General features: G+C 36.9%; 3 protein-coding genes and 1 long non-coding RNA gene across 4 annotated transcripts; 1 reads left to right on the forward strand and 3 right to left on the reverse strand.

Annotated features, from left to right (window-relative positions):
- Window positions 1–15,178: 15,178 nt before the first annotated feature.
- On the reverse strand, window positions 15,179–17,903 carry LOC145113559 (putative F-box protein At1g67623). The gene is made up of 6 exons (XM_079049629.1): window positions 17,764–17,903; window positions 17,521–17,677; window positions 17,254–17,428; window positions 17,038–17,054; window positions 15,376–15,453; window positions 15,179–15,193 (listed from the first exon to the last, which is right to left on the reverse strand). The coding sequence occupies exons 1-6, from the start codon at window positions 17,901–17,903 to the stop codon at window positions 15,179–15,181; spliced, it is 582 nt and encodes a 193-aa protein (XP_078905755.1).
- Window positions 17,904–31,100: 13,197 nt separating this feature from the next.
- Window positions 31,101–33,489, reverse strand: LOC145112161 (uncharacterized). Its single transcript, XM_079048370.1, has 3 exons — window positions 33,350–33,489; window positions 32,946–33,170; window positions 31,101–31,537 (listed from the first exon to the last, which is right to left on the reverse strand). The coding sequence occupies exons 1-3, from the start codon at window positions 33,393–33,395 to the stop codon at window positions 31,239–31,241; spliced, it is 570 nt and encodes a 189-aa protein (XP_078904496.1). The 5' UTR covers window positions 33,396–33,489; the 3' UTR covers window positions 31,101–31,238.
- A 2,978-nt stretch (window positions 33,490–36,467) lies between these two features.
- LOC145117369 (Ribonuclease III family protein) lies at window positions 36,468–40,625 on the forward strand. The gene is made up of 6 exons (XM_079053667.1): window positions 36,468–36,762; window positions 36,947–37,068; window positions 37,383–37,472; window positions 37,577–37,629; window positions 40,039–40,141; window positions 40,252–40,625. Exons 1-6 carry the CDS (start codon window positions 36,537–36,539, stop codon window positions 40,384–40,386), a joined length of 729 nt encoding a protein of 242 aa, XP_078909793.1. The 5' UTR covers window positions 36,468–36,536; the 3' UTR covers window positions 40,387–40,625.
- Window positions 40,626–42,233: 1,608 nt separating this feature from the next.
- Window positions 42,234–44,634, reverse strand: LOC145114761 (uncharacterized). Its single transcript, XR_013711199.1, has 3 exons — window positions 44,497–44,634; window positions 42,850–42,893; window positions 42,234–42,374 (listed from the first exon to the last, which is right to left on the reverse strand). It is a non-coding gene; the product is annotated as an uncharacterized LOC145114761 (long non-coding RNA).
- Window positions 44,635–72,089: the final 27,455 nt, after the last annotated feature.

Below are 72,089 nucleotides of genomic sequence, written 5' to 3' on the forward strand. Positions count from 1 at the left end.
TGAATAAGCTAAATGTGAAGAACCGTTATCTACTCCCGAGGATTGATGATTTGTTTGACCAGCTTCAGGGTGCATCTTGGTTTTCCAAGATTGATCTTCGTTTGGGTTATCATCAGATGAGGCTCAGAGAGGAGGATATGTAGAATACGGCCTTTCGGACTCGCTATGGTCATTACGAGTTTGTGGTGATTCCCTTCGGACTCACTAATGCTCCAGCCGCGTTCATGGACCCCATGAACCGTGTATGCATGCCGATGTTGGATCGGTCTTTGATTGTATCTATTGATGACATTCTGGTCTATTCCAAGACCCAGGAGCTGCATGATGAGCACTTGAGCGAGGTATTGGAGACTCTGAGGAGGGAGAGAATTTATACGAAGTTCTCCAAGTGTGAGTTCTGGTTGCGCGAGGTGCAGTTTATGGGGCACCTTGTTAACCAGAACGATATTCTGGTTGATCCGGTCAAGGTCGAGGTCGTGATGGGGTGGGAGGTTCCGAAGTCTCCATATGAGAACGATATTATGGGTCTGTCAACCGCTTTCGAGTCAACCGTCGTACGCCGCGCGTACATGGAGTACGCCGAGCATACACGGTAAAGTGGGCTTTTGGCGTTGGGCCTTTTCGACTCGGGATTATTTTAGCCTTTTAGGGCTTGGGCCTTGTTGGGCCATTCGACTTTTGAATTTGGGCCATGGATAGACTAGGGGCTTTCTTGGAATTAGGTCCATGATGATTTTTGGGTCCAATTAAGATGATGGGCCATAATGGGCCTTGGGATGCCATTTAGGAATCTAGGCCTTTTAAGTAAATGGGTTGGGCCTTGGTTTTGGGCCAAGTAAGAAAAGGGTAAAATGATCTTTTACCCTCGATGTTGGACAAGTTATTTAGATTCTTGATTGAGGGTTGAGATCCAATTATTAATTGGATATTATTTGATGATGATAGCGTGGGGACTTTCAGGATCAGCAGACAAGGATTTTATTTGAGAGATTTAGCAGCTAGAGGTGAGTTTCCTCACTGTGTTTAGCGGGTCGAAGGAACCAATGTCGGCCCATATTTTGTTATAATTAGGATGCTAGTTGTCTGCGTGACTCTGCATATATGTTTTTTGATATGTTTACCGGGCGGGGGCTTATGATGATATTGTATGCTATTTATCTTTGTGATTTTTGCATGTGTTTATATGTTTATATGTATACCAGGCAGGGTGCGATGCCAAGCGAGGCCTGATGATTGACAGATCTGTTCCGAGCGGGGCCCGATGATAGGCAGGGCCCATTATATGTTTGATATGTGTGGTATGTGGAATTTTGGGAAACTCACTAAGCTTTGTGCGTACGGTTTTCAGTTTATGTTTTAGGTAGTTCTGGTTTGAAGGGGAAGAGCCCGGGATGATTGCAGAGCATACACCACAGTGTTTTGCATTTTTATATTACTCTGATGTACTACGATGTTTATTGATACACACTGATTTTCTATGGTTTTCATAATGTTATTTTGTATAATGGTTTTATTAATTTGAAAATCGAAATTTTTAATCTTAATTTTTGGGACGTTACATTGGGCCTTGGTAGGATAGGCCCAATAAGGCGAGGGTTAAGCAACCCTTTGCCTTAAAAGTCAAGATTTAGGGTTTGGACCCTTGGATTGGATTATTGACCTAATCTCTAATTAGGGTTTTATATTTATGATTTAGAGAGAGGATTTTGCGAGTCATCCGCTCGAGTGTGATTTGATACCTTCAGTCTAAGGTGAGTTTCCTTCACTGTATTCGTGGATCGAAGGCATCAATGTCAAACCACGCGATTATGTTTGTAGTATGATGGTTGCCTTCGTGACAATTGACCGTTATGCCTGAATTTGCTTGATGTCTTTGTGACTCTTTTGTTATGATATTATGTGGTAGTGGTAGGGGATCAAATAGACCCGATACTGGTTGAAAGAGACCAAAGGGGTTGAAATATACCCGATACTGGTTGAAAGAGACCGATGGGGTTGCGACCACCCATATATGCTTGACTGATATGTATGTATGGTATGGTGTATTTTGGAGGAACTTACTAAGCTTTGTGCTTACAGTTTTCATTTTATGTTTTAGGTACTTCCAGCTTGAAAGGGAAGGGCCCGACTTGATCGCACTGCATCCACCTATGATTTTCCGCATCACGTGATTTTGGGATTTTGTACTCTGATAATATGTTATTATGATCTACTCTCGACTATTTTTATATGATTACCGTATGGTTGAAACAGATTTAAAAGTGAAAATTTTATTCGAATTTTTGAGATGTTACAAGTTGGTATCAGAGCCTTGGTTTGAGGGATTCGGACATACTCTCGGATATGTCTGAACTCAAATCGAGGATTTGGTAAATCTTTCAAAAAGAGAAATATTTTAATAAGAAATTTCCAATAAAAGAAGGTGGTGTGATGCGTGGAATCAGTCGAGCTCAAGTAAGTTTTCCCAAAATACCCATACATGTTTTATGTTATGAATCTGTGAATTACATGCTAGACTAGGGCTAATGATCTGCTTAGGATTGCATGATATTATGCTAGGATACATGCCCTTATGTGCCTATTCTATGAGCTTATAGATCTACATGCTAGTATGAGATCTGTTATTTGATAGGATGGCTTGTTTATGTTATGTGCTGACTTGAATAGCTTGATGCTCGAATGTTGTGTGGTTTGTGCTTTAAGGAAACTTTATTGGTACCAACTGACTAGTGGACGAATGTGTTTGATTACATATTATTGGGATTAGATGATTTTAGAAGGATAGGTTTAACTCTATTGCGCAACTCTTGTTTGAATCCAACCGTCATAGTGTGGGACATTTCGTTCAAAGAATTATCTAGTACCGATAGTATGTAGTTTTATTTGTGTGGTAGTTGGATGGTATTAGTGAGAACTCCTTTTCCGGTAGATAGAAGAGAGTGGTGAGGAAAGGAACTCTAGGGAGTTCCTGGATTATGTCTTAGCACTTAGGACGCTTGATAATAGGAGAGGAGTATTAGATAGGATGAGAGTGACTTGGAGGAATCGGAGTAGTCCTTGAGGAGAATATAAATAGGTGTGGAAGTTAGTATTGGGCTCGTACTACTAGAAGCACAAGATTTATACCCGAGATCAGGAAGACCACGATGAATATAAGAAGCTCGATAGTATGAAACTCTTTGTATGTTTACTGTTGTTTATGTGGTTATGTTTCAGTATGGTGGTGACACGTCATGGAGCAGGAGGTTCAGGATCTGGATCCAGCACGGGCACCGAACCAATTGATGAGGGTTTACGGGACTTTATTGCTTCTGAGATTACTATAGGTATCCTTGATGCGACCCAGGTGATGTTTGGGTCGATCAATGAGGGTATCATCGAGCTAATAGAGGATTGACATAGGATTTTCAGGGCCAACCTGGCCGCTAGCCAGTCTGGGATCCGCACTCTCTCCTTCAAGGATTTCAGGGGATGTGGGGCGCTATATTTCTTTAGGGTGAAGGACCCTATTGCTGCCAGGCACTGGCTAGCAGATATTAAGTGTGTCCAGATGACGAGCTTCTGCCCCGAGGGGTCGAAGGTTCGATTCACTGCGGGATGTCTGAGGGAGAGAGCTTGATATCGGTGGGAGGATGTTGGCTATACTCTGGGAGCCCCAGCCATCGAGGCCATGTCTTGGCTAGATTTTGTGACCTGATCCAGAGCAGAGTTTGCACCAGCTATTGAGGTGCAACAACTAGCGAGGGAGTTCCGGGATATGCAGCAGACGAAAGAGACCATAGCGGAGATCACCGCCAGGTTCCAGGAGAGAGTTCTACTGGTACCCCCATTAAGTCGCAGATAAGGAGATGCAGAAGACTCAGTACCATATGTTGAGATCATATATTCGGGTGTTTGTTAGTTTTTCCACCTGTCTGAAATTTGATGACATGATAGCTAGGGCTCGAGTGCGGGAGATTGATTTGGAGCACCTGGGCAAGAGGAAGGTAGAGAAGGGGCAGACGACTGGGGTTTTGGCGAAGAAACCCAAGGAATTTAATTCTAGATCGAGGGACCAGCATGGTCAGGACCGCTGTGGAAAGTGCAGCAAGACTCATGATGAAGTCTGCAGGGCGGGTAGTTCGGGATGCTATAATTGCGGCAAGACGGGGCACTTTGGCGGGGATTATACTGCTACGATTACCACATAGGGATATGATCTGATTTTCTTTCATTGCAATCATAGGGGCCATAAGAAGGCCAACTACCCGATTTTAGCATCAGGAAGACCAGTGGTAGCACCCCCCTCCAACGACTTTACGGATTACTGATGGCCGCTAGGGCAAGGCGAATGCGCCTGTTGTGAGGAGCAGGGCTTTTCAGCTGATAGCCGAGGAGGCTCGCACAGCACCAGATATAGTGACGGGTATGTCTCTTCTCCTTAACTTTGTATCTATGTTTATTTCTTTGCTTATATTTGTGTGTTTTTTAGGATCGTTCCTTGTTAGGGGTGGGAATCGGTTCGGTTTTTTGGTTTTTCGGTTTCCTCGAATTGGTTTCTTCAGATTGAAATGTTTTTTGTCCAATTCGAAAACCGAACCAAATCGAATTCAAATTCTCTAGACCAAACCGAAAACCAAATTCTAATTCGGTTTTTCGGTTCGGTTTGGTTTAAACTTCATGAGACCGAAACTCGAACCAAAAACCAAATTTACAATTCGGTTTGGTCTCAAACCAAACCAAAAACCGAATTTGAATATGGGTCGGTCTGAAATCGATTTCGGTTCGATTTGGTTTTCGGGTTTTTTGGTTCCGGACCAAATAATTTCCACCCCTATTCCTTGTGAACGGTATCTCTGCCTTGGTATTGTTTGATTCGGGGGCTACCCGATCTTTTGTATCTCTTGCGCTCAGAAAGAGATTTGTCGATGCTCCGAGAGAGTTGGATCATCCACTAGAGTTTGAGATTGTTGATGACCGTCTGGTGCGAGTATCTAGGGTTCACCAGGGATATACCTTGGAGTTATTTAGTGAGCAGTATCTGATTGACTTGGTTCCGATTCCCCTGCGCGAGAGCAAAGTCATTGTTGGAATGGATTGGTTGAACCCTGATGGGGTGATGTGGACTTCAGTTGGTACGTGTTCGGACCCCAAGTGGGTGAGAGTTAGTGATCTATGGTGAGGGTGCTCAGCATGGGCTGGCTCTATGCTCGACAACTAGGTCCAGGCGTTATTTTCATCAGGTATGTTCTGGGTTTGTGGCCTATGTGAGGGATACCCGAGAGAAGGGTGATGTGACCATTGATGATGTGCCGATTGATCAGGAATACCTAGATGTATTCCCGGAGGATTTACCGGGAGTGCCTCTGGAGAGGCAGGTGGAGTTTCGGATTGACTTGGTTCCAGGTGTTGCTCTGATAGCCAAGGCACCTTATCGGCTAGCACCTCCAGAGATGCAGGTGTTGTCTGCGCAGCTGTAGAAGCTGCTACACAAGGGATTTATTTGGCTCAGTACTTCACCAGGGGGAGAGCCGATATTATTTGTGAAGAAAAAGGATTGGATGCATCGGATGTGTATTGAATACCAGGAGCTGGATAAGTTAACGGTGAAGAACCGTTACCCACTCCCGAGGATCGACGATTTATTCAATCAACTTCAGGGCACATCTTGGTTCTCTAAGATTGATATGCGCTCTGGTTATCATCAAATGAAGGTCCGGGAAGAGGACATGAAGAATACGGCCTTCCAAACTCGTTATGGTCATTACGAGTTCATGGTGATGCCTTTTGGGCTCACCAATGCTCCAGCCATATTCATGGATCTAATGAATCGCATATGCAGAACTATGTTGGATCAGTCTATGATTGTGTTTATTGATGACATTCTGGTCTATTCTAAGAGTCGGGAGTAGTATGAGGAGCGCCTGAGGGAGGTTTTGGAGATTCTAAGGAGGGAGAGATTGTATGTGAAGTTCTCCAAGTGCGAGTTCTGGTTGCACGAAGTACAGTTTCTAGGGCACCTTGTCAACCAGAATGGTATACTGCTCGACCCAACCAATGTTGAGGCAGTGATGAGGTAGGAGGTTCCGAGGTCTCCATCTGAGATTCAGAGTTTCCTTGGATTAGCAGGATACTAAAGGAGATTCATTCAGGATTTCTCCAAGATAGTGGTTCCCTTGACCAGATTGACGAAGAAGACTGTCACAATTCGTTGGGGGCTTGAGCAGCAGGCAGCTTTTGAGACCTTGAGATAGAAGTTGTGTGAGACACCAATTTTGAACCTGCCATAGGGCGTGGAGGATTTTGTGCTATATTGTAATGCTTCGATCATGGGTTTAGGTGCGGTGTTGATGCAGCGGGGCCATGTGATTGCGTACGTGTCGAGGCAGCTGAAGCCTCATGAGGTGAATTACCCTACCCACGATTTGGAGTTAGGGGAAGTGGTGTTTGCCCTTAAGATTTGGCGACATTGCCTTTATGGGTTCTGTTGTACTATCTACACGGATCACAAGAGCCTGAGGTATTTGATGGATCATCCAAATCTGAACATGAGATGGTGTAGGTGGTTGGATGTGGTGAAGGATTATAATTGGGAGATCCTTTATCACCCAGGGAAGGCCAATGTGGTGGCCGATGCTCTCAGCTGCAAGTCGGTCGCGGGTCCGATCAGGGATGTGTGCTTGAGGATGACAATGATCACCCCACTGTTGGAGCATATTAGAGAGGCCCATATTGAGGATATGGAGGAAGAGCACCAGAATAGTGAGCGTATTGTGGGGCAGGTGGCTTCCTTCGATTATGATAACCAGGTATTGTTGACCCTTCATCGGAGTGTGTGGGTTCCGTACTAGGGTGGTGTGTGGCATGTTTTGATGGAGGAGGTGCATAAGTCGAGATACTCTATTCACCCCTGAGAGACAAAGATGTATAGATATCTCTGTCCCGATTATTGGTGGCCATGTATGAAGCGCGATGTAGCTTGGTATCTAGAGAGGTGCTTGACTTGTAGGAAAGTCAAGGTCAAGCATCAGTGGCCTCACGACAAGTTGCATCTATTAGACATTCCCGTTTGGAAATTGGAAGAGATTACTATGGATTTCATCACGAAGTTGCCACGGACAGCGTGCAGAGTGGATTCAATATGGGTCATCGTGGATCGTTTGACCAAGATCACGCATTTTATCCTGATCCAGGAGAGTATCTATGCAGAGAAGTTGGAAGATATCTATATTCGGGAGGTTGTGGCATGCCATGGGGTGTCGGTTTCTGTGGCCTCGGATAGGGATGTTTGGTTTACCTCTCGGTTTTGGAAGAGGTTCCACGAGGAGTTGGGTACTCGTTTGCACTTCAAAACGACTTTTCACCCGCGGAAGGATGGTCAGAGTGAGCGGACCATCCAGACACTGGAGGGTATGCTGTGAGCATGTGTTTTCCATTTTGGCGGTAGTTAGGATACGTATCTTCCATTAGCAGAATTTTCGTATAACAACAGTTATCATGACATCATCGATCGACCTCCTTTTGAGATACTCTATGGGAGGAAGTGTAGGACCCCGATATGTTGGGGTGAGGTCGGTCAGCGGGTCATGGGGAGTATCGAGGTCATACTCAAGACGACTGAGATGATTCAGCAGGTTCGGGGTAGACTTCAGACAGCGCAGAGTCGACAGAAGAGTTAGGCAAACAGAAGCCAGTCAGACTTGGAATTCCAGGTCAGGGATATGGTTCTTCTGAAGGTGTCACCTTGTAAAGGTGTCATCCGATTAAGGAAGAGGGTCAATCTGGGCCCCAGGTATATCGATCCTTTTAGGGTTTTGGCCCGGTGTGACATCCCCTATTTTTCAGAACCAATTTAAAAATCTTCTTTACGCTTTTAAGTATTGACATGTGGAAGTTCCCAAAACATTTTTTAAATAACAAAAGTTATTTTATTAAAACCTTTGGGATGTCATTCGCTTAAATCTGAACATATGTTACAACGTAGGGTTTTCAAGCTCATAACATTTTAGTGATAAAATATCATTCCTACAAGACATACATGAGGTGTAAATATATAACTTGTCCTAAGACCATCTACCCAATCCTAACCGATCCTTACAGATCCTAATTTGGCAATAATCTGGAAGAATCACCTTACCGGATGAACTGTCTAAGCAACTGTTTGACTACACCTTCTAGGGGAGTCCTTGGCTAGTGTAAGTTATATAAGGCAACCAATGTTCAGAGATTTTGTTGAATATGGATTTCCATTTCATCTACGTCCATGGGTTATAAATCCATGCTAGCAACGTAATTCACAAGACCACCTAAAATAGCCAAGTGTTGGTCATCTACTCTGGTTGATGACCCAAACATACCATCCAGTTGTCTGATCGGGACCCACCATTTCAGGTCATCCCAAGACGGGAAGGATTACACTCCAATATGGTCCCACACTCTACCCCAACTATGAGACCTAATCGATGTCAAGCTTATTCGACACTAATCAATCCTTTATAAGTCTTATTCCTAATCCAAGGCAAGACCTATATCTAAAGGTAATCGATTTCTACAACATTTTCTAATCCAAATGTGACTATCTTATCTTTACAAATAGCACTTAACATAGATAATAAAAGCAATATTTAATATATGGATATATTTTTTAAGTTAAGATTATGTTCTTGATAATAACTACGCACTCACTTGACAAAGTGTCTGGTGATTGGTGAATCGGGCAGAGCTTCACCTTACACCTTTCTCGAAAGACCTAGATGAACATAATGCTACGTCTTAGTCTAGTTTCATACTACGTGGAACTATTATCTTAAGAGTTTACACTCCTCAACAATTCCAAGGTCTACTTCAAGATCAAATAAGGAGGGATCAGCCAGGCAGGACAGTCGGAAGGCATGATCATTTCAACATATAGTCTTTCTAAAATCCAACAACCAAGCCGACGTGACCATTCTAGACACATCTCCCATATTAGATCAATCAACATGAAAACTTGGAATCTTTGATAAATCTTAATTATAAGATCTTAGTAACGACTTACAATTATAATTATAAATTACATAGGGGCAGAGTAAGTGTAGCTCACTTACAGAGTACAAAAGACGAGAATCAGGATCTAAACGGGAAGAATACTGAGTTAGGTCCTTCCTACACGAAGATTATGGCAAGATGAGCGCTCGAGGGTATTGTAGGGATTCACCGCAGGCTATAATCAAGAAAAATGGGTTAACTATCGCAGTTTTTAGAGAGGTATCGACTGAAGGGTGTGAGGAGGAGTGAAAGAATGAGCTGGTATTTATAGGTGAGTTTGGAGTCTTACGTGCCACAAAACGGGAGGCACACCGGACATAAGGGTGATGTCGATCTACTGGGCTGTCGACACGTGGCACGATCTGGGTGTTGCTACGCGGATGACTTCGCGTGCAAGCTACACGAGACGTGCATGCGCGTGACATTTTTCAGATTTTCAAAATTACATAACTCCTTCATACGAGCTCTGTTTTTGATGTTCTTTATATCCATGGAAATCTCTCGACGAGATCTACAACTTTCCTTTAGACTATATCAGCTAATTTTGACTTTCTTTTATTTTCACAGGATTAGCCTATTAAAGCCCGTATAAAATGCATAACTCACACATCCGGCGTCTGTTTTTGACGGTTTTATATCGTTGGAATCCTAACAAGGAGATCTTCAACTATCGTTTAGATTGTTTTAGCTAACAGTTTATCGATCTAAAATTTGATATCGGTGCGCACACTGGTACGCCGAATTTTAGAAAAATCTTAACTTCCTCTAGTGAAGTCAGATTTAGACGATACCTAAACGCATAAATTTTCTTTTACGACATCTATGAATTCCTTTTATACTTCCTAAGTTAAAAAGAAATCTAACCCAGATTCACTTTTTACGCTATCCGTAGCCGTGTCGGTTTTATCGTGAGACTTTGGCGCTTCCTAACTTCTTCGTTCTATGTCATATTGAGACGTTCCGAATATGTACAGGATCTAATTATGAATACTATAACTAGGTTGAGATTATTTTTCCCTAAGTGATTTTTTATTTTTGACGTGTATTTTAAATCTTATTTATTTTATTATATAATATATCTTAATATCATATAAAACACATAAGCACAAAATATATGAATAATCATGTCTTATTCATTCACAAAATGACTACATGACTTGACCACAAGGGTTACATGTTTGATTACAAAGCGTAGCTGGAAACGCAGGCGTTACAATTCTCTCCCCCTTAGGATGATTCTGTCCCGGAATCATGCGTCAGCAAATAGATGTGGGTAACGACTCTTTATGTCACTTTCTGTTTTCCAGGTGAGATTTGAACTTGTTAGGTGTTTCCATTGCACTAGTACTAAGTTAATATTACGACATAACTTCTTTGTCTTACGACCGAGGATTTCTACAGGCTCTTCAACCTACCGCCTATCTTCGTCGATCCTTAACTCTGAAAGTGGAAGCATATCCACTTCTTCTCCCGAGTACTTCCTCAAATAACAGACGTGAAAGGTATTATGGATACCTTCTAGTTTGGCGGGAAATTCAATCTTGTAAGTTTGATTCCCTATCCTTTGAAGTACCTTGAATGGTCCTATGAAATGAGGACTCAACTTCCCATGCTCTTCGAATCTAATAAGTCCCTTCCATGGCGAGACTTTAAGTAACACTTGATCACCCACAACAAATGTTATCGGTCTTCGTTTCTAATCTGCGTAGATCTTTTGATGACTTTGGGCAGCTAACATCCTTTCCCTAATGACTTTAAGCTTCTAGGCGGTTTTATGTACTATATCCGGATCCACAAAGTGCTTTTTTCCTGCTTCTAGCTAACACGACGGCGTTCGGCACTTTCTTCCATATAATGCTTTATAGAGAGGCATTTTGATGCTTGAGTGATAACTATTGTTGTAGGAAAATTCGGCCAAGGATAGATGGTCATCCCAACTACCTGGATACTCTAAGGCACATGTCCACAACATATCCTCCAAGGTTTGGATAGTTCTATCACTTTGTCCGTCTGTTTACGAATGATAGGCAGTACTCAAACACAACTTCGTGCCTAATTCCTCCTGCAACCTTTTTCCAAAATTTGGAGGTGAATCTACTGTCCCTATCTGACACGATAGATAAGGCCACTCCATGAATCCTTATAATTTCCCTTACATAGGCCTCTTCCAACTTCTACATAGACCAATTCTCTCGTGTGGCTATGAAATGTGCATTCTTCATAAGTCGGTCTACTACAACCCATATCATGTTGTGACCTTTCTTTGTCTTTGGCAACTTTGTTATGAAGTCCATGGTCACATCATCCATTTCCTTATGGGTGCTGGTAAGGGTTCCAAACTCCCATATATTATACTTAATAATATAATTGGGTAGTAAAGGGTTGTACGTAATAATAAATGAGAGGTTGTGATAGGGTTGTGTGGATTAGTGGTCGTGATAGGTTAGTGAGAGTTGTGTGAAATAATAAGTCGTGACTTGCCGTACCTAACCAAAAGTACTAGTGTATTGTCGTGTTTGATGTGTTGTACAAAGTAATTTTGTATTGTCATGCTTATCCAAGTACTGTTGTATTTTCGTGCATGTCGTGCTTATCCAAGTACTATTGTACTGTCATGCTTATCCAAATACTTTTGTACTGTCGTGCTTACCCAAAATGTTATCATGTTGCCGACAAAGATCCTTTAGGAAAGATCTCTCGAGATCATCATACTAGGATTAGAAAGTGAGGATAACGGAAATGGGGTAATTAATTTATTTGAATGCTGGAGAATATATAATTATGTGGGTTGAAAACCCTATGTATCTCACCAAGTTTCCCAACCTGACCCACTTAGTTTCTTTGTATCAAAGGTAGCGATATGAAGGTACTGATAGATAATGTAATTATCTGCTGAGAGATTCAAGGAGATGTGGATCTTTAATATATTGAGATTTTGTAAGTCTCCATTTATGCTTATGTTTCTTGTATCAGTTATGACATCCCGGGTTTTTAAAATATAAAATCTTCTAAAATGCTTTGATTTTGATGTTATATCATGTTAAGGATATTTTGGGACCAATTCCACATTAACGAATGTTTTAAATAAGCATAAACAAAAGGTTTTAAAAGGCCGTGAATTTGGGGATGTCACATATTTACAACTAGTTTTGATGATTTTTATTTTGATGAATCGGTTTTTCCAACATTAGGGAGAGAAATAAAGAAGTTGGAAAATAAAATCTCTTGGAATGAATTATCACTTTTATTTCGGTCTCTTGAATTCCAAAATAATATTGTTTTTTATCAAGACATAACTCTCTTATCCACATTCCTCTTATACACTTCACTTTGAATTCCTCAAAAACTTTATTTTTAGAAAGCAAAATAATGTTCTCATTTGATTACAAGTTCTTAAGATTCCCAAGAAGCATGCAAGAGGCCAACAAAGGGCTAGCCACATTGTCATCGGACTCCAAAACCACCTTTGATACAAATTCTTTACCTTTCCATTCGAAGAATTATTGTCCTTTGTCTCCCAATTACCCATTACTACATTATCATACGATTTTTTTCACCCCTTCTCCTCCAATAACACTCAAAACCATATGTGTATTTATATATACAATAACAGACATCATTACTCATTTGGATACGTTACATATATACATGACTTAAAAAGATCTAGAAAGACCTTAAATGTAACAAACTAAAAATAATGTTAGATGATACATGATAGGATTCTAGCTAGGCCTAGCCAAGGTTCTAAAAGGCGTGAGGTGTGGAATGCTGACAAGGCCAAGCCTCAAGCTTTATGATCCATGGTGAGCCATAATGTTTTTCAAGACGTGATGTAAGACGATGATTTTGTATTAATCTATAATTATTTTACCACATAAATAAAGATTTATATCAAATATAACCAGTTTTTAGAAGTATTATTAAAACAACTAATAATAAAAAGTTAACAAAAAACACAACTTTTATGCCTGATAAGAAAAGGCAAAAAAAAACCCCCCGCACCATGGCACGACATATCACGCCTCCTTGTCACACGTCACGCCTAATAGCAACGCCATGAGGCTTTTCGTAACGGCAGAGTCGCAACTCACGCCATGACATGCCTTGACGAGCGTCATGACACATCTTTTAGAACACCGGGCCTAGCACATGCTAAAACTTATCTTATCCAAAACTATCACCTAAAACTTTTGATGATTTCGTTTTGGCATCTCTAAAACTTATATATTGAATAAGTGGGAAAAATATAACCTAATAAATCATAATCATTTTGCCACATGTATCTTATCCTTCATTTTGATACATGGCTTTTTCTGTGATTTTTAGATTTTTTCTTTTCTTTTTTCCACTTGGCATTTTCTTGTGTTTTCCATTTTCTTAATTTAAATTCTATAATTTCTTGAGGGTTTATATATGTAAAGAAGATAATTCTATTAAATTTCAAAATAAATGCTCTACATATGTTTTGTAACCTTTCTGTTTCAAATCCCCTTTAATTAAATCTTATGTCACTGATATCTTTAGTTCGATTATGTCATTCCATTTTCACAGTTAATCCGATTACATTACCAAAATAATACAATGTGGAGTATATGGATTTCATATACCATGATATCAATCATGCTATTTTTGGTATTGTGATAATGTGATCGTTTCCAATCATGCTATTTTGGTAGACGAATTGATTTGGTTGTTTACCTCTACATAATCATCATCGACAACACCATCATCAACATAAGGCTAGCAAATTAATTTCGTGTATTGACTTTCTTTTTATGGCTATTACTGTGTTTAATTGAATGTATGTATCACTACAAGAAAAATGCGATTTTGCTAGGGAAGGTCGCTATGGAACGTATTTTCGTTGTTAATCTGCAATGGATCGTGCTATGGAATGTCGTTCCATAGCAATGTTGCTACCACATTGTCTACGGATTTTATTTCTGGTAGCGAGAATGGGACTTGCTAGGGAAAATGCTATCGACTCCATATCCGTTGGTATTATGCTACCGATAGTTCTATGGAACAGAAATTCGTAGCAATTTTCCAACGACATTTGTTACCAAATCACTTTCCGTTGTACTGCTGCAATGGAATTCATTATCGTGGTTTCTATGCTACGGAGTTTGTGACGGAAACCAATTCCATAGTTGAATTGCTATGGAAGTACCATTCGTAGGTATTTTCTAGGGAATTCTGCTATGGAATATGATTTCGTTTGCTTGTTTTGCTATGGAACAAAACGTGTAGCTAATTTGTGACGGCATTTGTTGGGATGTTGTATGCTTAATTAATTTTGTTATACTATGGATGAATTATTATTATGATCGTTGGAATTTGTAAGATATGGTTTGAATGAAATGTTTTTGAGTTGGTAATATGTGGCATAAACTAATGGCTAAAAAATGTAAAAGTGAATTATAAAGTAGATATTGTTGGCAAGCAGACTCGAACTTAAGATTATGCTAGAAAAGGGTGCGGTTAAGCCAGTTGTGCTAATCAAGTTGTGTATAATTTCTTGAAAACATAGTATATAATGAATAATTAACAACGAATTCATTACAAAGTTATTTTTAATTACATTAACCGGGCATGTTAAAGTATATATAATCTATGTAGATTATTTTCCTTAATAACGAATTCATTACAAACTTATTTTTAATTACATTAACTATACTTCATCACAAAAATAACATGGGTTTTACGTATACTTCATCCTACTCAAACAACATAGCAAGCAAAAATGACTAAAATGCCCTTTTAACAGAACGATATAAACACAAAACCAAAATAAAATTATAGTAGTAGTATACAACTTCATATACAATACAATAAGAACACTAATATTCAATGTTCATTCTATTATCAACCATTAATATTTTTAAGAAATATACAAAACCTACCATACTCTACATACCAACGACAAACCGTGCAATATCTTTGTCGATCCTCATCCTCTTCATGGCCTATTGCCAATGCACCTTTAACAGAATGATGTGGGTCTTCACATTGGAATGTGATGTTATTTGTTGTAAGTCTATGAACAACATCAACAGCCCACAACAACTCTTTGGCACTATCAACAACACTCGTGTACTCCCCATCATCCGAAACTGCCCAGCCAAAATAGGCATCAAGTAATTGTAAACTTACACATTAAAATATCCATCAATTAATCCAATGTACCCTTTTCAATAAAACAGTAAATATTATACAACACAACACAACTAAATACTAACCCCAAACTACAAACATGCCTTAATTAACTATATATATAATTTAATTTACATATATACCATATATATACATACCTTCATCACATTGATGAGGCTCTCTTGAAATGTAGATCATTCCAAGCAAATAAATTGCCTCAAGATGATCTTCATCTGCTGCTTGTCTCAACAAAGTCATTCCTAAATCAAAATTGCCATAATAAAAGCATTCATCCTGTTGACAGAATAACAATATCAATATATAACATCAATGACACTAGATATTAACAAATGGTATAGATTACATATAATTACTGAAACTACACATACAATTCATTGTCTGAACATGGCTTCATTGTTATTATGTAATGCGCATGTGCGTATAAATAAATCAGCTTTCAGATTTTTGGGACCCATTCCTTCAAACATGTCAATGCATGTTGTTCTGTACACTTGAGGATCACCGACCTGCTTCATACATCTTCTTTGAACTTCAAAAATTTAAATAAAAAAAATAAAGTTTTATTTCGTCAAATATACATTCATTAGTTGATGTTTATTGAGAATTACCAAAGTCTTGCAGAGACGATGTCTTTCGCAGATTCTGACCCTAATACTACAAATATCTGACTCAAAAGCTCTAGTGGGAGATCATCTAACGAACGGCGACTTCTAGTATTCGACATTCTACTTACAAAATACACATTGGAGTACTTGATTTCATTTTTTTTAATTAAGCGTAACTATGAAAGACAGTGTAACAGGATATGAAAAAAAACTTACTTTATGCTGATCTGGTCGAGAGGAGTACAAGAGTCTCTATTATCGGAGAAAATCATTTTTGAGAACGATTATCCTTCGACGATTTGGGGGTTTTAGTGTTTGTATGCAGATTTATCGTCCGGAAAAGTTGAGATGTTCTGAATGGTTGAAGAACTGGAACGCCGACGTGACGTCAGAGGTATGATGGAGCCTTAACAATTTAGAGTGCAAAAAGACCAAATTGCCCCTGAAATCATTCCAAATATGTGAATACTAAGGGTATTTGTGTCAAAACACATATTCAAATATTATAGCCTTTTATAGCTAGGTAACATTGGACTTTTGATTGTTGAAATGAAAAAGACAAAAATAACATATATATATAATAATCCATAATGTAATACATTTATATTAACATTTTACCAAATTACTAGTATATATTCATGTATTAATATACATATTAAAAGTGGAACAAGATTTTAATAGTAAACTTATTTACTTTAGATTTTAGACACAATAGTTTTCTTTTGTTGCCACTTTTAGTCCCTATGTTTATAGTAACTTTTTTTTACTTTGATTTTAGCCACAATACTTTTTCTTTGTTGCCACTTTTAGTCTCTATGTTTATTCCTTTACAATTTTACCCTATGCAAAACATGGGTTCTCCACTAGTTGATATTAAACCAAATTACCAAGTCCAAAATAAAATACATGTTTGTTTATGCCTTTACAATTGTATTTTATATGTATTTAATACTAGGAAAGAACAAACATTTGCTACATACAACTATAATCACAATACAATATAAACACTAATATTAAAAGTCCAAAATACATTATTCAAACATTATTTAAACATCATTCAAACATCATTCCAAACTTTAACTCTTTTAGTCCCTTATTAACAACACAACATATTTACTAATCAAGTAACAACATCAAATAATTACTTATCAAGTAAATTACTATATAATCGTATATTAAACCAAAAGAATCTACATAGCATTAATTGTCATAATATGAAAGTACATATCAACAAACTACTCATAAATTATACCAAATTCCCTAGAAAACCTAACGAAACAAGCATCCCATAAACAAATTTCACACATAAACATCCATTTGTATCCATTCACAAAAGCGTCTGACACACTAACTACAGACTTATGGAATGCACAAGATCTATGGAAGCCGTGGAAGTGTACATGTTTCCTCACCTCCCTATTTAAGTGCAGATGAACCTTAGAACAAGTTGCTCTAAGATTTCACTTACCTTTTGCTCTGCGGTAAGCATTGTTCAACATGTCCAAAGCTTCCTGCTTCCTATGTCTCCCTTCAACCATCATCATCATTCCCAGGACAAATGTTGAATCCAAATGTCTCAATGCAGATGCTTCTTCAAGCATCGTTTTCCCTTCATGTTCAGCTTCTACGAAAAATAATTTCATCTGAAAAAAACATTAAACACATAATTTCTAGTTAAAGTTATGCAAAACAAGTAACAGATTAATTACTACTATGCATATATATAACAACGTACCAATCCATTCCTGAATAGAATATTTGGGTTTCTCATCTCTATGCATTTATTGACAACTGCATGTTTCTGGTCAGACCAAACACGAAATCGTAATCCATCTAACTCCATATGTTTATATACTTCATCCGTTTTTCCTGCCTCGTTGAAGAATCTGCAACTGCAAACGAAACACAATATTCGCTCCATAATGTAAAGACAACTCAAATACACTTGTGAAATAGAATGATCAAAGGCAAAACTTACACACTCTTCATCCTGAAAGCCTCGACTGCTGAAATTTTTGCCAAGTCGACTATTATTTTCTCCATCACTTCAAATGGCATGTCTGTTAGCAATTTCGTTTGATTTCTTGATTGAATATTAGAAGAAGTATTGGCTTCCATAATAATAAACATTCACTAAGATAACGATTCTGCGAAAATGATTTTAGGGTTTTTTGACTGTCGGAATTTTGAAATTGGGGTTGTTTGCAAGTGACTGAAATAAGAGTGAAGAACTGAAACAACGTGTTTCGTCGGAAAACATTATGGCGCCTAGAAGATGTTCCATTATAAAATGACCAAATTGTCCTAATACATACAATGACTCGTATTTAATTAGTAATGGTAGTTTTGTAAAAAGTCATATTTAAAAGAAAAATCAATTTCTATTTTAATCAAGGTTGTAAAAATCGCTCGTCGGTCGCTCGGCGGTCGACTGGCGATAAACGATTAATCAGACTCAGCGGGGATTAATCGGTGACCCTAAATTATTAATAAAATTATTTAAAAAATTAATATTTCCTACAAAATTAAGTATTTGAAAATTTTAAATTTTAATACACAACCGGCACAAATGATATATGTTGACCAGTGACCCATATGTCATCCATATGTCAACCACGGACACCATAAGCAACTACCATGTTGACCAATGACCCGTATGTCATCCATGTGTGATACCATCACACCATAAGCAACTACCATGTTGACCAATGGCCTATATGTCATCCATGGACACCATAATCAACTACCATGTTGACCAATGACCCGTATTTCATCCATGGACACCATAAGCAACTACCATGTTGACCAATGGCCCATATTTCATCCATATGTCAACTATGGACACCATAATCAACTACCATGTTGACCAATGACCCGTATGTCATCCATGGGTGATACCATCACACCATAAGCAACTACCATGTTGACCAATGGCACATATGTCATCCATGGACACCATAATCAACTACCATGTTGACCAATGACCCGTATGTCATCCATGGACACCATAATCAACTACCATGTTGACCAATGACCCGTATTTCATCCATGGACACCATAATCAACTACCATGTTGACCAATGGCCCATATGTCATCCATGGACACCATAATCAACTACCATATTGACCAATGACCCGTATTTCATCCATGGACACCATAAGCCATTACTATGTGGACCAATGGCCCATATGTCATCCATATGTCAACCATGGACACCATAAGCCATTACCATGTGGACCAATCAACCATATGTCATCCATGGACACAATAAGCCACTACCATGTCGACCAATGGCCCATATGTCATCCATGGACACCATAAGCCACTATCATATATATTGACATGACCCGTACGTCTTTTGTATATAAATTTCGGTTTAAACAGAAAAGCATAAAGATGTATAGTTTATTAATGTTTAGTCCTCGTATATAATTTTAAGTTAAAATTATACTATGAACACATCGTTACTATATGTTCTTTCTTGACGTTATTTATACGTATATACCCTATCTATCAATCTGTAACTACTTTAAATAAATTTGAATTACTAAATATTTAGCGGTAATTAGCACAGTTCGAATTTTTTATTAGCGGAGGTTCAAATTATTTCACAATTTGTTTCCCTCCAACCTACACACGTTTATGTTGCATATTAGGGTAATTAAGTTTACCGATTAGAAATAGGGTTTACATTTTCTGTAATCATCATCTCCGGCGGCTTATTGATCGAAATCTTTGTTCATTATACGTTTGTGCACTGACTTTGGCGACATAGGTTGTCACTCATCTAAAATTTATATTTATTTAATTTACTGTTGTCGTGATGATCGATCGTTTTTTGTTCTCTGGTCATCTTCATGTAAATTGGTTTTGATTGTATTCAATAGTTTGCATGCAAATTAATGCCTTCATATATAATTTATTTTTATTGTTTGTGTCAGAAAGATGTCGACCTCGAAAGCAAAAGGAGCCGCCGGTTTGAAGCTAACTAAATTCATTGCACCACAAGTTATGAAACGCAACAGGATTTCTGCTGCAAAATTTATAAACAAACAGTTACAAGATGAAGAAATCGACTTGCCAATACCAACAACCACATCCAAAGCACCTATAACATCTACCAACAAAACTCCTAAACCTATATTATTAACATCACCCATGACTACCACTTCCTCGGCATCACTTAAAACATCCACACCCTCCTTAGAAAAAACATTTAAAACTTCAGAAACCGGAACAATACAATCGTCAACACGAACATCAATAACGAAAACTTCAGAACCTACATCATCTAAACCATCCTCAACACCAACACCCACTACCACATCATCAACACCTATATCTACTACCACAACCTCAAAACCTGCATCTACACTACCATCCTCCACAACTACAATAACTACCACACCCTCCTTAAGTAAAAGAACTACCACATCATCAACATATACATCTATCCCAACACCTACCCCAGAATATACCCCATCAACAACACCTATCCCATAAACTACCCCATCACCAACACAACCACCCATGAATGGATCTGTAGTGGAAAGTGTAGAAGGTGAAAACAATTCATCTGAAGATTGTGGACCAGATGGACATTTTAATGCTCATGTTTGGAAAAATACGTGAGTTACCAATTCAAATCTTAATTACAACTTTTTTTTATGTATTAAATTTTGGTTTACACCTACATATCAATTCATAACTTAACACATCACATGATTACTTGCAGGCTAATGCCACCAGGCCCTTGTACACACATTATTAGTCAGTCCTTTAAACAAAGAGTAGATCTAGAAGGGTACGCTTGGGCACAAGTAAGCAAATAAATGCGCGAATTATATTGGGAGGAGTTTCAGGTAACTATAAGTCATAAATTGTTGTTTGGTAAACATTTACACTTCAACTTATGTTTATATTGTGAATGTGTAGAAAAAATGTTGTTGGGATGAGACAATAGACTCGCTGGTGAGGCAAGCTTGGGCAAGGAAAGCGGCACAAAGTTATGGTCAATATCTCTTCAACATGAGGAGCCCAAAAAGAAACAAACATGGCTTTAAACCAGCTCATATTCCACAGGAAGTCTGGAACTCCTGGCAATTAAAATGGAATACAGAAGAATACAAGCTAAAATCTGAGCAGAACAAGAAAAATAGGCGTAACGGTGTGGCTGATGGAGTAGCTAAACCCACACATAACGCTGGATTCGCATGTCATTTGAAGATAGCTTCTGATTTGGTAATTTTTTAAATGGTACATCGTATCAATGTTTGCATATGTTTATCTGTATATTTGACTTTTTATATGGTATTTATGCAAAAGAGGAAATTAGGACATGAGTCACCCCATAGTGAATTGTTCCTGTATACACACACTAAGAATCATGATGGAGTTACTTTCACAAATGAAAAAGATAGACAAATTCATGTAATATTCATTTTAGTTTAAATTAACTTTTATATTGTAGCTACTCCATAATATCATTCCTAAATTTGATATCTTTTAACTTATAATATTTTTATTTTGTAGGCGGCCTATACAGAAAAACGGAAAGAGTTGGAAGCTGAAGGTGTTGAATTTGAGGAGGACAAGCTATTTTATGCTGTTGTTAGTGGTCATGATAGAAAAAGAATACTTTATGGATTAGGCTCTTTTGCAAAGGCGGTTCCCAATAGGAATGGTAAAACGGATGTATCTTACATTCCGGAAAAAATGATGAAATAGAAGAAATGAGGGAACTTGTTGTTAAACAAAAACAGCAAAACGAAGAGCTTAAAGAAATGATGAACGCCCAACAAGAGGAAAACAAAGCAAGGGTCGGGCATCTTGAAAAACAACTTCAAACGACATTGGATCTTATTAATGTCGTTACAAAACAACAAGAGTAGTAGGTTGATATATGTTTATTAAAGATTATGTATTTTAGAGTAGCAACTTTCTTTTTTCCATGTCATAAATAATTATTTTGTTATTTTATGATATAATGGTTATGAGTTTTTTGTTTTTTTTTTGTTTTTCATATATTACTACAAAATTATTTGGATATAATTTATAAATCAATTATCAATCGGTCCATATTGAATCTGGTATATAATATATACACCACTAAAATTGCTAGGGATTCATGACCACGGAATTTGCTAAGAGATCATCAAACGGATTTAGCTAAGGATTCATCACCACAGATTTAGCTAGGGATTCATCACCACGGATTTTGCTAGGGATTAACTACAACGGAATTTGTGACGGAAGAACTACCACGGAATTTGTGATGGAAACCTACTACGGAATACACGACGGAATACCATCTACCACGGATTTCATTCCGTTGTCACAATTGCGACGGAATTATCGTTTCCGTTGAAAACCCCTCGCTACGGCGTTTTTAGGGACGGAAATAGGTCGTTGCAAATTCAATCGCTATTCGTCTTTTGCAACGGAATTTCAGCTTTTCGCAACGGATTCCTTCCGTAGCAAAATCGCGTTTTTCTTGTAGTGTATGTATGTATGTGTGTTTCAAGTGATTTTGTTTTACTGAGTTTCTTTCGATTGCGAATCAAATGATTATTGAATTTGCAAAGTGTTTTTTTTTTCTTTTTCTTTTTTGGGGGTTAAAACTTTTCAGACTTTCTTATTTGCGTTAAATTACCAATCATCCAAAATCTTACTGGTGAAAATGTATGGTTTATAGCTGCTATTTTTCTTTTTTCTTTTTGGTCATGGTCCACACATTGCAATTGAGAAATTATCACTTCAACATAACTTTTCAAGTTGAGAAATTATGAAAGAGATTGATATTAGACATGATATTTGTTTATTACCTGTGGTATAATAAGATATCAAGATATCAGAAATGCTTCCTGCCAAGAGTGTGAAGGGGCATTTCTGTCAACTGTGACACAATAACACATTAATCCTTTTTTTGTCTCTTTTTGCTGACTGATATGCTTGGTTTCAGATTCCATTGTGAAACTTTGGTGTTTTTTGGTTGTATGGCTATAATGTGTATTTTTTTTTTTTTGTCTGTTTGTATCCAAGAAATTAATATTTTACATGTAACTTATGAGTTTAATCACCGATTTACCCATTTTTATTGTTATAAACAGATTCATATTAGACATGCTAATTGTTTTAACATGGTCCACACATAGCAATTGAGAAATTATCACTTCAACATAACTTTTGCAGTTAAGAATTTATAAAATGATTGATATTAGACATGCTATCCATTTCAACATAACTTTAGAAATGTTTCCTGCCAACAGTGCAGGGGCAATTCTGCCAACTTTTACACAATAACACATTAATCCTTTTTTGTTGTCTCTTTTTGCTAACTTTTGCTGATTGATATGCTTCGTTTCAGATTCCTTTGTGAAATTTTGGTGTTTTTTTTTGGGCTTTTAGTGCAAGTTTATGGTTTTTGCTGGTTTCAGAAATGTTTCCTGCCCCTTTTTTTGTCACTTTTTTTTAGTCCCTCTGTTTATTAGCAAACCTCTAACAAACTCTATTTAGGAACTACCCTTTTACCCCTTTAAGTATTTAACTATCTAATTCCTATCATTATGCGAGTAGATAGTCTCACCAATGATGAAGTCAAGAGTCATTTTCAAGTGAGTTATCTATCTAATTCTATACACTTTCTGCAATTTTTATATATTTTACAAAATGCTAAATGGGTTTTGTTTGATTATTAATTTTAGAAATATCAGCTTCATACATGAAGACTTCTATCCTCAAATTTATCTATTGTTCCGTTATGGATAGGGTGAATACACACCTCCTTTGTATTGATATAGATGAACAATACAATTTCTATCAATGTTTGGGTCTTTTGTTGTTTCTTGCGAGACAATAGAGCATTCAATTTCAAATTTGTATGCAGTGGCAGTTAATAAAGAACACACTCTCATTGTTTTTTATAAAAAATAGACTTCCGGTGCTCACACTCTTGGAGCCATTTGGACTTCCAAGTATTGTTATATTTTTTTGGCATACTAGTAAAGGTGACTCAATGAGATGATTCATAATTCATTTTCATTCATTCTAATTGATCGTTTATGGACAATGTGATCTATTCGTGATTCATTTAAAATAAGGGGAGTTTGAATTATTCTGATATGTAAATTCTATTTATATTTTGATATTTAAATTGTTTTTAATCAACCCGTGTAGTACACGGGTCTCACACCTATTTAGTAATAATGTAGATAACTATATAAAATGGTGTAGCAAATCTACAAAGGAAATCAAAAAACACCTCCCATGGCCATGGAATTATGTTCATGCCTTTAAAAAAATTATTAAGCTTTTAATATATTTAACTTCATGGGTAATGGGTTTGACTTGACTGTCTTTTTGCATGGTCAATGAGCCTTGTCATTTTTTTTGGTTTTTTTCTTGGGTGGTACCATACCCAATATAAAAATGTAGTAAAATATATTATTATTAATTATTAGTTTGAATAATAATATTAATTAATTATATTTTCTTAACAAAATAAAACAACCATATCAAGATATCTACATCAACTTTATATAATAATAATTTATTAATTTACATCCTATTTAAGTATTTAATATGATGGTAGTTGGAATGGTTGTTAAATGGACAAGTTGATGGAGTTAAGAAAAGATTTAAGAATGAATGAGATTTTTTTTTAATAATGATTTTCATAATATTTATGAGTTCTGACACTAAGGTGTTGTTTGTTTTTTTTAAAAAACCTCTTCAAACCACTTTCTGCTGCGCGGCGCAGCACACGCACAACACTTTCCCTCTCGCAGCAGTTTGTTTTTTGGAAGACTTCAAACTGCAAAACCTCTGCGCGTGTGCTGCGTGGCGCAGCACTTGACTTGCCTCTTCAAACCTCTTCGACTTTTATTTTTTTGAAGTGTTTTTTTTAGAATTTTGGTATAACTTATTTTTTTAAAACTTATTTTTTTAAAAAAAGCTTTTATTTACGGATTTGATACAATTTCTTATTATAGTTTCCACAAATTTTTTTAACTTGATTTAAAAAAAACAAACTTTGATTTTTTTTAATTTTTTTACCTTTTCTGTTAATAATATTTTCAGCTTCGGTTTCATCTTTTTTAACGTGTATAATTTTTTACGAACTTTGTAGACATCGTTTGCAATACTTTCTTAATTTTTTTATTATTTTCTTTTTTATGTTTTTTAAAATTAGTTTTTTTCTAGAATAAAGTTGTTAGCTTCTTTTATATTTATGTAAGTTTTTTTTTTTAAAGTTTTATATTTTTGTTTTTTTATATGTTCTTTTTAGTACTCTTTCAATGTTTTAATAGTAGAATTATTAAAATTTCGGTGTTGAAAACTATTTTCAGTTTATAAAATTAGTTTATTTAAATTTCAGTTTACTGTAGCAGTCTGCAGATGTTAAAAAACAAACATGCTTCTTATTATGGACTGCAACCGTTTGTTCCACCTCTTCTGCTACAGAGGACTACAGAGGTGGTTCGCAGACTTCATGAATTTTCGCTTCGAAAAAACAAACAACACCTAAATTATTTATAACGTTATAACTTTTTTAATTGTAATGTCCATAAAACCAACCAGGTGATGTTCAAAAAAAATTACTTAACCAAACAACCAAGAAGACTTGATTTCACAAATAAGAATTCAACACACCAAGAATTAAACTAAATGTTAAATAAGCAAATTTTCTAAGTAACAAATTAAATAAATTATCTATTAGTACATGTCATGTCAAATTAGATGACTCCAAACTAGAGATGATCATAGGTCCGGCCCCGGATTAAGAATGGAAAAATCGGAAACTAGTTTAGTGGGAAATAGAGAACCACAAACCTAACCGAATACCCTGATTCCGGATCCGGCTCGAAGCGAATCGAGAACTAAAGAACTGGGAACCAAACTGAATACCCTTACCTGGTACTGGTTACGTCCGGTTCTACCGGGTTAAATATTCATCCCTACCCTAAGCAGTTTTGTCAACAAGTGTGGCCACGGGGTGAAACGATCTATAATTAACATGTATTAATGTAAATCAAATGAATTCCCTTAGATATCGATTAGTCATTTCAAATCATGAAATTTTTTTGTATATTTTCAATGGAAAATACAGATAATCAATAAACAGCTTAAGACTCCATTTAGTTATGGAAAAATGAGATGTTTTTCAAATAAATAAAAAAATTCTAAGAAAAATAAGAATTTTTAAAACTTGTTTTGTTAACATTTTTTTAAAAATTCAAGAAAATTAAACTTTTTTCATTTTCTTAAGTTACAAAAAAACTTGGAAATTTTTGAAAACCCAATAAATACTATTTTGGGAAATCTCCGATAAAGTCCTAATACTTCGGGTCAATTTACAGATTAATCCCAACATTTATTGTTTTTGAACAGAAAAAATCCCGATAATCTAATTTTATACGATAATCTGTCATTTTCCATTGAAAAAAATAAGATCTTTTTCGTTAATTTTGGCAAAATATAAAATAATCGAGATTTTTTGTTCAAAAAATAAAATTTGGGATTAAACCATAAACTAATCCAAAATATTGAGACTTTATCAGAGATTTTTCTATTGTTTTCCACAATTTTCCAACTACAATTTTTTTCTAAAACACACACGTACTCATCTTCACCCCCACTCCTTCACCCAACCACACTTCGGGACAACCAATCCACACCACCCCTTAACCTGCACCATCTCTCATTCCCATCTCCACCACCGCGCCCAAACATTCACCCACCCTCACCCTCCACCCACCCCTATCTATATGCATATCTCCCCTACCCCTACCCCCATTCCACTCACGCTATCCCTACCCCCATCCCACATTACACCCTACAAGATCGAATACATGACTATAAGATACCCCCATCCCACATTACACCCTACAAGATCGAATACATGACTATAAGATCGTAGTAGGAATTGTAAAATCAAGATCTAATTCAATCTTGAATCTCCTACTCCTTGACTTTCATTATTTATGCTCCATTCTTTTCTCATTTTACCAAACATGTAAAGGCTTAACACTTAGAAACATAATCCATCTCCCTTCAACCACTCAAGAAAATGGAAGAAACTCGAAACTGAAGCCCAAAATTCGAACTACAACTTCAGATAAATCAAGGACAACAACATGTTGGCATTAAAAAGTTATTCCATTGGTGTGTGTTTGATTTACTTTATCTTGGAACATACATATGAATAAGCGTGTTTAATTCTACATATGAATAAGCGTGTTTAATTCTTTTTTTTTATTTATATATATATATATATATATATATATATATATATATATATATATATATATATATATATATATATATATATATATCGAAATCAACGATTGATAAGTACCCATATAGTTGAATGACTTGAATTAGTTATAATAAACTGTTTGGCATTTTTGGTTCTCAAATTGGACCACATTCAAAACAATGCGAGATATAGGTCTAAATATAAAGTATTGATGTTTTCTATAATCATTGGTTGACACATGTACTACTTTTTTATTCTTTATTAGGTACTTTACCCGTTTTAAGCTTTTATAGCAAACTTTTTAAGGCTAATGGACATGAACGTCAAGGGTGATGTTGAGGTGGACGTTGGTTACAACATGAGCACCCCCTTAGGCGTGATGTTGAGGTAGCATTGTGCCACGTAATCATCTCTTTTTTGTTCTTTGTTCTTTGCACTTTCTTTTTCACACCTTTCTTCTCTTGTGACAAAACTCATTAACAGTGGTGTGAATATGGTGATGAGGCGGCCACCTTAATTCTCGTACCACACCCATTAACCTAAGCTCTCCCTCCCTCCCTCTCTAAATGAGCAAAAAAAAAAAATAGTTTAATGTCTGATTGCGAAATTAATCCCCTTTTTTATTCGCTTTTTGTCATATTTTAGATTTTTTTTTTCATACATTGCAGATCATATCTCAATTCGTCAAGGATCACATTCTTTTAACATGCACATATAACATTGATCTATCTAATTAAACAATATATATTAACATTTTATTTTGTATAATTTTTTTTTGGAAAGAGAGCTTTCTTAACAAAGATTTCATGTCAGTTTTTGAGCACCGACTAATCCCCCGCTACAAACATTGGGCTACACCTCATTCTCTGGAGTCACTGCAAACAAACCTCCATGACCACATAGGCTAAATAGTGTCAAGATTTGAACATGGGTCAATAGATTATCCATCATATATTTCACATGCATTACCAAGTCATACAACCCAAGTGGCGTTGTAGTTCTGTATAGATTTTATAAGGCATGTATATTGATAAATCATGAATACATAGTGATATGTAGAAATCAAACTTTGATGCCAATTTGGTGGGAAAAAAGCAAGCCACTTTTTTATATTGATGTAGATCTATTTTTTGATGTTCAATAAATTAATTCCTACTATATTATCAAAAAGTTGTGCTTTTTATATGATTTGTGAATCATTTTTAAATAAAAAGTAAAATAATATAAAGATAATATGTATTATTTTAATTATAATTATACTTTTGAATTGTATTCATTTAATCACTAAACTTGGTTTAAATCGTAAAACTTTATTGAGCTTGTTTTTTTTTATTAAGATATGTCATATCACCAGTCATAATGATTACTTTAAATAAAAAAAATAAAAATAAATAAAAAAAGTCCAATAATATTTAACAGCTTAAACAAAATTTAGTTACTAAATAAGTACAAATTCACTGGTTTAGTTCCTAATTTCGATCTTAACCCAAATATTAATTATAAACTTTAAAAACCATAACCATATTGTTATAACCTTTTTAATAATTAAAGCTTTTCGGTTACTTATACATTAATATAATATATAATATTTCCTTAAAAAATAAATATATACAAGACCACGTCAACGTTTTGACGCGTTAAATAATGGGCTCACAGCCCATTCTTGCGTACCTGTATAACAAATTAACAAACAATAATTTCATTGGACCAGCCCACTCTAGCTGCATAGAAAAACTTTTAAATGATGCTCATTCAAATTTAAATCATTCTCTCATACTCCAGTAAATGATTATTCATTTGGTCATTTTAAGATTTTTTTCAATTAAACTTTTTGGCATTTTGTGTTTTTTTTCATTTTATTAAATTTCATATAATATTTAAATGTAATAATTACAATAAATGTAATAATAAATGCATATCAATATCATTAATTGATATTTTTCTAATTTCAAAATTTTTAAATTATATTCTTATTAGTTTCCTATGTTTATTTATCTAAATTATTAGTTTAAACTTAAAAAAGAAAAAAACATCTTAATTTTAATAATTCATTGTTTTTCTACTTTTTCTTATAAATTCAAATTTCTTAAAATATTAAGAATTTCATAGTTAATTTTTCTTTTAAATGAACTCATGTAATACATGAGTTTTATACCTAGTCTCTACTCTAATAAATGAAAATGTTTTTGCCACATGTCACACTCTTATTGATTTGGCCACATGTCATTTTGAGGTTTTTTTCAATTAAATTTTTTTCACATGGCATTTTATGGTTTTTTCCATTTTATTAAATTTCACATAATAGTATTTAAATGTAATAATTACAATAAATGTAATAATAAATGCATATCAATATCATTAATTGATATTTCTTCTAATTTCAAATTTTCTAAATTAAATTCTTATTAGTTTCCTATGTTTATTTATCTAAATTATTAGTTTAAATTTAAAAAAGTAAAAAACACTTTAATTTTAATAATTCATTATTTTTCTAATTTTTCTTATAAATTCAAATTTCTTAAAATATTAAGAATTTCATAGTTAATTTTTCTTTTAAATAAACCATGTAATACATGGACCTTACACCTAGTTTTAAATATAGGATTCGTACTAGACATGAACGAAAGAAAGATTGATCTAGGATCGGTCTCGATAAAAGACTTAGACCGAACCGGTTTAAACGAGACCGGTCCTAAAAAGACAGACAAAACAAACCAGGCTAAGACCGGTTCGAAAAAAACTGTACCGTTCCGAGAGCAGTAACCGACCCGCAACCAATTTCAAAAAAGTCCAGAAGCAAAAGTTTATATACATATCATTTTTGTGTTAATTACACGATTTATAATCACATTACCCAACTTTTTCCCTTCTTTCCTTTATTAAACTTCAATGTATCATTTTTGGTAAATCTTAAAGTATCATTTTGTGTTAATCTTAAAGTATTATTTTGTGTTAACAGAAAAACTATAAACAAAAACAAAAAAAATATATCAAATCGGACCGAAAAAGCGCAGACGACTGTCCGGGACCAATCTAGAAAAAAGACCGGACCTTTTCAAGACCGGTCCAAGACTAGTATGTGCATCTCTAATTCGCACCGCAATGGATACTTTGAGCTAAATCTTTTTGATTTGGCCCATATGAAATACACCATGAGTGATGAGACCAACTCATTTGAAAAACAAATCAATCGTAATCCCCATCTCTAGACCAAATCATTATAACATCTTAAAAGTTAAAATTAATATTAAAGATGGCACTAGGGCCATTCGATGAAAAATTGCAGACTTTCAATAAATCATAGTATTTTACAATATGCGGTACTGTATGTACACAATTCATTGGCATGCAGCTGTTATGTCAACAGTTGTTATGTCAACTGAATTGATCCTCAGCAACATCCATTCGTGTGACTGATATGCCCCTGTTAGGGAGGAGGGAGTCATTCCCTCCCAACCCACTGCCACATCACTTTTTCTCTTTTATTTTTTTTTCATCTTTCCCAACCCACAACACATGAAAATTGTATCTTTCTCAACCCACTCAATTAAAAAAAAAATACAAAACAACTAAGGTACAAGTTTTAAAACACATGGTACAAGAGAAAATGAGAGAAAGAAAGTAGAGAGAGATGATGAAGTAGGTTAGTGAAATCAATTAAACAATCCACTGAAGCGGAAGTGGTACCGGCGGTAACTCTATTGCTAATTAAGATTTTAGCTTGATTGTTTTGTATTTCTTTTTCAATTAAATGGGTTGAGTGAGTTCAAAAAGATAGGGTTTCCGTGTGTTGTGGGTTGGGAAAGATGAATAAAAATACAAGAGAAAAAGTGAGTGGCAGTGGTTTCAGTGGGTTGGGAGGGAATGACTCCCTCCTCCCTTACATGTATAAGCATACACAAATGGCCTATTTCCAAATCAAATACACTGATTCACATGTTTATGGGTAAAATCATGAACTCCTAGGCCCCTTTTAACACTTTTATCTCATACGAAAGAGGTCATTACAACCGTTGATAATGATACATACATATTAGTGGTAGAAATTTTGCCTCACTTATCTAAACCCTTGTATTAAAAAAGATATTTTATTGAAATAATATAGCAAACACTAACCGATATTCAGTAGGAGCAAATATGATCCAAAAAATAAAACTAAATGTACAGCTTGTTAGAAACAAGAACAAACCTGCGGTTACAGAGATGGGACGGATTTTGCTCGGATGAATTGTTTAAGAATGGCTTTTTCTTCATCGATTCTCTTTTTCTCCTCCGGATCTTTTGTTTTCACTTTCCTTTTCTCCTCCAAAATCCATTTGAAAAGCTCAAGCTGCTGATTTAATGGTATGGGTTCACGTGGTTTCACTAGTTCCATGACAGCTGGCAATGGATCACTAACTGAAGCAGTTGAAACCAAAGATGTGGGAGTAGAAGCGACAGCTGTCACCTCTTCCTCTATGATCTCCTTCTTCTTTGTTCTCATGAAAAGGTAAGCTACAAAAAATTAAGATAAAACAGAGAACTGAATTGAAAAATGATGAATAATATTACAGGTAATAGTGTTTGATTTCAATATATTAGCTTCTTTTTATGGTAGATATAATTAAATGATGAGAGATGTTGATAATTATGAGTGATGTACAATAACATAAGGAACTGATATTGAATACTGATATTCAATGATGTTTCTTGCATTTAACCCTTTTAAATTTAAAGTTAAAAAAAAAATTAAAAAACCATAACTACATCGCTATTGAAGTTTATTTTAAGTGAAAAAGAACTTATATATACATTGCTATTGAATGTCAACCAAATTACTTTTGAAATAGAATGTTATTTCTTGCATTTAACCCTTTTATTTTGTGAATGTAGAATGATATTTTTTGTAGTTAACCCTTTTAAATTTGGGCTAAATGAAGGAAATTGAAACATACATCTATTTTTTTGTTTGTTATAATATAATAAATAAGTAACTTTAGGTACACTTGTCACCTTCCTGTGTTCCCAACTATCTGATTTTCCTACTCATCCCCAAATGCCTCCAATTTAGGGAAGCTGAAACACCTTCTCATTTCTAAATATCTTTTCCAAAATTATCTTTAACAGCTATACAAATTTCAAAATATCCATGTTGATGTGATGATTTTAAATATCCAGATTGATCTTCTAAGTTTAAAATAAATGTTTATCTTTTCCAAAAGTGTCTTTGGAAATTATGTTTATGACTTTCTTTTTGTTATTTTGAACAATATTTCAGTTGGATCCTAATGGAAAATATGGTTTTCAAAATCTGAAAATCCTTAATGTTTACTCCTTCCTATTTAATATTTCTTTTAATCAACCCGTGTAATACACGGGTATCTAATCTAGTATTATCTTATAAAGGTGTATGTATTTCTTACAGAAAAAGAAAGTTGATTTTTTGATTGTTGAACATGTTTGTACGTTTAAATGTTCACCGAATCCAATTGGGAAGCACTTATTTCGTTGGTCTTTAGCAAATAAACTAAATCCAAATCTCATTCAAATCCTAAAAGACTGCAGTTTTAGGCATACACGCTCAGAGATGCTGAAAGTTGATACTAGATACAACCTGCAATTTTTCACAATGACACCATGATTGAAAGCACTGTGACTACTACTTCAAATAATAATGGCTATAACTGCCTTCTTAACTAATGCTTAAAGCTACAGAGATCAGATCTAGCCAAACAAAACACATTTCAGAAGGCACCAATCAACCTAATTCGTTGTCAGAGAGTTATGGTGACACAGATTCAAATCGATAAAACCTAGGTTTGTCTTCTTTTCATTTAAGCAGAACACAGTTATAAAACAGCATTTATCAATGATCCTAGCAACCTAAAATTGTTACGTAAGCGATATATATCTATATAGATACCTCCGATGGAAAAATTGACGGCGAGGAGAAGAGGCCAAAGGAACTTGTAACGGCGTGCAAATGACTCCTTTGGTGGCGGCGGCGGAACACGTGAAGAGGATGTCGCAGTAGTAGATTGACTAGCCATTGCCGGTGCCGACGAGGATGTCACCGGCGATGGTGACGGTGACGGTGACGACAGCGGAGAAGGATGTGATTGCTGTTGTAGATGTTTCTTACGTTGAGCTGTTTCACATAGTATGATAAATCATCACAAACCAATCGACTACTGAAGTGCAAAAATACAAATCGAATTTTACAACTATTTCTTAGAAATTTTTACAGTACTGATTATACTAACGAAAATCAAAGATAACATTCACCGAAATTTGTTTGGAAATTTTGAACATTGATGATAGTGATACCTTTCTTAGGCTTGTGAACGTAGAGCTTGGGAGTTTCGTTACTCATTTTGTGTGCTTTTCTTCAGTGGCTTCGTCTCGTCACTGTCGCCAGTTGCCCTCTCTTCAAACCAGATGCCAAAGGAAGGACGCCGTAATGAAACTGGACTGAAAGACGTGAAATCGGTAACTGGGCAAGGCCTGCTACGCATATTGGTATCAAACTTTGGGCCCAACACTATCCACATTCATCGACCACGACAACCCAATCAATAGTTAAATCTGTTAAAATAGTTTCGTTAACCAAATCACATATTAATACAATCTTTCATTTATACACAGTAAATTATTGTTTTGGTCCTTGTGGTTTACATTCGTTTATAGTTTTAGTCTGACTTTATTAATTTTTGATATGGCTCGTCTTGTGGTTTCCAAAAATAGTATGCATGGTCCATAAGGTTGTTAACATGATACCCATTAAGTATGTGTAAAATGACGATTATACCCTCTTCATTTTCTATGTACTTTACATCATTAATAGCTTCATGGACCATTGTGTAAAGGAATGTAGCCCTAAAGGTGAGCCATCTGCGACTTCTACACTCTCTATGCGTGTCCATCTCCCAAATTCATTACCCTCCCCAAATAAATTGATATTAAATAAAAATCAATAAATAAGTAAATAAAATAGAAATGGAAGAACTCATATTCCAAATGAAAAAAATTCAAACTTGAAAATGATATTTCTGATTCTTAAATAATGAAGGACAAGGGGATTGATCAAGAAATACACCCTGTTCTTATTATAAGATCGTGATTGGATCCCTTCCTAGCAGCGAATATGTTTAACTTTTAGGTTATTTCGTCTTGTTATTGTAGTTTTATAAGCATGCATACCATTCCCCTTACCGGAATTGGAGTACCGTTAATAGAACACTCATCAAGAGAAATAATGTACAAGCTCGCGAGCGTAAAACAACATGGTCGTAAATGGTGCGCACTCTCGATAGGGTGTTTATTATGCTCAAGTTGCAAGGAAGTAATCAACAATTATTTGTTTTTAGTACATTTAACAATTATAACTGTTTCAAGAATATTTTGGCAAGTATGTTTAACCTTTTAGGTTATTTCATCTTGTGTTTGTGGTTTTATAAGCAAGCATTACCATTTTCCTTGACTAAATTTGAAGTGCTATTAATATAACACTCATCAAGGTGAATGACAAACACTCTCGTTAGGATGTTTATTATCACGAGTATTTGATAATAACTGCATGTATTTAACTGTATATCCACGAGTGTGTAACTGTATTTTCGTGTGTTTTTCGTATCTAGTTATATTCTCTTAAATATCATTGGAATCAAGATTATTACCTGCTCGTATTGACCATCAAAGACAATGCACTCTATCGACAAATTAAGGGAGATGTCTCATTCTCCAGCTTGTATAACACTATTTATGAATTCATGTTTTGGAATGAAGACCCTGCTAGTCAGTGGCGGACCTTAGTGAAGCATTGGGGGTCCCGGGCCATTGCTCAATTTCCGGCACATAGTTCATCCATACAATGCTCATTTCAACGATACCTCGTGATCATAACAATAGTGTGTTGTGGTTTGAAGTTGAAGGATATAAACTATGTTTTGGAAATGGTAAGTTTTATCTTATCTTCGGTTACATTTTATATGTAAATCCATAAATGTGGATGTTTTACTTATTAGGGAGTTTAAGATTTAAGATCATGTGCTTCCTTATGTTGAAAATCCATCAAATCTGGACGCTTTGTCATCCAAAATCTAAAACATTTCGACATTTCCTCATTAGTAACCGGTGTAATCATCTCACGGGCACATGTTCTTAAAACCATATTTGATTAACCTAATTGTGGTGATGTTTTTTTATCTAAATTAGACATGACTGCAATATTAAGTTTATATATAAGCGTCATTTTCGACCTCATCAACTTTTTCAACTAGGCATGAGCAAACGGACCGAACCGGCCCGACCCGGACCCGAACCGGGAACCGGCTTCGGCCAAAATCAAGAACCGAACCGGCCCGACGGTTCTACCGGTTCCGGTTCCTGGTCCGGTTTTTGCCGGTTTTCGGTTTTGGAACCGGTATGATTTGACACGCTTCCTTGCAGGGCTTGTAACTCATTCAATTTTTAACAAAATCAAGCGTTTTTATAGTCTAAACTTAACGAAAAAACCTAAACTACGTGTAGGAAAAAGATTCAGGTAAAAAAAACTTAAATTGAGCGAGTTATGCACATTTGAACAATAAAGTCAGATTACGTTTAATTGCTGTAACATAAAAAAAATTCTGATTTGACACCCTTCCTTGCGGGGCTTGTAACTCATTCAATTTCTAACCAAATCAAATGTTTTTATAGTCTAAACTTAACTACAAATCCTAATCTACATGTAGGAAAAAGATTCAGGTCAAAACAAGTTAAATTGAGTGAGTTATGCACATTTTAACAACAAAGTCATATTACATTTAATTGCTGAAACATAAAAACAATTATGATTTGACACCCTTATTTGCGGGGCTTGTAACTCATTCAAATTTTAACCAAATCAAGCGTTTTTATAGTCTAAACTTAACTACAAATCATAATCTACATGTAGGAAAAAAATTCAGGTCAAAAAAAGTTAAATTGAGTGAGTTATGTACATTTGAATAACAAAGTCAGATTACATTTAATTGCTGAAACATAAAAAAATTCTGATTTGACATCCTTATTTGCGGGGCTTGTAACTCATTCAATTTTTAAAAAAATCAAACGTTTTTATAGTCTAAACTTAAGTACAAGTCGTAATCTACATGTAGGAAAAAGATTCAGGCCAAAAAAAGTTAAATTGAGTGAGTTATGCAACTTTCAAAATTTGAGTGAGTTATCCGGTCCGGTTCCCGGTTTTGGGCCGGTTTCAACGACCGGTTCTTACCGGGCCCCGTTTCCAAAAATTGACGAAATTATAGTACCGGTCCCGGCCCGACCGGTTCCATCGGGTTCCGGTTCCGGCCAGTTCCCCGGTCCATATGCTCATTCCTATTTTCAACTAAGTCACTTTTTTGTAAATTTTATCCTTATTAAAATGTTTTATTGCTAAAAGATTTAAATACATCATGGACCTTATCAGTAAGGTTTAAACACGGGGAGGCAAAAACGCAAAACCACCATCCCCAATAGACTCGGAGCCAATTCCATGGCTGCTGCTACTGCTCTCCATGCGTTTCCAATGAAGGTTAAAGCTTCATGGGATACACATGATAGACTTCCTTACAATCCCCACCGTACTTACCCCAAAAATCCTAACAGTCTTACCCCTGCCAATTTAAGCACAGAACAAAACCTAAAATCTAACTCGACAGATCGTAATTTGATATCTGTTTCAGCCCTTCTTAGTCGCAAATCTCCAAGCCCAAGTCAAGGTATCATTTTGTTATATGCTTTTCAGTGCGGAATTTTGTCGAACACTTGGTGTGCTTATATTCAGCAGAGTTTATCCCTCTCTGTTACAAACTAATGAACATTTTTTTATCTTGCGAGTGAGGGAGAGTCTTAATTTTACCCGTTGCAGGCATTTGTTTTGATTTAAATTGTGAATTTCAACAGCGCGCTTGGAAGAAACGTATCTGGGCTACGACACATGGATGCCGAGTGCCCCAAAAGTGGAAAAACCTCGCTCGACGTACAATGCTGCCTCGCTAGCATACATTGGAGATTGCATATACGAGGTTTGTATTAAATCATGTTGCAAGCTCGTGCATAAATTGCAAATGATGATTTTATGTGTCCATTAGCATCTATCTTACACGAGTTTGGGGTTCTTGGAGGTGTGCTTTGAAAGTGATAAACTTATATTGAAGGAAACCCTTCCCCTGAATTCGATCTTTCTGCATTAAATCAAATGGAAACACCCATATATAGCTTACAGATAGTCTTAAGGCCATAAAGTAAACAAGAAACACACATATATAGCTTACTATTTTCCACAAACTAACTCCATAAAACGGTAAAACCCTTACCTTTTTTTTGTGTTTTTATACAGCTATATGCCCGCAGGCATTTTTTATTTCCACCGATGAGTATTGAAGAATATAATGATCGTGTTATGGCTGTTGTGCGCTGCGAAGCCCAAGTATGATAAAAAAACATTCGTCCTGTAGTTTTATACTATATATTTGCAGATTGAACCCTATATTTTACACAAATTATCAAAATTTTATGTTTGATGCATATCAGGATGCAATGCTCCACAAACTAATGAAAGACAAAGTTCTATCAGAAGAAGAGAGGTCAGTCTTACCATGCTTTGTTGATTATGCACTGTGTTGAGTCACTTTGGTGAGGTTCAAAGTTTCGCATATAGAGAATAGAGCAAATCATCAAACAAAACTTTTGGATAGAGGGCATTTATTTTAGAGCAAATCATCAAACAAAACTTTTGGATAGAGGTCATTTATTTTAGAGCAAATCATCAAACAAAACTTTTGGATAGAGGGCATTTCCTTGCTACACATACAGATAGAAAATTTTCTGGATTAGGCCTTGATATGGACTAGACTGGGACTCTTCGGGCAAAAGCAAAACTTGCATTTTTTTGTCCACCTAAAAATGTGCAACAATTAGGACAGGGGCTTGCTCTTGGTCTCTAGTTTGTGCAAAAGACGTGAATGCCCTCCTCATTCTCGTCATTGAAAACATCCCTAGAAAGCTTCTCCATTTGGATCCTGTCCCATCCCATCTAGTTCTTTCCCATGTAACAAAAGCTATATCAGTAATGGAAATCAAGAGTTGTATTTGCTGTAAAGTTTCGGGTAATACTTTTTAGTTTAAATATAGCTTGTACTGATATTCAGTCTTACGTTACTTCTATAAAGTAGGTAGTTTTTATTTAAACGGCATATAAAGTAGGGTAGTTACATACATACAAGACTTTCCTACCATAGACAACTAAGAGAAAAGATACACAAGAAGATACTATTGTAGGTGTGATTTAGCATAGAATGGAATCGAGGATAGAATGGAATGGAATTGCTTGTAATGGAATGATTGAATTAGAAAAGGAATGATTACAAAGGAACCCTAGCTTTCGAGAGGCTAGTTCTCTCCTAAAAAGAACATAGTTCTAACAATAAAACAATCGATACCTAACTAACATCCAATACCTCTTATTTATGCTAACCTAATAACTAACATAAACAAGGGAAAAGACCTAAAGACCCCTTAACCCAAGCCTTGACCTGTTGACTCTCCTTTTATTTGCATATTTTATCCATATCTGAGGTATACTAATTATACGCACGCAATGATTATGCCACTACCACACCACTAGTTGGTGCATGGAGCTTCGAAATGCCCAACTTGACAAGTAATGGATGCTTATCAAGTGCCTTCATAAGGATATATCAGATAGCGGGTGAGTTCTTGGAACAAAGGATAGAAGAGTGAACCACTGACAACGAATCTTGTTACGAACAAAGTGACAGTCTACCTCTATATGTTTTGTGTGCTCATGAGCAGTGTGTAATGTCGATGACCAAAGAGTGGTACAAGAATCTCTTGGAGTTTGGAGTAGATTGTGCAACCATTTCGACTCACATGTAATAGCTAAAGGTTTAAAAGTACGCTATCGGCGGTATAAAAAATAAAATTTGAATATTATATAACTAATAAAAATATAATAAAGATACATAAAAAGTTATAATTAACTAGAAAACAAATTTTAAAAATATATTAACAAAGCAAATATTGAACAAAGTTACGTCAATATAAGTGAATCATGTACGATAGTCAATTAGGTTATTTAGGTCAAAAAATTACTTTTTTATTTTATGTAGGTAAAAAGGTAAAAAAATTCGACAAAAGTTTTACATTTCTCTTCTTTTTCATTGTTTTATAACAAGCATGTCTCGGGATGCCTCACCCCGCCTCGTTTAGCTGAGAGGCGCCTGCCTCAAGTACGTTTTTCCACCGCCTCGCCTCGAGGCTTACTCCTCACCCGATTTTTTAAACCACGGCTACAAAATGATATTCCACTTTTTCCACATGTACCCCATTCACCTTGGTTTTCCCAAAATTAGGGTTCTCTTTCAACATAGGGTTGACTTTCTTGGCGCTTAAACAAATAGTAGCTGAACTTTTGTTACTATTTCTACCCCATAACTTCTGTGATAACTCGTACATTTTCTTCTCATGGGAATTAGACAAGGGGATGCAACTTCCCCATTTTGCTCCGTTTTAATTTTAAGATCATAATTTCATCATCTTCACTCCATAGCATCTGAGACATCGGCTTCTTTCCTCCTGCATTCTCGGAACCAAGTTTCACTTCATAGCATCTGATAAACCCCTATAGCTATTTCTTCATCTCTTGAACCAGCCATGGATCTTTGATTGATATTGGCAACTCCCAAAATCACATACTCATCATCTACAATCCTTCCTTTAGTACCTATATGATATATCATGAACCTAACCGACATTTGAATAGAGATTACTACCGGAAGTTGACCCTTCTTCCTTGCCTCGTGCACAGTTACCAAGATAATAGAAATTTGAGTAATCCCCGAATTCTTTTAACTCTTAAGAAATAATATCATACATCATTTGCATGGTTTGTCGATACCAAAATGAAATTCGTTGATATAAGATTATCATTATTCACATGTAATTGAAAAGATTTTTTTATTTGTATCTGACAGGGATGTTCTTCGGTGGGGAAAAAATATTTCTTCATCCAAAACACGGACTAAAAAACGTGCTGGTGTAGCTGTTTACAACAGAGCATCATCTTTAGAAACACTGGTCACTTCTCTTCTTAACTTCCTATATACATGAGATTTCACTCACTGTTTAATTTAATTATACCATTAAGTCTTAATCTGTCTCTAATTATTATACACCTGCTTTTGTAGATTGGTTATCTATACCTTACAAAAGTTGAACGTCTAGAAGAGATCATGCAAAAGCTAGGATTTTCAACCGGTATTTCCTCACAGATGATTCTAGAAGAAGCAAGCGTTACTGAAAATATTGATTTAGGCAAATGATGTTAATTAGTGAGTACACATGTTTGATGAGGTGGATGTAGAGGAGCGATCATCAATCTCTGCTTATGTGGAGACACCGTTTTTGATCGTGTAAGCTTTTAGTGTCAGAAGATCGGTATATTGTATACGAACAACTTTGGTATGAGAATTTTTCAGAAGGTCTTGTGATTAATTATGAAAATATGTAGTTCCATGTGTTTTGACTTTTGATTAAGTTATAGAGTTTGTATTCACTACAAGTTTGCCTTTTGCATGCATATCTAATTCTTTGGATAAACCAATACCTCTTCAATTGGGTGTATCTGACTATCTGCCCTTATAAAAAATATATTGATCAGATTCTTATGTGTTTTGCCACCTACACCGCTACACGGCCTGATTTAAGTTAGGGGTAGTAAGGTAATTTCACATTTATGAAAATAAATCTCAAAGCATGTTTTGCCACATGCATGGCCTGGTACTTTTAATACCTACTCCAGAATAGCAATGTACATTGCTATTTTGGAGTGGGTATTGAAAGTCTGTTGCCATTATGGACTGTGGTTATCATTACAGTAAAAGAAAGTGGACATATTTGCCCCTGCACAGTCAAATTGACATATTTGCCCCTCTGGTTCGGTTCTAGTACCGAAAACCAGTACCATGGCCGGTGCTGGTACCGGTACCACAAAACTACTAATTCGGTTCGGTCTTTGGGATGTACTTTGTATGTTTTTATAAAATTAGTTTTATTTTTTGATAATTTTTTACCAATCTCTTACAAATTAGTGGTTTTTTTTTTTCAAATTCATTTTCACAATGTCCTCTTACAATTTCTTTTTTCATTTTTACAATGTTCTCTTAGGAATTCTTGCAATTTCCTCTTATGAATTATAAAACATGTTTTATAAAAACGAATTTGTAAGAGGACATTATAAAAAAACATTGATCCGTAAAGAACAATGGGAAAAATGTTTAGTAAATTTGTGAAAAAAACCAATTTTTATGAAAACAAAGTTGTAAAAACAAGTTAAGTCAAATTTGAAAAAAAAAAGTTTAGATCAAATTTGTGACAAAAGTTAAGTGTAGGGCCAAAATTGTAAAAAGAAAACTTGGTAACATGTTGAGCTAATAAAAATTGTATATTGAAGTCTGTCATGATAAATTTGTTTGTCTTAAATGGTCTTAATCCTTTTGTAAACAACCAAATGCCTTAAATACTGTCTATAACAATTATTTGTTATAATAATAATAACAATAATAATAATTTAATTTTTCGAATAAAACCATTAAAGAAGTTGTACATATTTAAAAGATTTGATGCTTTTCAACTCGACAACATGCTGATCCAGTTTATATGTTTTCGCTTGGTTAAATTTTTTATTCTATTTAATTGACTTGATGATCAGCTTCTTATACGTAAAGGAGTTTTAATAATCAACTTCGTACCCACGATCTTAAATGCAATTTGATTCTCGAGTTTAGTGGTTGTAACTTGCATGATTGAGTATAGGATCTTATACTCTCTTTAGGACTTTAACAATTTTAATAATTTTAATAATAATAGAGTTATGGATAATGAATGGAGCTTACGTGGATGGATTAATGTTTCGTGTCAAACAAAAAAATATTAGTTTTGATTTTTTATCCTACATATTAGACCCGTCTATTTTAGCATCTCTAAGAAAAGGAAACATGAATGTAACATACATGAGATATGAGATGGACATAAAAGGGACGTTATTGTCTCATATTCAATCTAGAGCAACCCATTTAGCAGATAATTTAATATATGGAATATGAGATAGACATAAAAGCACGTTATTATATCATATACGTTATGTTGGAACAATGTCGAATATCAGATATTTGATAAACATTGAAACTTGAAAAGGAAACAATGCTACAAATAAATATTGGAAAGATAAGGCAAGTGATTTTAGGAACCCCACATAAAACTAAGGTTCCCCTATGGATGATGAAGGACCCATCTCATCTTCACGCTCACCCTACACATTCTAATTCATGGATAAGCTACAATTTTGATATTTCGGACAAATATGTAAGTTTAAATTTGGATAAAATTGAAAACTATATTCCTAGCAACAATTAAATTTCGCTTAGTGGTATCTCGTGCTAGTATAGTGTCTCTCAACCCAAGTGATTGAAGGTTCAAATCTCGTCTGAAGTAATATGATTTATAATAGATTAGACAAGGGAAAAATGCAGAAAAACACAACCATTTATCTATCAGCATTTAGAAAAACCCTTATATTTTTTTTATATGCAGAAAACCCTTACATTTTCGGTTACCTTTCAGATTTACCCATATATTTGTTTTTTTTTAAAGAAGTTACTAGTTGTTTTGTGATACGACATTTATCTTGTTCGTTTTTAGGTTGACATGGAAAAAATAAACAATGTTTCTTATTTTTGCTTAAGTAAATGGTCATTAAGTAAATGATGTATTTCTCAGGTTTTTACCTTAAACAAGAGGCAGCGTCATTTATTTTTATTTCCATGTTAACCTACAAACAAAAAAGATAAATGTCATGTGACAAAGCAATCGAAAAGTTATTTAAAAAACCGGATACTTGGGTTAATATGAAAAGTAACCGAAAATGTAAGGGTTTTTCTGAATATTAGTAGATAAATGGTTGTGTTTTTTTGTATTTTTAGTGTATGGTTTTTAGAAAAAGGCTTCCGGTGGTGAGTCCATTCGACCCCATATATGACTTTACTCGTTTTGATCTAAACATCCATCCAACTTATTTAAACCATCTATTTTGCATATCTATTATTTTTTTCTTGAATTTTATCTCGTGTAATTGTTTTATTATTAAAATAAACATATAAAGAAAAGAAATTAAGAGCATTTAGCATTATATATCCTTTTCAATACATATGATGGGAGGCGGCTGTTTTTTAACAACATCCAAATTTTTTATAATTATGAAAGTTTTGAACAAGTGACCGGATAACTAACACATTAATCAATTATTACTAATCACTGCTGACTGTATAATAACATATATTCCAATCTCATGCATGACAATGAAAGGGACGTGCATGAGTGTGTAGTAAAATACAAAATGTGAACCCAGATGGACCCACCAAGTTGAAATGGATTCTATGTAGCAAACATGATCTATATATTAGATTATTTATATAAATTCTTACTTTACCAATTTTTTATATATAAAAAAAAAACATGGCATAAAGTAACCTCTAAATTGCTCATCAGTAGATAACATATAAAAAACCCGTCAATGAGACAATTTATTGGGATTTGACTGTATTTCTCAATTTTTGTTGGGATTTCATTTAAGCACCTAAATTAATTTCTTATATGAAAATGTGTTACACTCCTAACTTATTTGCTAACGATGCCTTTGTTGGTTGAGCTGTATTGGGCACCATAGACTGTGACCCTTTGACATTCGCACTCCAAAGAACATGGGTTGGTCCACTCTTTAGCCAGTTTATTTATTACCCTTCAACATGATCATCAAGTTTCTTTTGCAACCAAAAATTGCCTATAATATAAAACCATTTTTTTATTCTTCAGTCTCATTTATATTGAATCATTTCAAGTTTTCAACCTAAATATTCCATATAACAAAGCCTCTTAATTAGGGGTAAAATTTGTAGCCAAGAAGGCTTGAGTTCGATTTTCTAGTAGCACATCTTGGTAATGGGCAACACCCAAATCTTACAAGGAAGAAACGTTGTTATGTTTGGCATAACTGTATGTTAATATCGCATCTATATAAAGCATAATGCATAATTGATATCAAAGGAGCGAAAAGAAGAAGGCCTGCTAAACAACTCAAATAAACATTTATATAATTAATGAAAATCAGATATACAGTTGATTTATATGTGAATAACACAAATAACAATAGTTGACTTAAAATAATCACATTTATATAGAGAAAAAACTATATCAACATAGATATTTATATATAGATAATAATAACTCAGAAATCGCAATTATATATATATATATATATATATATATATATATATATATATATATCGGATAACACAAATAACGACTGTTTTCACCTTATAGGGTTTTATCCGATTCTAAATATAAAAAAAACAAGGTATAGATCAGATAGGGCTGACCCTGAGGAGGTGTCGTGTTTGCGACCACACAACCCTCGTAATGCGAATGGCCTGGAAATTGTAATTTGTCAACTAATCCGTCACAAATTCGGCCCCAATTCGCCGCTAAACGTTGTTAATCCGTCTATCATTTGATAATCTGCTGTGAATCCAAAATTTTATGAGCCAATTTTTATTGTTCGTAAAGGGTTTTTAAAATCAACGAACCGTCTTTGATTAAGATAGGATCGAATTCAACTTTAGTACACCTATAAGTATTGTTATAAAAGAAAAATTCATATTCGATTTTACAGATCCATGTACGCCACTTCCAAATTTTGACAAACTTTTAACTTTTCGTGTGAATTGTGATTGATGGGAAACATAAGAAAAGCAAATAAGGCCCAATAAGCGACATCCAAAGGTAAAATTGATTCTAAAATATTTCCCACAGTCCACACTCCACAAATCACTATTGTGTTTGATAATTTAACATAATTTCGAAGATGTGTACACCTATACCCATCCAAATCCCAAAACTAGTGGCAAACTCATCCACAATCCTTTTAATTTCAATATATATATATATATATATATATATATATACACACACACAAACACACAAGGCGTATTCCCGCACGTTGCACAATAAACAAATACATGGTTAAAATATGTTGAAATTTATAATTTTATCTATGGTTTTTGGTCATTTTTTATACATAGGTCTATCAAAATCGGGAACCTACGACCCTAGAATATTAGAACCGATTCTGAAACATGTTATATCGGTTTTTGATATTTCAAAACCGCTCCTAAATTTTTCGATATTGGGGATCCAATTTTTTATTATTGAATAAATTGATTGACTATACAACATATGAAAAAATAATTAACCATATAAATTATTGATAACGTAAATACAACAAATTAAAGAAAAAGTTAAAACAATTAAATGAGTTTTAGTAAGATGTTTATAATTAATTGATGTCAAAATATTTCGTAATAGATTTTAACCAGAATAATAATAATTATAAGACCCAAAATGAGTTTTAGCCCTCATATGTTAGAAAACATAAGTTATAAAACAATTAAATGATTTGTATTTTGTAAGAGTCTTGTGTCATTCTGATCTTCATTAGCATAACATAAAATTAGATGTGCAAATTGCAATTGTTAAATCTTATTTCACCTTTAATTACCTAATAATTAAATGCCTCGTTAAAAAAATCATGAATGATTAAATGATTTATAATCAAACAATAGCATCTAATGATATATCAACAACTCAAATTTACCATTTTTATGGAATATAACAAAACTAGTTTTAATAAGCTTTGTCAACTACATAATTGTTATCTATATGACCATTTACATGTAAGCGATTGTGAACATTCAACACAACATGAAAACCTATAAAATTAAACGCCGACATGCACTCCATTACATCATCTTAGAAATTACATCCAATGAATCTTTTTTAAAAGTCTAGTTATACAATTTGAAGTGGAATGAACATTAACCTGCATCATCTTGCAAACTCCATTATAATTTACACGACATGGACCATTGGATTTAGACTTTAGACGGTTAGTTGCATAACTTCTTTTTGGGCGTCGAACAGGATTATAACTTTCATAAAAAGAAAAATGCAAAACTTTAAAATAAATTTAATCACCAAAATTTTAAAATCAAGAAGCATGAACCACCCTAGTTGTATCCATCCTTGTTTTGGATGGTTGTGAAGTAGTGTTGTTGCTTATTTGAATCTAGAGACAATGATATGCAAGGATTAAAGCATTTTTCATATATAATCTTTTGCATTCCAACCAAAATCCTAATTATACACTATAAATTTGAATAATAAAAGAAGCAATTTTTCTTTCCATAAACATCCATTTTTCCTTCTCATTGTCATCTTCCCCTTTCTTATTACTTATGCTCTCAACCGAAAATCTTTTTGTTTAAAGTTCCTAATCTACCTCTCAATCACTTACACAACTCTTTAAACCATACTAATAAAAATCTACCATTGTAAACTATATATATATATATATATATATATATATATATCAATTTTAACCAGTCGGTGTCATAAGAACCATTAAGTATCATAAGTTAAAAAACTATTGAGTGGTAGTCGTTAATTAGGTGCTAGTGAAGAGTTATGTAGGTTTAAATAGATATTATGTAATCATTATTATACAGAAATATGAAAAGACATAGAAGTTTCAAATAATTATGGTGATAGAAAAAATGTCTCATTTATAAATATAGTATGATATTATATATATATATATATATATATATATATATATATATATATATATATATATATATATATAATTAAGTTCAGCAGCGAACTCAAATTATGAGAACGAACTAACGAACTCAATAACAACTCTCAAATTCAATTTATCTTCCGATTACAGTGAAATGATGCACCAATCGGCGATCCGACAACCACCGCTCGACTGATTCGAAAGTTTGTAGCTTCATCCTCTAAATCAGTAGTTGTCGACGCCATCTCTCATCTCGTTGCTCTGATTAAAACATCATTCTCTCGATCTGACTCCTCTCGCTTTCTCTGTAAGTCACTTTTCTCAATCAATTAATAGATAATATATTTACTCAATGTCAATTAATGAAAAAACAAAGCTTCAAAGTTCAATCATGTTTGTGTGAAACAAATAGAAAAAAAACAGTGCATCAATCAAATGCATAAGATTTTTTTTAAAGTTTACTTAAAAGAAAAAACAAAAAACAGAGCTTGTTATATGTAATTGTAGTTATACTATGAGATTAATAAAGCATCATGATTCAATTGGAACACCAAACTTATTGCTAAGCTTATAGCCAATGACATTGCTTCACTCTGCATATGCATTGGATTGCGTAGAGTGAATGTCATTGCTTCACTCTACATACACATCAGATTGATGCATATTTTTTTTCACATGGTTTTTTAAAATTAAATGCACAGTAAAAAATATGGCTTTATACGAATGAGGCATGCCTTTTGATTTATAGGTATTAGGTCATGTAATTGCTTCACTCTACAAATACATTGGATTGATGCATATATTTTTTCACAAGGTTTTTTAAAATTAAATGCACAGTAAAAAATATGGCTTTATACATATGAGGTATGCATTTTGGTTTATAGGTATTAGGTCATGTCATCCTCATCAACTATGTGGGATAATGATCTGATGCATGAATCACACGATTGACCATATCAATGTTTTAAACTCATTCACCCATTATGATGTTCTCTGGTATCCACCCCAATGTTTGGTTTTGGGATCAAATCTATGAGAAAAAAAAAGAACAAAATTTTCATCAATAAAGCATAAAAATGAATCTTACAACACTTGAAATTCTAATATATAAATCATCAACCTATCAGAGAACTTTGCTTCCAAATATTTATACTCTTGATGGAGAAAATCATGTCCTAGATTTAACAGTGCTCTGAGAAAAAAAAAACAAATTGTAAGTGAGTGTAACAAGTAAAAATTAAAAAAGAAAATAAGAAAATAAAAAGATGCAAAACCTATTTGCTAGCTATTACACCAATCTGACTTCATCTAGGGCGACTATGAAAGTAATGTTCAGATTCTTCTTCAGAAACCTTCTGCACAGAACCTTCTATTCGCACCTGCAAAACAAAGAATGTTGTCATTTTCTTTTAAATATTTTTTAATCATCATTCATCCATATTAAAAAGAAAAAAGAAAAAGAAACATGCCTTAAATTGGTTACTATGTAGTTATCTTTTGAAGAGTAACCATAAAATCATATAACATGTTCTTTACACAGATGTGACACTAGAAAAAAATTCAAAGGCTGACCTGCTTATTTAATCCATCCCGATAGAATAGAAGTGATGCATTAGCGTTCTCAGATAAATCCTTGGCTTTTCGGCTTCCATAATTTGTGTACCTAAATAATATGCATTACAGTGGACACGATTATTCAATAATACCACTAACCACACAAAACCATCTTTATCAAATCCTTTCAGCAATATCATTCGTGATGAATTGCATCCCGTCACAAAACCAATGTCATTTTCCATTAACATTCAAATTCATTTTGTGTTTATTGAAGGGTGTTTAAGGTATTTGACAAATAGTCCAAACACTTTACTCATACTATGTCCAAAGTGAACCATCTCAATTTCATTAGATATTTAGAAAGAGATACTTACGGTTTGCATTTCTACCCATAAGTCATTACTGTTGGATTAGGTATCTAAGCCCATAACTATTATTGGTATGTACTTGACCCGAGAGTAGCATGGTCCATTTGGGTTGCATGGCATCGGAACAATTTGGATAGACTTTTATGAGAAGAGGATATTTATGATTTATTAATATATTATAAGTTCTAATATATTAATATGAAATCATATTATTTAGTTAGTATTGATCAAGAATTAGTTTGGAATTAATTTTGTGATCAAAAGAGACTAATTAAATAAATGGGGATTGATTTGGTAAATCATTCATTCTTATAAAGTGGGCTTATGATCCATAGTTCTTCATGGCTAAACCCATGTGGTGACCCATGGATACTCCATGGAGGTTAAAACCCATGGATCATGAGGAATGTGGAAAGTCATGAGTTACATGGTGTAACCCTAATATGCACACTATATAAGAAACCCCAAGGCTCATGAAATTGGCACTAGTGGAAACACAAGAGGGCAAGTCGATTTTATGAGTGCAAGTGTTCTTCTCTCAAGTTATTCCAATTGTGGGTGGTGTTGTGTGATTCCAATTGAGGTGCAACACTTGGGGCAATAAGCTCTTAAAGGTCCAAGGCTTCCAACTACAACAAAAGGTATGTCTTCTAACTTGTTTCATTGTATGCTAGTTAGAGTAATACCTTGGAAAGTTCAAGTTTGCATGTATAATAGAGAAAACATAGATCCAAGGTATTTAGGGTTGCATGTACACCTTAGGAGTGTTAGAATGCTCAAAACCCAACAGTGGTAGCAGAGCCTAGGGTTGTTTTCAATTATACTTGATGTTACTTGCTTGAAAATGCTTTAAAAATCGATTTTCTGCTGTTTTGGACAGTGGACTCTCCGAGTCCAAGCACAAATTCATCCAACTCGCCGAGTTGGTTCATACACTCGACGAGTTGGTGCCCCAGAATGCAGTTTCTCGAGTTTTTTGGCTGGAATTGGACTAGGATCGTTACCCTAAACTGTTTTTGGACTTATAAACCTGTTTTTGATGTGGTAATAATCATGCTAATCCAATTCAAAAGATAATTGTCAAAGTTTCATGTTTTGTATTAGTATGTTTAGGCTAATTACATGAAATTTGTTTGATATGAATTATCTTGTTCATATGAGTTTAATCTAGATCATGGACATTATTTGACATGTTTGTTAGTTTATTTGATGATCTTTATGGCCTTTAATGTACTCCATAACTTTTCCTCAAGTTATGGGAAATGAAGAGTTTTTCTTTTAAAAGAGTCATTAAAATCATAGGTTATGAACTTGAAAAGTCTTTTTCCCATGAATGGTTTTATGAACTCCATAACTTGTCCTCAAGTTATGGAATGTCAAAAGTCTTTTCTTAAAACCTATATTAAACTCATATGTTATGGATTCCAAAAGTTTTTGAAAAGTTCAAAACTTGCCCTCAAGTTTTGGAATTTGTAAATGTAAAAGTCTAACTTTTGAAACATTTAATTCCAAACCCTAGAATTTTAAAGTTTAAAATTCTACCCTTATACTATTATAATATTATAGGTTTGATATTTATATATATGTATAAGAGTAAATTCAGTCTTACCGTTAGTAGGCCTCATTCACGAAGTCGGTCTATAAGGGGGGTATAAGGTTACTGCCTATAAAATGACAGTTTAATGGGTATCCACTCTCACCCACCGCTTCCTTGACTGGTGGAGGGTCGTTAGCCGAACGGGTAGGACATGACTCTAACTCTCCCTTCATTAAAAGTATAATGATAAATATAAAGTAACTAAACACATAAATTCCCAAATCTTAGTTACTTAGGAAAATGTGAATATGGTGCTAACCCATAAAATTGCACTTTGCACCTTGTTAAGCCGTTAGTGGAGCGTGTGTGGTTAACCGGCACACTAATCTGGACTGACAGTGCATGGCAAAGGGTAGCTTAATGTTAATCATAGATCAATGGAGCGTGTGTGGTTAACCGGCACATTGATTAGGTGGTTGTAACACTGGGTGTACCAAGCTAATTTGCATGGTTATTCACACCTTGTTTGTGATCCTCGGCATCCCAGTCACAAACTTGAAGGGCACAATCGAGATTTAAACATGCCATTAAAAGTTTCAATGAATCTCAAAGGATCTAAGAATTTCAATTCACTTAAAACCTAAAATTCCTTTTCGTTTTTCGTGGTGGAAATTGGTAAATCGTCATTTACCTACCTTTAAATATTTTTTAGTTTGGATTACGGCATCCCTCTTCCAAATTGTAAAATATTGTGTTGGGTCCTAGCCTTAATATTTCATTTGGGTGTTATATTAAGGACTTAAATCAACTAACTTGAATTTCTCCCATTGTAGATGTCTAGTTCAGACAACTATGGTCTTCCAAAATCTTTTGGAACAAGCTTTCCTCTTGAAGATGATGTCCCGCGGTTGGATCGTGGAAGTCATACTTCACTTCCTCCACCTCCTCCAATAATTCTCCCTAACCCACAAATTCAAAGACTTGAAAAATTCAAGGTCACTCAAGCCCTACTTGCAATGAAACATGAAGATGGAAGGCCTGTGTGTACTCACGTCTTGGAGATGAAGTCACATATTGACAGGCTGAGAGTATTGGGTGTCGAAGTCTCGAGGAAGTTGGCTATTGACTGGGTTCTTCAGTCACTTCCTGGGTCATATAGTGAGTTCATTAATGACTACTATGTGACAAACCACGACATGACCCTTATTGATTTTAACTATTTGTTTGTTGCGGCTGAATCAGCAATGATGTGGCCCACTGGAAAAGCAAATTTGATGGGAAGATCTACTCTCCAAACTTCCATGGACATTGACAATCGAAACATTGGAAGTCCATAAAAGATTTCTCTTTCCAAGGGAAAGAGAAAGGCTAAGTCTGAGATTGTCCCGTGTACCATTCCCAAAGAGTCTATACGTTTCTATTTCCAAGAGAAAGGGCATTGGTTGCGAAGCTGCCCTGACTACCTGAAAGATCTGAGAAAAGGTAGAATCGAAAAGTTTGACTCTGCTTCAGGTAACTCTACTGTCTAACTCTATTAAGTTCCTAATTGTTGATTCTTAATACATGATGTGACAAGGTTGCATTTTGATGTTTTGTAGGATCATGCAAAGGGAAGGAAGCTTAAAGGAAGAGTATGTTGAATCTGATCGCGAAGATGGATTTCAATCGCATGGTTCGAAGATCGGATTTTTAAGTTGCTGCTTAGGAGTTATGATAGATTGCTAGGAAATATGTAATAACATAGTTTTCATTTGTAATTGCATTGTAAGGAAAAGTTTTTTCCACATTTTATAAATAAATAAAATTTTGATTTTATTTTTATTATATCACCTTGCAATGGCATTTGTAAAAATTGATGTTTGTATGTTTCTATGTTAGCAATATGAATTTGATTCTTTCGTTTTTGGTAGTGTCGAGTATTTGCCAAATAAGGAAAGATTCTCATCATCCAAGTTTCAATTGGACAAAAACTTGGAATCATGCAACTGGTATTGTATGATGAATGAGAATTTTCATCTTTGGTAAATTAAGACTAATTCTTTGTTCACATGTATATGTGAGTCAAGTGAAGGACTAGGGGATCGGGTACACTGGGTGTGCGCTGGTCAAGGTCCACCACAAAGATCGATAAGACTATTCGTCATGATTTACTAAAGTTTAGTAAACATGGTTATGCTTACAAGTTTAAATATAAATCTGAAACATTGGAAAAGGTTCAATGTATGGCAGAACAAATGAGAAGAATCAAATTAGGCAGAAGATAAAAGTTTCTCCAATCTGAAAAGATGGGAGAGTACTTTAGTATCATGTTTTATGATCATCTTAATGTTTATGGAAGAACGATATCACAATTGATCCTCTAAAGACATCTTAGTGCATTTGTATGGCTAAGATGAGGAATCGTGAATTGTTGAAATAGTTTAAATAAAGAAGATGAGTCATACTTCGTTCCCAAAACAAGTCTTAGAGTCATACTCCAAGATTGTAACCTTGAGTGACATAATCTTAAGAAAGGTTTAAAACACTTATCAAATGTAGAGTAAAAGTTTTTCTACTCTTGTACATTTGAAATTGGTAAGTTGTGATGTTTTGGATAAAACAAAGACCGACTAAGGCCAATTGTGTGAAGTGATTGTCTTGATTAAAATCCACACTAACTCTTGAATATTGGTTTGTCAAGTAAAGTTCCTTGACAAAGTGAATCATATATGTCAAGAAGTCAGTGGGGGTCTTAAAGATCTTGACAAGTTTTAAGAACTAATCAAGAATAAATCTATTGTTAAACACTAGCACACGACTTGAGTTTTGTGACCTATCGTGTTGATATTTTCTTATTTATGTGCCCATTCCAGTTAAAGTTGACTATTCATGTGAGTTCTATAAGTTCTCGGTTGTTTGCATAACTACTTGGAAGCAATGGTAGGCCCTTCTACTGCCAGGTGGCAATAAATTAAGATTGAACAAGTTTAGTCCATATGAGTTTGGATTTATCACTAACCTTGTCTTATGATTATGGTTATGACAAATTCACATGGATAGGAACACATACACCATAAAATCTAAGTGTCATAAGGTTTCTTTTCGATTCATGAAAATGATGGTGAGGAAACGCTTTCATAAGTAGATTTTAAGGAGATAGCAGTTGTGATATTTGCATTCTCAAATTCGATTATGCTTATGGCATCCCTCTTCATAATTCGAATTGTGAGAAATGGCAAAGGTCTAAAAATTTCAGACTTATGGCTGTAAGTTCTAAAATTGTTAAGACACACATGTGAGCTATCTAAGGAAAGGTGTATGATTTTAAGAAGCCTAGATAAAGTCGTATCGAAGCATCTCGTATCAGAAATCTGAACTTTGGTAATGAAAGTCAATAAGTATTGATTTCTAGAAGTCCAGTTGATTTCTGAATACATGTCAAAGCTAGTGGGAGCATAAGTGTTATGCTAATAATTATTATTATGCTAGTGGGAGCATAACTATTATGGAAAGTGTTGCAAGTTAGCAATGTTAGTTATAGAAAACAAAACTTTCAAGTCGCAAAGTCGCAGGGTTTGAAAAGTTGTTTTACTATAATTAAGATAGAGGAATTTATACTTCATTTCAATTCTAAAAGCTTAGATTGAGATTTTAATCAAATTTAGTCAAATATATATATATGAATGTTATGTTGGAATGGTTCAACATAAGGAAATTCTATATATGGAAATGTTAATTACATTCTCAAAATTTAATTATGATTACGACATCCCTCTTCATAATCAAAATTATGAGAACATGGCAAATAGAAATACTATAGCAAAAGACTGATTAAGTATCATGTCTTTATGTTAGACATTATGAATCGTGTCCCATATGTTTCGGGTATAGGATCGATTGCATATGCTATAATATTCTCGTGTTCTAATTTTCCAAATGCCTAGGGCATTTAGAGGGAAAAAGGAATAGAACCAGATATGACTAAAGTGGTTAAACAACTGTTAAGGACAATCTAAGGTTCGCCAAAGATTGGTCGTTTAAGGACAGTTGGAAGTATAGTAATGGAAGGACCCTATTGACATTATTATGAATAGAAAGGAATCTATTCATAATGAGTTGTCGTATGGCAAATATGGAATGTTTCCATATTGGGAGTTGAATAATAGATGAGAAAGTTAGAAACTTTTATGCAAGAAGGATGTTCAAAGGAATGTACTTTGAATTTGAGACTTCATTTCCATGGAATTGTCTTGTAACAATCTCCAAAGGAATATTTTGTAATATCATTGGTCAAGTCTCTGTGACTTTTAGCACCTAGACATTACAAAAGAATCTTTGCATGATAGTTTAGAATCTAACACTTTCTAGCAGTAACAAGAATTTAGAATTCTTACACTTGAAATAAGGATTTGGAATTTTGAAATGAGCATCATTGAAATGTTTTTCAATTGATCTATTTCACAAAGTAAGGAACATAGACAAACGTAGTGTGCATGCTTGGTGCATGGCATAACTCTTGTTTAGACAAACAAAGTGTGCATGCTTGGAGCATGGCATAACTGTTGTTTTAATTCAAGTATTAAGTTGATTATTCGAGACATCATACAATGAATAATGAGTAATCAATATGACTCAAAAGTTTTTGGGCCATATAGGATTAGTAGTATTCTTGTGTTTCACTTTGCATGTTTTGACTTCCCGAATAACTAGGATTATTCAAACCATCCACAGTCGATCGTACTTTGGAAGTAGGTATTGAGGCAAGACTGTCATGAATGGGTATGTAGTTTGTCTAGGACAAGGTGGTTGCAGTGTTCATGAGTACTCCTGGAATAAGATTCGAGTATTGGATTCAACCCACACTCATTTGAATCACTTCATGGATTTTATCACGAGTGATCATGAGACGATAACATCTTATATTCTTGAAACCAAGACGTGTGAGTTGTAGTTGCAAGTCGGTTACACATTGACATATGTAAACGCACCAGTAACTTGGTGTTATAAAACATATCGTTGTGTGTAATTTGATGATTAAAGTACAAGCGAGCATTTGGGTCGAAGTTTATCCGTTTCTTTTATCCCATGTGGATAAAAGCGATATATGTGGGCCCCTCGATGATTTAGTGATGACATCAGGCCTGGACTGATTTGATTTGTTCAATTAGTCGGTCGTCATAATCGGAAATCGGGAAACAACAGATGGACAGAGAGAATGATCATAATCCATGTCTCAGTCCATATGATATCTAGAATGGAGGAATATATGATCCGTTATCTAATGGAAACGTCATTGACTAGGTCAGAGTTCGACAGCAGCTTTTAAGAGCTACGATTGCTAGTCGGGTTGGAGTCATGCTTGCAATAATAGTTATTAGACTTATTCAAGTGGGAGACTGTTGGATTAGGTATCTAAGCTCATAACTATTATTGGTATGTACTTGACCCGAGAGTAGCATGGTCCATTTGGGTTGCATGGCATCGGAACAATTTGGATAGACTTTTGTGAGAAGAGGATATTTATGATTTATTAATATATTATAAGTTCTAATATATTAATATGAAATCATATTATTTAGTTAGTATTGATCAAGAACTAGTTTGGAATTAATTTTGTGATCAAAAGAGACTAATTAAATAAACGGGGATTGATTTGGTAAATCATTCATTCTTATAAAGTGGGCTTATGATCCATAGTTCTTCATGTTGGGCTAAACCCATGTGGTGACCCATGGATACTCCATGGAGGTTAAAACCCATGGATCATGAGAAATGTGGAAAGTCATGAGTTACATGGTGTAACCCTAATGTGCACACTATATAAGAAACCCCAAGGCTCATGAAATTGGCACTAGTGGAAACACAAGAGGGCAAGTCGATTTTATGAGTGCAAGTGTTCTTCTCTCAAGTTATTCCAATTGTTGGTGGTGTTGTGTGATTCCATTTGAGGTGAAACACTTGGGGCACTAAGTTCTTAAAGGTCCAAGGCTTCCAACTACAATGCAAACTGGATGTTGGACTCGTGTGTGCTACTGGAGAGAAACTCACCTCTCAAACTGGATGTTGGACTCGTGTGTGAGGAATCTCTGCTGGCTGCTCCCACGACTCCCCGACAAACTCTATACAATAATAATTAGTCAGAAAACTGAGAATCCTTCTAAGGGTAAATGACCATTTACCTCTGCTCTAACTTTGGACCATATCCAAGGCCCAATTCCAACTAATCTTTCTAAGTCCACTAATGGCCCACTAATGGCCCAATTTTCTAAATTGGGCCCAACTTCTCAAATGGGCCTTCCCTAAGCCCAATCATGTCCTTGGTCCAAAATTTGACTTCAGATGGCCCACTAAGGCCCAATAGCTGATAAGTCCAATAGTTGGCCCAAACCGAGGCCCAAAAGGTAAAAGCCCAATACTGTTGAGTACACGGGAGGTACTCCTCTGTACGCAGTGTGTACCTGCTATATGGCTTGTACGCTGCGTTTACTGGCTGGTACGCCCAGCGTACTACCCTGTTAAGCTACTTTTCCCATTAAGCACTTAATACTCAACTCCAGAGGCTATAACTATAGATCCAAGTCCTTTTCAACGTCCTAATCCATAAAGTCGATCACTTGGTGGCTTGCAACCCACCAAATGAGCCTAAACATAGAATAATAGCAACTAACTCCATGGAAATGGATAGATTTCATGAATGGTTACATAAATGCCTTAAAGGTTGAAACTTTACTGCTAAAGGAATGCTTTGAGCTCCAAGGGTGGCAACCCTAAGCTCAAAAACGAAGTTGCATGGTAAAGATCCATCCTTTGGACCTATAAAGGTCCAAAGCTCCATAATCCTAGATCTAAACTTCTAAGAGGAAAGATGGAAGATTTATACCTCCTTTGAGTGCCAAAAGATGAAATAGTCCCAGATCCTTGAGCTCAAGATACTCAAGTTCTTACTCTTCAACTCCTCTTCTCTTCTTCCAAGATTTTTGTAACAACGTAAATTTTCAAAACAATTTTTCATTTTTCAAACATAACATATCTCATATAAATCATCTCAACTCAAGTGTATCAAATGTTATCATGGTAAAACATATCCCAGAATCTCAAATACAAAATCCCCTGTCAGTGTGTACAAATCATGCCGGCGCCTTCTCGCGATCCTCGCTAGTGCCTGAAACACATATCACATAACACGGTAAGCATAAATGCTTAGTGAGTTCCCCAAAATACCACATACAACACATAAGCCACTCGAGGCTATAACTCGGTATGACCCTCCGGTCAATGTGTCTCAGCGGGACCCTCCAGTCCCGTAGCTCGTTGGACCCTCCAGTCCGGTCTAGCTCGTTGGACCCTCTGGTCCGGTCTAAATCGTTGGACCCTCCGGTCCGGTCTACTCAAGGACCCTCTGGCCTCGTAAGTCGTTGGACCCTCCGGTCCGGTCTATATACCACATAGCATACATATATCACAATACACATAATCTCAAACATACACATAACACATAAGAACCTCCGGCCTGCACATAGATACCACTCTAGGTAATGTATAGTGAGAAGACTCACCTCGTACGATGTCTAGCAAACTCTCGTGCTCGATATCCCCGACCTAGCCTCCGCCTATCAAAATGATAATATCTCTAAGCAATACTCTCCTCATGTTCTCATCTCTAAAGAATGGGTAGAAGACCATTCTACCCTTCCATGGCCTCTCATGAATCAGTTTGACCAACCCTAAGGTCAACTGAAGTCAACTCAGTCAACGGTCCACTTTTGACCAGACTCGCCGAGTGCACTCGGGTGGCTCGGCGAGTCCATGCGTGTCCTCTGAATCCTCCTAAGGCCTCACTCGACTCGTCGAGTTAACCTTTCACTCGACTGGTTACCACTGATCACGAATCGCGGGGCAACCCAATCCGACTCGTCGAGTCCTCTCATGGACTCGGCGAGTTTCCTCCATGGCATTACTCATGTGACCTTCTGAGGTCAGATCTGTTTCTCTAACTTATAGATCTGGCCTTCTAACACCCAAAAATCACGTAAAGGTCTGAACTTGGTGTCCATGCATGGTGTATCTTGCATTATATACCATAGAAACCCCATTAATGCTTCCTAGCTTCAAAACCCTATGATTACTCGACTAAAGCTTCATACTCTCTGGCTCTCTGGACCTAGAAAGGTCCAAATCTATAACACAACTAGGAAGAGGGATTTGATGCATTCAAGACCCCAAAAATGAAGTGATTTAAGCCCTAACCCCAAAAATGGAATCTACACAATATGGAAGAAGAGGGGTTCGATTTGGTACCTCAGAATGAAGCTCCTTGCTTGACTAACTCAGAACAACAACCTCCTCTGGTCTTTCTTGCTGGAACTCTTCTCCTCCTTTGCAAAATCACACCAAATAGCTCAAGATAGCTCTTCCTCTCACTCTACACACTCAAGCTCGCTAGGGTTCTCTCTTCTGGAAAGGTAGCCGCAATTGAAGGCCATAAGTGCCTTTAAATAGGACTCAGGCCCAAAGATTTAGGGTTTCTGCCAACAGCGCGGACTCATCGAGTCGACTCTCCGACTCGTCGAGTCCATTCATTAATCCGAGTCATCAGTCGCGATACTACTCGACGAGTTTAGGCGTCAACTCGTCGAGTCCCTCTTCTCATCTCAAAAACAATTATTTAAATTAGGATACCTGGAAATCCGGATGTTACACTTTTCTTCACCAAAAATGAGCTCAAAAGGTCAAACACACACAACAATGGAGTATGAGGGCGTATTAGGGTTTTCTGAGGGTGAGGGACTGATGAGGAAGCCAGGGGGTGGCTATAATGGGTTATTTATATGTCTTAAACCCTAAAAATTAGGGTTTTGGCATCTGCTCACGTACTCTGCGCGTACTCCTAGTACGCTGTGCGTACGTGCACGCGTCCCCTGTATCCAATGCGTACCTCTACGCCCCGCGTACGCCAGGTTACGCCCAACGTATGACTTATGGGCAACCCAACTATTTAGCCCACTTTGCTAAGGTCCACTCCAAAATCCACTTGTCCCATTATTAGTCCAATTAACGATTATTAATTACTTAAATTAAATAATACCTCGAGAGACGGATGTTACAACACTTCAATAGCATTATTTAATTTCCTTATGCATATAGTTATTCTTATACATATACTTATTCTTATACATATACTTATTTATAGGCATTACTTACCTTATGCATATACATATTCTTATACATATTCATATGATTATTCATATGCACATCAATATACATATGTCATGTATTTATTCTTATGCATATGTATATACTTATTCATAATCATATATATTTACTTGCTTTATGCATATACTTATTCTTATGCATAGGCATATGCTTATTGATATGCATATGTCATATACTTATTCTTATGCATATGCATATGAATATACATAAGCATACGTAAATGGATTTAGTTGCCTTACGCATAAACTTATTCTTATGCATATTCATATGTATATACTTATTTATATGCATATGCATATGCTTATTCTTATGTATATACATATAGTTATTCATATACATATGCATATGCTTATTCTTATGTATATGCATATAGTTATTCATATGCATATTCATATACTTATTCTTAGTGCAAATATTGTTGAAACGGTTCAATCAAAAGATGAGTCGTACTTCGTTTCCAATCAAGTATTAGAGCTATGCTATAGTTATTACAAATCGTATCTTGAAACTTATTTTATACTACGTAGGTTTATAACACCTCATGAAATGTGGAGTATTAGTGGGATGACATCACCATGGATTTTGTGACTAAACTACCTAGGACAAAGAGTGGTCACGACATGATTTGGGTAATGGTGGATCGATTCACAAAGTGTGCACACTTCATAGCGGCCAATGAGAGATGGTCTATGGATAAGCTTACAGATGTCTATGTGAAGGAGATAGTAATACTTCTTAGTGTTCCTTTGACGATTGTGTCAGATCGTGACAGACGTTTCACCTTAATATTTTGGAAGAGCTTACAAGAAGAGATGGGTACAAAGTTATGTTTGAGTACAGCCTACCATCCACAGACTAATGGTCAGAGTGAAATGAAAATTCAAACATTGGAAGATATGTTGAGAACATGTACCGTATAATTTCAAGGTAACTAGGATGAGCAACTACCCCTAGTAGAGTTTTCCTACAACAATAGTTAACATTAAAGCATTAAGATGACACCTTATAAAGCCTTGTACGGACATAAATGTCGCACACCATGTAACGGCCCGACTCTCAGGTATAAACGTTCAGTCTTATATTTCTAATTTTCTTAAGGTCGACTCGACGAGTTAGATGCCATGACTCGTCGAGTAGGCACGATTCTGGTCGCGTGTTTTAAATGGCCAACTCGGCGAGTCAAAGGACAGACTCGACGAGTTGGAGCTGGAAGATGAAACCCTAATTTCCTTGGTTTTGCACCCTATTTAAAGGGTCATTAACCCCCTTAGCATCCCTTACAACCCCCTTTGAGTCCAGGAACCCTAAATCGCCGTTTTTCTCTCTTTTTGTGTGATATTAAGCCTTGTGGTGAATTATGGAAGGAAGATCTTGAAGTACTCATGCTTGGAACAAGATGAAGGATGTAGATCCGAGTTCTTCTTCATCTTAGCATCGTTTTTTAGGTAACAAGTTGTTACCTTGACCTTCTTCTATCTAGATCTATGCATGTATGAGATTAGGGCCACTTTGGCAATGTTGATATGTTATTCTGGGTATTAGGCGTGATCCGAAGTTGAAACTTCAAATCTAGGCTTATCTTGGTCTGTAAGACCATAAAGTTTCAGCCTTTAGTGAGTTAATACCTTCTTCATCCCTTAGAACCTCTCTTTAGCTTGATTTGGGCCATTATCACCTTGCATGTACGTAAAGTTTGCAACTTTACGTAAGAAGTAGGCCTTAAGAGCTTAGATCTGCATTATGGAGCTTTTAAGTGGCTTAAAATCATCTGGATGGAGAAAGGACTGAAGGGACTCGAAGAGTTGCATGGCCAACTCGGCGAGTCCGATGAAGATTGTCGTGCAAGGATTTCTGCATGGACTCAGCGAGTCAGTAGAGTGACTCGGCGAGTCAGCTAGGGTTTTCCCGACATTTGGACATGCATGAACTCGGCGAGTTGCAGGGAAACTCGACGAGTCAACCGGGGATTTCACGACTTCTCGAGTTCAGGAAGGGCTCGACGAGTCGGTGAACTGCACTCGACGAGTCGGGTCAACATGGACTGTTGACCTTGACCATTGACCTTGACTTTGACCAAGGATTGACTAGTTGACTTCTGGGGTATTTTGGTAAATTGGAAATTTATGGAAATGATTTTATGGTAACTATAAGTGGTGGAGTTCGTGGCCGTGGTTCGAGAGTTTGAGTTTATCCCTTCGATTCGTCAGTTGAGAGGTGAGTTATCCGCACTATACTAAGGGGTGTAAGGCACCAAGGTCGGCCCATTGGATTTGATATCCCAGTAGTTGATTACGTGTTGAGTATGAGATGATTATGCATGCTATGTAACATCCCAATTTTCAAGACCAATTTTTTTTAATTAAGTAACTTATAAAAACCATTTACTGAAAAACAACATCATCATCATTTCAATTCATCAAACCATATTCACATGTCTCAAAAACCATAACAGAAAGTAGTAATAATGTCAGAGTACAAATCCCATGGATCCCAAAATGCGGAAATCATGTGTGTGCGATGCGCTGCTATCGTGTCGGCTCCTTCTCCTTCGACGAAGAGGTACCTGAAACCAAAACTGAAAACCGTAAGCACAAAGCCTAGTGAGTTCCTCCATCGTACCACATACCACATAATGCCTGTCCCTCGGTATCTTTCAACCGGTATCTGTCTGGCATAGTTGGGAGCTGGACTCCCCTTCGGTATCTTTCAACCGGTAAGCGAGAACTAACCTCCCCTTCGGTATCTTTCAACCGGTAACCGGGAACTAACCTCCCCTTCGGTATCTTTCAACCGGTAACTGGGAGCTAACCTCCCCTTAGGTATCTTTCAACCGGTAACCGGGAGTTAACCTCCCCTTCGGTATCTTTCAACCGGTAACTGGGGATGATTTCACCCCTACCACTACCACATAACAACATATTATAAACATACCGCTAGGCATGCATGGGTTCTAACGACCCTTCGGTATCTTTCAACCGGTAACCGGGACTAATCCCCCTACTGCCACTATCACATATATCACAACATGCTAATCACACAAAACATATCAGGTAGTAGCAAACGTAGATAATTATCACAAAGACAATCATTTATCAACCAACTCCTACTAGTGGGTCGGCATTGTGGCCGTAGACCCACTTCTACTGGAAGGTAACTCACCTCAATGTCATGGAGTGTATGAACTGTCCTCGCTGTCGGGATCAATTCCTCTCAATCCCTACATGTAACAACCTTACTTAATTTACCTTTAGATACCCTTAACCCTTACAATGGTTACTGATGATGTATGGCCTATTAGCATGGCCTAGACCACTCTAGCGTGCCAGCCCTGCCTGATGCGCTCATGCTAGCCTCGCTGGGGACTCCCCCGCCGGCCCAGCCTGACACTCCCTGGCCTGGCTCTCCCTTGCCAGCCTTGCTGGGGACTCCATTGCCAGCCTCGCTGGGGACTCTCCTGCCAGCCCGGCCTGGAGCTCCCTTACCAGCCTTTCCTGGTGCGGGCCCGCCAGCCTTACCTGGTGCGCGCTCGCCAGCCCCGCCCGGTGCCTCCAGGCGGCCTCGCCCAGCTCCTTGCTAGCTGGGCCTGAATTGGGCTGGCCCAAGGCCTGACCTAATTCCCCTTGACCTAATTGTCCCCTATATAATGAACAGTACCTCCTCCATGGAGAAGGATCCTTCCCTTTGGCTCAGTCGCCACCCTAGACTCCGGCCGGGTGGCTCAGCCGCCACCCTCCGCCGTCAACCACCATACACCACCAGCACCAAGATGGTTCTCTCTAGCTAAAGAGAACCATCTCAGATCTACCAGATGATCTAACTTGACCGTCGGAGTCCGCTCCCGGGGCACAGTCCCTGGGGCGTCTCTAACGCGTCTCTCTGTTGTCACCTCGCAGATCTGTCTCCGGCGTAGAAGCACTCTCTAAGAGCAGGTGGTCGGAGCTGATGTCGCATCATTTGGCGCCATCCCGGATTCGAGCAAGTAGCAAAAGCCTCAGTTGGTTTCAAGCTCGTTCATCCTCACATCTGTTCGGATCTGATGGGCTTTCATCTCAGGTTTCCTCAGATATGTTAATTTCTAGTATCATTTGTTCAGATCTGTTTATTTTTTGCCAAGATCTGTTCAAATTTTCTTCACCATCTTTTAGATCTGTAGATCTATCACGATTTTTTTTAGTCCAGATCTATGGATCTATATGATTTCCTTCACTCAAACACTCCCCAAGTTTGCAAAAATCTTCTTAGAATCGTTTTTTGGTTCATATTCTGGGGGTTTCTTGAGTAGGATGAAGATAAAAGAAATTTTTATGAGTTTTTCGTTCAGATCTATTGATCTGCTTAGTTTTTTGTTCAAATCTCAAGATCTGTTGAGTTTTTTATTCAGATCGTTAGATCTACTTTGTTTGTTGTTCAGATGTCTAAATATGCTTGGTTTTAGTTCATTTGAGCAACTCTCAAGTCTTAAAAGACTTTATCAGATCTATTTTTCATCTATATCTTGATGGGTTCTTCAGCAAGTAGTGATGAAAGAATCTCTTATGAGTTCTTAACCCATTTTCGTTTTTATTTTGGTGTTTTATCAAGCAAACATGAGAAGAAATGGAATTTTTGTGATATTTTATCTCATCTCCATTTGTTTTCCTAAAAGAAATCGTCTTTGGTTTATGATTTTCTTGGCAAAACACTGTTGAAGTTGTATATTTAGTGTTTCCTTCAAAGCTTAAAGAAGGAAAACAAATTTTTTCAGATTTGTAGATTTGCTCTTGTTTTTGTTCATTCAAACATCTTTCAAGCTTACACAAAACCCTATCTGATCCGTTTTTAAGTTATATCTTGGGGTTTTCTTCAGCAAGTTTGAAAAACTATTTTTAGTTTATATGTTAAAGAAAAACGATTTTTATCCAGATTTTATGCATAAAACTTCAATCTCCGAAACATTTATTTGTACACACAGTTGTGTAACTTGTACATTTTAAAAAACTCTAAGAAAAAGAAAAGAGAGAGAAGAGATTCTTTATGGGTTTCATCCCACTTTTAGTGTATATATTTTCAAAAAATCTCATTCAGTTCATGATCCTTTGTATATAAGTTTATTCAAGTTATTTAGAAGCTTGAAGAAAGAAATAAGTTATTTACAAGCTTTCTCAAATTTTCAGAAAACCCATTTCAGTATGAGCTTTCACAAGTTGTTTATATTTCCATCTGAATATGAGTTTTTACCATCTATTTCAGTTTATAATATGGAAAATTCATCTCAGTAATGATTTGTGTGTGCAAGTGTGCTTAAGTTGTACACTGATGATATATGGTCCATTGGCATGGCCTAGACTTCTCTAGCGCGCCAGTCTGGCCTGGCGCGCTCCTGCCAGCCCTGCCTGGCGTTCCCTTGCCAGCCTTGCTGGGGACTCCCTTGCCAGCCCTGTTGGGGACTCTCCTGCCGGCCCGGCCTGGCACTCCCTTGTCTGACGCCCTCCTTGTCATCCTTTCCTGGTGCGCGCCTGCCAGCCTTGCCTGGGGCGCGTCCGCCAGCCCCGCCCGGCGCCTCTGGGCGGCTTTGCCCAGCTCCTTGCTAGTTGGGCCTGAATTGGGCTGGCCCAAGGCCTGACCCAATTCCCCTTGACCTAATTGTCCACTATAAATAGTATAGTGCCTCCTCCATGAAGGAGGACCCCTTTCCCCTAGACTCTTCCCCCATGGCTCAGCCGCCATACTATACTCCGGCCGGGTGGCTCAGCCGCCACCCGCCGCCGTCAACTACCATACACCACCACCAACACCAAGATGGTTCTCTCTAGCTATGGAGGACCATCTCAGATCTACTAGCTGATCTAACTTGACCGTCGGAGTCCGCTCCCAGGGCAGAGTCCCTGGGACGGCTCTAACGACTTTGCACTATGATGTCCAGATCTCCGCCGCAGCAGAAGTCCAGAAGACTCGCCGGAGGTCGATGTCGCAACATTTGGCGCCATCCCGGATTCGAGCAAGTAGCAAAAGCCTCAGTTGGCCTCAAGCTCGTTTTTGCCCAGATTTGTTCAGATCTGTCGTTTCAGCTAAGGTTTTCCTCAGATCTGTTCATTTCTAGCACCATTTAGCTCAGATTCGTTTGGCTTTGGCCAAGATCTATTCAAATCGATTTGGTTCTTGACAAGATCCTTTCAGATTTGTCTAACCATCGTTTAGATCTCTTGATCTGCTTAGTTTTATGCACAAATCTTTTGATTTGCTCGTTTTTTAGCTCAGATCTTTTGATCTTTTAAAGTTTCCTCTCTTAGATCTTCAGATCTGCCTTGTTTTTGCTCAGATGTCTAGATATGTTTTGTTTTAGTTCATCTGAGCAACCCTCAAGTCTTAAAAGACTTTATCAGATCTCATTTTCATGGATTATTCAGAAAGTTTGGGAGAAAATAGATTTCTATGAGTTTTTCCCCATCTTTGCTCATATTTTCGAATTTTATTCACCAAGTTGAAGAACAAACAATATTTTACAAGTCTTTACCCTTTTTGTTTGCTCATTTTCAAGAAAATCGGTTTTGGTTCCTGATTTCTCATGTACAACTTCATTCAAGTTGTTTATCTGATGCTTCCTCTAGAAGCTTAGAGATGGAAAACAAAAGATTTTCAGATCTGTTGAGCAAGCTAAAGAGTAAAGAAGGTTTAGTGAGGATAAAACTTTGTTAGATCCATTTCGTATTTAGTTCAGATCTATGGATCTACATGATTTTCTTCACTCAAATACCCCCAAATCTGCAAAAACTTTCTTAGATCTGTTTTTTGTTTATATCTTCGGGGTTTGTTTTAGAAGAAAAGAAGTTTTATGAGTTCTTACTCATATTTTTCAGTTCATAAAATCAGGAGAAAACTCGAATTTTTACACCACTTTTTATATTTTTGGTGTTTGCCCATATCTTGATAGCTCGTTGAGCAAGCTGAAGAATAGAGAAGGTTTAGTGAGAAAAAACATTGTTAGATCCGTTTTCGTTTATATTTTGGGGGTTTTCTCAGTAAGTTGAGAAGAAAAGAAGTTTTCTATGAGTTTTACCCCATCATTTGCTTCACAATCTTTCAGATCTGTGGATCCATTTTCGTTTTTAGCTCAGATGTATGGATCTATACGATTTTCTTCACTCAACATCCCCTAAGTTTGCAAAATCTTCTTAGATTCGTTTTTAGTTCATATCATGGGGGTTTGTTGAGTAGGATGAAAAGAAAATAATTTTTTATGAGTTTTTATCTCATTTTCAGTTCATATATTATCACAAAACCCTTCCCAAGTTATGTATTTTCGTGTATATTTTTACTTGCTGCCATTTGCACACATAGTTGTATGGCTTGTACATTTTACAACACCTCTTCAAAAAAAAAAAAAAGAGAGAAGGGAAGAAAAGTTTTGATGGGTCTTAACCCACTTGCAGTCTATGTATCTTTCAGAAAACCCCACTTAGTTTACGATTTTCAAGCTGATTTAAGTTATTCAGAAGCTGGAAGGAAGAAAATAAGTTCTTATAATTTTTTACCTTCTCAAACTTTCAGTAAAACCATTTTTATCCTAAATCAGTTTTGTCATTCTGATGACTTACTGGAAAAGTTGAGGAAGCTTTTATAAATTTTACAACCTTCCAGCACACATATTATAAAAATTCATTTTAGTAATAAGTTTGTGTATAAATTTACTTATGTTGTGTTGGGATCCTTATGCATTTCAAAACCTTGGTAAAAATTACTTTTACCCCCATGGTTTTACCATTTTAATTAATGGTTTTAAAAAAAAAAGATAAAAACTGTATAAAAGAAGCGATATACAAGAAAAAGATTCGTACAAAAAGCAAATGTACTCTAAAAGCTCACATTTACAGTCAAGCTGACATAAAAAAAAAGGGGGGGCAGAGATGGTCAGTACCACCATCTTCATGTTATCTGTAAAGCAACATCAAGCAACATTAGCGTCAGGAGGTGTCAGGAGCGTACTACGTCTCTTGAAAAGCCCCCACATAGCAAAAGACAAAAAGAAAGGTGGCCCCCACCAGGCCATCTCTTTTCACAGTTGGCCGCTCGGATCTCGATGGGTCGAATCAACTATTGAGTCGCTATCTCATCCCGTTGCCCGCTGGCTTCCGACTCCGCTGAGAAGCCTCCGAAAACGACTCTCGCCCTCGTCGTCGCAGACGGTGCCTGATTTCCATATTCCGCAAATCGCTAGTAACAACCAAAGCTACCTTGGCACCCACCTTCAGCACAGGTGGCACAAGAGAGTAGCACCACCCGACGAATCACAACTCCTCTACCAAGATCAACCTCCAGCATACAGCAGAACATTACCACTCTCAAAGTCGGTAACCTAACAGATCTACGCTGCCATTCAGATACACCCTCCAACCAACACAACACGACAGCTCCGATCTCTTGATACATGTAACAAGCTCCGATAATATGTGAAAAAATAGAAGAAGAAGCAATCCCAGCTTCCTAGGCCTCCAATCGTCAACCACTCGCCACCGGAGACTCAACAGAGCGCCGCCGTTCGCTACCTGCAGCCACCAACCTCAAAACGACGACCCAACAAATCAACTTCATCGGCAAAACTCATCACTATGAAATTCCTCTACACACGAAGACCTTCGGCGAGGAACAAAAAAAATCTCTCCATGAATTCCCAGATTATCGTTCGCCGATGCTTTCTGCTTTCCGCATTTTGACATCTCTGTCAGCAAGGCGTGATAGTCGAGATGAGGGATTTTGTTTCCTTCAAATTGATAAAAAGTTGGGCCTCCCATTAAAACCCAATTCCGTTTCACAAGCATATATACGAAAAGAAAAAGAAGGAAAAGCTGGACCACACACAAAAAAAAATTGGGCCAATTAGAAATCGGCTTTAGTATTTTGGGTCAACATTTCTACAACTGGGCTCCTAAATATTTTGTTTTGGGCTTCTTTTATTTTAGCATTTTCATGCTAATTGGACTGTATCAACAATGAGTTATTTTTAAGACAAATTTACCAATCAGCCGTTCAACGCACAGGAGCTTCGATTTCGCTCAAGCAGAATTCGATCTTAGAAGAGGCGACACAGTCCGATCCATTAAGCGCTTTTTTAAAAAAAATGGGGGAGGGAGAAGAGTAGTACATTACTACTACTACTCGTGAAGCATTCCGAAATAGCCATCAGTAATTGCGCTGCGCGGTCATCAGCAGCCGTATTGACCAATCCCGGGAAGTCTCGCTAATCAACTCTCACATTCATGTTGACCGACCCCCGCTAGTCTTACTGCCCAACTCTTAGTAGTCGCACAACTTGACCTTCAGCAGCGACACGACCTAGCTCAGCAGCTGCAAAGCCCAACCACCACCAGCTACTTTGTCTTACTCCCAGCAGTCGCGCTGCTTAGCTCTCGCCAACCGTGCTACCCAATTTTGTTAGTACTTGGGTTGCCTAGCTCTTTCCAGCAGCTATGTATCTCACCTTTCAGCGGCTATACATCCGTCTTCGCCTCCTCTAAAGAAAAAAATAAAAAAAGAGAGGGGGAGGGGGGGGAATAGTGTTGGTACGACACTATGTAGAAGTGATTTTTATTCCCAAGGGGAAGAGTTAAAGTACATGCAGAGCTGACACTATGCATGATGGTGCATCCCCGAGGTGACATTGGTATTCAAGATTGAAAGAGTAGCCTCGTGGTCCAACTCTCGGTAGTCTTGTTGCTCAACTCTCAACAGTCGTGTTACTCACCTATCGCTAGCAGCTCGTTGCCCAGGCCTCAACGGCCCTGCTGACTAGTTTCGCTGTGCATCTCCTAGCAGCAGCTACACTATCAAGCTCTAAGTAGCACCGCCACATAGCTCTCCGCAAACAGCCAAGACACCGAGGCACCAATTATTAGTACGACTAGCGATGCAGCAAAGCATCAGGTACAATTCCGCTTTAACCCAAACTGATCACACGACCTAGACACATAGATTGTAGGGTTCTACGCCCAATAATTCGAGGATCAGTACCCTCGCCTCGAGTCGCCTGGCTTCTCAGCCCGACTCCATTATAGCGGCAAGCTCCGCATGCGAGGTTCAGTACCCTCGCCTTGAGTCCCCTGGCTTCTCAGCCCGACTCCATCATAGCGGCAAGCTCCGCATGAGAGGTTCAGTACCCTCGCCTCGAGTCGCCTGACTTCTCAGCCCGACTCCATCATAGCGGCAAGCTCCGCCTGCGAGGTTCAGTACCCTCGCCTTGAGTCGTCTGGCTTCTCAGCCCGACTCCATCATAGCGGCAAGCTCCGCATGCGAGGTTCAGCACCCTTGCCTTGAGTCGTCTGGCCTCTCAGCCCAACTCCATTATAGCGGCAAGCTCCGCATGCGAGGTTCAGTACCCTCACCTCGAGTCGCCTGGCTTCTCAGTCCGACTCCATCATAGCAGCAAGCTCCGCCTGCGAGGTTCAGTACCCTCGCCTCGAGTCGCCTGGCTTCTCAGCCCGACTCCATCAAAGCAGCACGCTCCGCATGCGAGGTTCAGCACCCTCGCCTTGAGTCGTCTGGCCTCTCAGCCCGACTCCATTATAGCGGCACGCTCCGCATGCGAGGTTCAGTACCTCGCCTCGAGTCGCCTGGCTTCTCAGCCCGACTGCATCATAGCGGCAAGCTCCGCATGCGAGGTTCAACACCCTCGCCTTGATTCGCCTGGCTTCTCAGCCCGACTCCATTATAGCAACATGCCCCGACCATTCCACGCGACGCTATTCCGCGTGATTTATCTGCGATCGCGGGCAGCCAAGCCCGGTCCATCCCACGCGACGCTCTTCCGCGTGATTTGTCTATGATCGCTGGCAGCCAAGCCCGATCCACTCCACGCGACACTCTTCCGCGTGATTTATCTACGATCGCGGGCAGCCAAGCCCGGTCCATCCCACACGACGCTCTTCTGCGTGATTTATCTACGATCGCGGGCAGCCAAGCCCGGTCCATCCCACGCGACGCTCTTCCGCGTGATTTGTCTATGATCGCAGGCAGCCAAGCCCGATCCATTCCACGCGACGCTCTTCCGCGTGATTTATCTACGATCGTTGGCAGCCAAGCCCAATCTATTCCACGCGATGCTCTCTCGCGTGATCTATCTACGATCGTTAGCATCCAAACCCGATCTGTTACACGCGATGTCTTCCCGCATAACATCTCCATGTTCGCTGGCTGCTAAGCCCGAGCTATTCTCCTAAGTCGCGCAACATAAGTCGCGCACTATAAGTCGCATGATGTGACCTAGTCTGCAGCTAGATTAACACCGGTGGATCAGGTTACTCATTATCCCTGCAAGATCACAAGAAAGAGAAGCCGTCAGCCGCTTTCCGGGAGGGTGCTCCCCGAAGAACGCTCCGACGGTCAAGTTAGGAGGTATCTAGGGTTTTGGGTGTCTTCCTTTTGAGAGAAGAGGTTACCTCGTGAGTCCGAGGGTGCATCCTTTTATACCTAGCACTCCTGCCCAGTTCGTACTGGACAGGATCGCTTTTTGGGGAGACAAGATCAGAGGCGCTGATTGGAGGGTCGTGCATCCTCAACCGTCAGGGCGCTCTTATTGGCTCTGGCGGTAATGGTCTGATCCACTGTTTGTCCCCTGATTGTCTCTTTTGTCTTGGAGCTAGGAGCGTTCTTCAGCGGGCGCGAGCCCTTCGCCTGGGCATCCTGTCCCCAGAGGCGTTGGCGGGCGCTGAGCCCGCTGGGCTTAGCCCGGCTGGAACGCTCAGCGTTTTGGCTAGGCGTGATTCTGTCGTGCGGTCTTAGGCACGCCATCAAGTCCCCCAGTCCGGTAGCCATAGCGTTGCAGCGCTAGTTACGGCGTTCCGGACTTAACTAGCTTACACGAGTTGGTTTTTCTTTACCCGCCGTTCCGCCCTTAATGGCGACGTGACTGCGCATGATGGCTGGCAGTTATGTCATCGTGTCAGACATTTTAAATGCCTCGCCCTTTCCGTTCCTTTATAAAAACACTTATAGGGTTTCCTTTTCGCCTTCACCCTTCCTTTATCCTTCTTCGTCTTCCTTTCTCTGGGTTTTTCTCTTTTCTCCTCCTTTATGGCGAGTCTTCTTGGTATCGTTCCCTCCGCCGCTGAATACCGCCAGCTTGAAATTTCATATGGCTTGTCATCTGTGGAGGGTGTGGAGTTTCCTTCTCCGGGTTCTAGCATCTCATCCCCCCTCCTGGCAAAATCGGGGTTTATTTGAAAACCCTAGACGTCGGCATTCGCTTCCCGTTAACGGACTTTCAGGAAGAGGTTCTGCAGAAAGATGGTTGTAGCTTGCAGATGCTGACCCCGAATGCCGTTAACAAAGTGGTAGCATTCTAGATGATCTGCAGGGCCAATGGCTATCTTCCCGATTACTTTGTGTTTAAGTACTTCTTCAGATTCTGCGTCACCGGATATAAATGCACCTTTTCAGTCCGGCGGGGGGGGGGGGGGGGGGGGGGCATGCTTTAGTTCCCGACGGACGAACCCCCAAGAACTGGCAGGATAAGTGGCTATGGGTGAATCAAGAACTGGTTGGGAGCTGTCGGTATCGCGCAAATACTTTTGCTGATACCATCCCAAAGCTTTTCCCCCACAACCAGGGTGTTGCTGATTACCTTAAGAGCGTCCAAGTATCTCCTAAGGACTACTCTAAGGCCCTTCTTTCTGGTGTAGGGATGAGTCCCTCTTGGAGGCGACGTGGCAA

Source organism: Lactuca virosa, chromosome 5, assembly GCF_052849685.1.
Source record: "Lactuca virosa cultivar CGN04683 chromosome 5, Lactuca_virosa_CGN04683_v6, whole genome shotgun sequence".
NCBI lineage: Eukaryota > Viridiplantae > Streptophyta > Magnoliopsida > Asterales > Asteraceae > Lactuca > Lactuca virosa.

Excerpts from the sequence above, each read along its gene's own strand:
- LOC145117369 (XM_079053667.1), top strand. The coding sequence starts at position 36,537 with ATGGCTGCTGCTACTGCTCTCCATGCGTTTCCAATGAAGGTTAAAGCT. Across the intron at positions 36,763-36,946 it reads ATCTCCAAGCCCAAGTCAAG|CGCGCTTGGAAGAAACGTAT; the intron begins GTATCATTTTGT and ends GAATTTCAACAG. Across the intron at positions 37,630-40,038 it reads GTTCTATCAGAAGAAGAGAG|GGATGTTCTTCGGTGGGGAA; the intron begins GTCAGTCTTACC and ends TGTATCTGACAG.
- LOC145112161 (XM_079048370.1), bottom strand. The coding sequence starts at position 33,395 with ATGAGTAACGAAACTCCCAAGCTCTACGTTCACAAGCCTAAGAAAG. Across the intron at positions 33,171-33,349 it reads CGTTCACAAGCCTAAGAAAG|CTCAACGTAAGAAACATCTA; the intron begins GTATCACTATCA and ends TATGTGAAACAG. Across the intron at positions 31,538-32,945 it reads CGTCAATTTTTCCATCGGAG|CTTACCTTTTCATGAGAACA; the intron begins GTATCTATATAG and ends AATTTTTTGTAG.
- LOC145113559 (XM_079049629.1), bottom strand. The coding sequence starts at position 17,903 with ATGGAAGCCAATACTTCTTCTAATATTCAATCAAGAAATCAAACGAAA. Across the intron at positions 17,678-17,763 it reads GCTTTCAGGATGAAGAGTGT|TTGCAGATTCTTCAACGAGG; the intron begins GTAAGTTTTGCC and ends TTTCGTTTGCAG. Across the intron at positions 17,429-17,520 it reads TTCTATTCAGGAATGGATTG|ATGAAATTATTTTTCGTAGA; the intron begins GTACGTTGTTAT and ends TGTTTTTTTCAG.